Source organism: Oryzias latipes, chromosome 11 (genome assembly GCF_002234675.1).
Source record: "Oryzias latipes chromosome 11, ASM223467v1".
In the NCBI taxonomy this organism is placed as follows: domain Eukaryota; kingdom Metazoa; phylum Chordata; class Actinopteri; order Beloniformes; family Adrianichthyidae; genus Oryzias; species Oryzias latipes.
The window spans coordinates 19,475,086-19,546,443 of NC_019869.2; the positions used below are offsets into that span (position 1 = coordinate 19,475,086).

The window sequence follows — 71,358 nt, forward strand, 5'->3', positions numbered from 1 at the left end:
GGTCGTACGCGGGTCTGTTCCTGCAACCTGAGGAAAAATTGTTCTCTGGACTAGGAGAATTTGACTGTTAAACAACAGATTTTTGGCTTTAAGGCATGCAACACACTTCTTCAAATCTTTCTTTGATGGAGATGATTGACAGAAACCTACATGACGAGATGCTGTTTTTTGGTTTTCCTGAAAAACTCAAACATATATTTGCACACAGACAGACTCTCTCCCAGCTTAGTAAGTCTTTCTGGCATTTTTCCCTTACCATCTGATCAAGCTGACCACCAGGTCAGAACTTCATCAGCTCAGCCTGTCTCATGTCCAGAGCATGAAGCCACAGGTCAGATGACAGACTCAGGCACGGATCTCTGAGCTGCAGTCACAAGTGTTGGTCGCTCGTTGTGAACACCGAAGTATCACATAGATGGGCAGCTGAGAACCGTTGCCGTCTCAATCCCGACAACAACAAATGATTCTGATCAAATTCTGATGCATCAGATGGATGGATCAGGATGGAGCAGAGCAGAGAGCTTCTGCCCCACCCAGCATATTTACTGCATCAAAAATACGACCTTTTTCCAAGAAGAATTTTTTCGTCTGCTCCTGATTCACACTGATTTAAAAAAGAAATACTCTGAAAATAAATTATAAGCTGAATTTTATTTTTAAATGTCCTCTATCATCATGAAAATGCCCCAAGAACATGTTACAAACACCTAAAGCACAATTTTTATTGGAGTGGGTTTTTCTAGAGTCTGCAGAAGCTAGCCTCAGACACTTAGTTGGTCCATGGGGGGACCTTTATTTAGGACAGGGGGCTTGTTTGTTGTGGATCTCTCACATGAAATGCAGAAACGTCTCCACTGTGTGAGGTGACATCCTTGCTTTGGTGCTTCAGGTGGACAACCGTCCGCCCACCCCCGTGCTGGACGTGCATGAAACGACCTCTGCAAGCATCGCCTGTAAAACTGCTGCTTGGAGAGCGCCAAACCACCGTGGCTCCAGAGCGTCCGGGTACTCTTGCTCAGATGCTTGTGTGTGTGTCGGGCGTGGGTGAGGAGGCGTTGCCACAGCAACAGCCTCAGTTATGCAACATCATTCGGTGAGGTGTAAACACAGCGCCCCCACTTATACCAGCGCTGCGGCAAACATGGGGAACCAAACGTGTTGAACAAACTGATTCGCAGCTCGAAGCTGCACATCCAAACAACGGCGTGGGTGTGTGTGTGTATCCAGCATAACCGCACAAAGGAAAAAGAGGGTCCGTGGGAGGATACCACCCTATAAATACTTCAGCATCAGTCCTTATCCAAACACTCCAGCGTTTGCCGACAGAAATAGGACGATGGGATTCCCTAATGAATACAGCGTCTCTCTGAAGGTCGTTTCCAATAACTGTCTATTTTTAAATCAAACATCGGTTGAACGAGGACACAAACAGACCCTCCATTGTTCAGAAAGACAGCTCTGCGGGGCAGCTGTTCCTCTATGTACCCTTTTCACACATCAATGCAGCAGTGGACAAAACTGTCTCAAAACCTCTCAAAGAGCTACAAGAACCTGATAAGAATGTCCCTCCACCTACAACCACTTATCCGGACTGCAACATTTGGTGACTACCAATGATGGACAAAGGTCAAGTCAGCAGACACGTCGGGCCATGTCAAGTCCAGTATTTCAGCATCATGTCAGGACATGATGTCATCAGTTCCCAGACGTCCTGGAAAACAGGCAAAATCATATTTTTCACAGTTTTTCATAGGGAGAACAGGTGATGGCAGCTGTTCAAATACATTTAAAGACACATATGAAATGACAGTATGAGAAGAAGCAATTATTCTTTTTCAACTCACATGTATGACATCTTTTTCAAATTCTATCATTGCAAAATACTAAAACCACCTAAAACTAAGACAGGCGGTTACTCTGGTCTGATATTTTGAAAGTGGTGACATTAGATTCAGGTACTTGATTTGATTTATTCATGTAAAACTTAGAACGGCTCTAAGAGTAGCTGCTCATTTTTTTGAATGCTGATTAGCAGTTAGCTTTCAGCTTTGGCTTCACGTTGAAGATCAAAAGCACCAGGAACTGTCTGTTCCTTTGCACCAATATTCTGGGTGGTGTGAGGTGAAATCTCAAATTCAAGCTCTGTCTGTTTTCATTAATTTTTGAAGAGTATAGGAAAACTCCTGAAAATGAAATGAAGTTTGATGAGGTTTTTTTTCTTTTTGTGCTGTGCCATGTTTGTGAACTGCCGCTTTATAAATCTACCAAGTTTTAGTGAATTCAAGACAATGGCAAAATCTGAATGAGAATTAACGTATCAAAGCTAATGAACAAAGGGAAAAAGGTGAGCTTGCTCCAAATTTTCCAAGAATCGGTGTACTGAGTTCAGAGGTGGAACCTGGTTTGTGACTTAGTGCATTTACACTTGTGTCTTTGCCAGGCTTTGCAGTGACACTTCCCAACCGTAGATGGTGTCTACAGCAGCTTTAGGATGGAAGGGAACATTTAAGACCCTTTAACTTCCTCTTCAACCAAACTGTAGAGTATTTAGAATTATTAAATACATATTTTTAATATGTGTATATTACCCCCCAAAAGCAATGTGCAGGAGTAAAAACGTTTTTAAAACGATTTTGTCTTGGTTGGGTAGTTAAAGTTAAAGTGGCTTCATGTGTCTGTTTGTTGAACTGACTGAGATTAAAATGCATTTCTGCAAGTGAAACATCTGCAGAGGCACATGTTTTGAAGGCCACAACTGCATGCAAAAAACGGACCGCATGTCTCATCACTCACTAAAACAGCATGTAGTGGAAAATTAGGAAAAGAAAATTGTCCTCTAATGTATCTTTTAAATGTTTGATTGGTAAAATGTATGTTTTGGTTGAATGATGCACATGATGATTTAATGATGCAGGATCGGGTTCTTCTTTGGTTGAATTTTAGTGTCCACAGTTTAGAGTTACAGAAGAGTCAATTCACCTTCAAATACATGAAGTCTGCCAACATGCACTCTCAGCGCACGTCTCCCTGCACCTACGCACAGATCTAGGACGAGAAAAAAGTTTCAGTATTCAAATGCACCCTCTCAGGTTGGTGTAGCAAACAGAGGTGAGTCACAAAGCTCATGTGGGGCAGCAGTCCCACTCTGCCGAGAGCAGGATGCTTGAGAAACGAGGTAGGCGGCTGTCACACAATCACTTATTAATGTGCAGATTTGCAAAGTTTCTATGTTTTGCTAAGCAGCTGCAGCTTCAGTTTGTTCCTGCAGCAGGTCCTGTGGAAATGACACGAAGACTTTGCAAAATATGTAGTCATTATTGTTCAAAACCAGTAAAACACAGACAAAAGGCCCAAACCAAATGATGTTAACTTGTATCTGTTCACATCAGTTTAATCAAGTGGTGCATGAACACATGGGGGTGGGGGACTGTTTGAGGCATTCTTTTCTTGCACATGAAAGTGTGTGAGGGGTAAATTTCCATTTGAGCTGTTGGGTTTATTTCTTTTCACTGTGACCTTGAACGCTTTGACACAAGGCTGCATGGAACCTGTGAGTCCATGGAGAGTTTCCCTGAATCCATCCTAGTCCATGGAAAACGTCTGCACATTTGAAAACACTGAACTTTTTAAACTAAGAATGTATGCATCCAAACAAGTTTCATTAAACAAAGATGTTTCGATGGGCGGTTGACCTAGTTTGCCAACGTAAGATCTAACAACTACAAATATGTTCTACCATTTTGAGAGGGAATACATAATGTAAAAAAAAAAAAAAAGAACTTAAGTCAAACTAAAAGCTATATTGCATACATCAAATTTTGGCTAATCAAAATGTAAGCCTTTTAGGGTAGAAGATTTTCCTTATTTTAAAAATTCCAAGCCAAAAGGAACTAATAAATTAAATAAAAGTTTTTTATTTATATATAAAAGAATGAATATATATATATATATATATATATATATATATATATATATATATATATATATATATATATATATATATATATATATATATATATATATATATATATATATATATATATTTATTTTTTTTGAAAAATAACGACATTGAAGGAATTAAACACTTAAGTTCTTTTCCCCCAGAGTTCTGAATTACTTCAATCACATGTGTTTCTAAAATAACTACAAAAATGTTCACAGTTATTCAACTACCCTGGATTTGTTGCCTTTTAATTGCGTTTGAAACTTACAAAGTAAATTAGGCTTTCAACTTGTAGTCATTTAAACCGGAAACAATAAAATAACGACAAAGAGGACTCCTGGGGAAATGGATGGGGCTACAGAACCCAATGCTGTTCAGTGGGTGTCCATTGGAGGCTCCTTCTCAAACTTTACAAACCCCCAAAAAAGTCTAAATGGACGGGATTGATCTTTATGAAATTCTATTCAAACAACTTCAGCAGCTAAAATGGATAAGCTTAATGCTATGCTAATCATTAGATTGACAGCTACCAACTAGGATCAACTTTCATCCTCCTGACTGAACTCAAGAGATGTGACAACATCTTTATAGATTTATTACATTATTTTCTGTTGTTAAAATTTGATCCAGACAAATCGTCTGTTTCTGTTTAACTTTGTCTTCTTCTTTCTCTTTCGGCTTTTCCCATCAGGGGTCGCCACAGCGAATCATCCTTTTCCACCTCACTCTATCGTGAACATCTTCTACCCTAACGTTAGCCAACTTCATGTCCTCTGTTAAGACATCCATGTATCTCCTCTTTGGCCGTCCTCTTGCCCTCCTGCCAGGCAGCTCCATCTCCAACATCCTTCTACCAATATATCCACTATCCCTCCTCTGAACATGTCCAAACCATCTCAGTCTGGCTTCTCTGACTTTGTCGCTAACAAACACTTCTGTTTAACTTTGTCATTTTGTATAAATAAAGTTTGAAGATTTTGAACAGGACCTCCGTCCAATCCGCCTGCTTGCTAACTAACAAAAGCTAATGTTCAGAAACAGGTAATTATCATCGCAAGTACACTGAAAAGAGTGAATACAAATGTTTCCAAGTAAATAGTTTTTAAACGTTTAAAGATCTAACTATCTTAAATGCTTGAAAACTGTAATGTTTGCTTGTAAACAAGCTAGGAAACCGGGAAAAAGGAACTTTTCACGCCTGAACGTTCATTCATGTCCAGAAGAACGACGTTGGATTGTGGTATAGGGATTTTACTGAAAAGGGGGGAAAAATGTGTACAAAATTTTGATGTGATGATTCGGATTACTACAACAGGATCAAGTCAAGCCCCGTATACTATAGAGAAACTAGTTTCAAATAGAAATAATTATCAGATTTTTGAGTCAGTGTAGTTTCTTGTGGAATGATTGTAGTTCTTGCAAAACAATACATTTATATATGTTTTTTTTTTTTTTTGTATTTTAATGTCCTTAAATTGTTTTGTTTTTTTTAGCACGAAAACTTATTTTAGTGCCTTGGTCTGTTTTCTGTTGACCCCTTTACCCTCGTGTTTCAGCATGTGATAAATGTGGAATGAGAAATCTCCCTCCACTAATCGCCCTTCGGGACCTGGGACGTTTTTGGGAGCCCCGCCCCGTGCGCTGTCCCTCCGCTAAGCCCCTGCTGCGGGTTTGTGCGGGGGAAGCCCGGTCTGCAGCTGCAAAGGGGTCCAACGTGACCCGACAATAAGGAACCTCCGGGAAAACCGTCAGTCCCGAACTGTGAGCCGAGCAGGGCAGGACAGGGGTCCGGAAGGGGGGTTGCGCTCAACGACTTGACACGCGCGTCTTAATTGAGGTCGTTCCCGCAAAAAGAGGTGGAGGGGATCGGTTGTAGGAAATGGGGGAGAGAGAGTAAGGGTGTGAGTCCTTCTTCGGTGTCATTTGGAGGGACCTATCGTTCCAATAGCAATGGCTCGTCCGTCAGGAGCCCCCCTGTGAACAGGAAGGAAACCTCGTGTCTGGGAGGCGGAGACGGGACCCCCGCTGACGTCAGAGGGCCTGTCTGCTTCCTGCAATAGAAAGTGAGAAAGGAGCTAAAGGGAGAAGGAGACCGAACCTCTTCATTCCTGGAGGTGTTGCTCACCGCGACCCGGTTACATAGATCGTTGTTTGGCGTTCCTGCACGTGTTTCCCGCAGACGGAGCGCTCTTGCAGCTTTAGGTGGTGAGGACATGCTTCCACCGTGAGAATCGACCTCCAGGCTGCTGTGCGGTCCGGCGCAGCCCGGCGGGAAGGGAGGCGGGCGGTGCACACAGACTGTCTCTGGGTAAGCCTAACCGTGTCACTGTGTGATTAGACGGGCACTCGCGCGGGTCTGTTTTTTGCTCTGAAGCGTCACGGAGACACGAGGGGTTTTCCCTGGCCCCGCCCCCTGCAGCGCGTTCACGTGTGAAAACAAGCGCACACCCGCGCGCACTCTCGTCTGTGTGCTGAACTCCTCTTCGTCGTGGTCATACACATCTCAGTGCGCGCGCGTTTACATAATTTACGCGCTTCCTCTTCAGGTGCAACCGGAAGCAGCCTGTGTCATGTCACCTGGAGCAGCAAGCCGCGTGCTTTAAAAGGGTGTTTCCTCAGCCGTGCGCGCGCTGACAAATGAAGTGCACGGAAGCACGCGCGTAGCGGTGCGAGACGCAGACGGCTGCAGGTGAGCATCTCCCGCGCGCTGTCTCCACGCGACCTGCTGCAGCGTCCGCCGCGAGCTGACGTCATCGAAGAGCAGCAGCAGCAACAACCAGCTGTAGCGATGAGTTACGTAACAGCGAGGAAGACAAAGGCTGAGCCCAAATCAGCTCCGTGGAGCTGGAAGCCCCCCCAGGCGTGAATCTGCGTGGAGGGGCGCTGGTCTACTTTGGGGGCATCGACAAGTCTGGAGGCAGCTGACAGAAGGTTCACTGAGCCTGCAGGACATCGGTCCCATCAGCCCCCACCTCCTCCTCTGCTGGAGCTGCAGAGCCTTCACTGACAGGCTTTCTGCCCCCCCACCCAGCAGACAAAGAGCCAGGGCACCTGTTTGAGACTTGAACTCAGTCGGCTGCTCTGTCCTGCGTGCCAAGTGCGAGCTGGTGAGGCTGCAGCGCACAGAGCCTCATTGATGCGAGCCGCCCCGCCGCCTGTCTTCTTCCTGCAGATGCTCCCAGACTGTGGCTCCGGAGCCCACCTGTGACGCCCTGAAAAACATCCATCATGCACCTGTGAGAGGTCCAGGGAAGATGCCGCGCACCAAGCAGAACCACCCCAAGAACCTGAAAGGTGAGTCCTGCGTTCCAGCAGTGTTCCTTCAGAGCCACATGCTGGGTTTTATCAGTTTGTTGTTGGTCTGCAGGAGCAGGTGTGTGGCAGAGCGTGTGCAGACCGTGGGTGTCAGGGCGTTTTGCGCTTGAATATGATGCCATATGGGGTTGGAAGCGTCCATCTGACTGGCTGGTCCACAGGTGGAGGTCAGTGCAGACAGAGGCAGGGAGGAGCAGGGCTGCTTGTGCGAGCTGATGTGATGCTGAGCTGCTGCACGGTTACTCTTGTCAGAGCGCCACTTCAAACCAGAAACTCAGCATTTTTTTTTAATGTTTTTATCTTTGAGATTATAGAGATTTTTTTTTTCCTGTCTACTCATCAAATGGAAACATAAACAAGATAACCATGACTTTAGTATCAAGGCCATAACCAAAAATGGTGCATGTTGGGAGGTTTGCATGTTTGAGAAGTCAATGCATCACATCCTGCAGCTCCAGTGCAGATTTAAAGGTTTCTCTTCTGGGGAGGTTGGGAACCGTCAGGACCACAGCTCTGTCTGCTCTTCACGTGTGTCCCGTCACTCGTCATCCGTCCTCACAGACACAGACATGCCAGTGCAGATCTGGAGCATCTTTAGACTTGTGGTGTCTGTGGTGGAACAGATCAGGCTCCGTCATTGTCAGTCAGTGCTGGTGATCAGCACCCCCCTGCAGAGAGACATGGTGTACTCCAGTAGCATAAAAAGTCAGAGCAGCGTTGCAGCAGCTATTGCCTCTGCTGCACATATCACCCTCCACGCTTCGGTGACCGTAGCGTACTTGCAGGACTGACTTGAACTGTCTTCCACTACCAGCTGTTGTGGACTTGAACTCAAGGGACTCAAATCCAGTTTTCTGACTTAATTTTAAAAATAAAGGGTTTGACGTTTAGTGGATGCTCTAGGACACTAGAAGTAAAAATGGACAGTCTTTTTCTTTTTTGTTGACTTTTTTTGTGTTTCTTTGTAATTTTCTCAATTTCCATTCGTCTCCCTTTATGTAACGCCTCTTTTTTAAATAGATTGATTTAAAAAAAAATGTGCATGGGAAATATCTGCCTGCAGATTCCAGTTCTCCTTTTTTTTGGTTTGTTTTTTGTATTTTTGTCAGCTAATTTTTAAATCAGAAACATTTCTGTCCCATGAGCGGGCGGCTTATGTCCACTTTAGTATGAATCAAAGACGACCTCTGGACTGAAATTGAGGACGTTGCTGCATGAGGATGTGGATGAGCACTATCCTCCTGGTCCTGCACTGTGAACACAGCATGACGGCTCCAGTCAGAAGTGTAAAGCTAAGGACACACCGGGCATGTGATGCTTGTTCAAGAACATAGACGAATGCAGAAGCTTGAAACACACATTGATGTGCCTTATTGTTGACTTTTCATTGGACGTGGCCACTTGAACGCACATTGCTGAGGGTGTTCTAACGTAGCTTAAGAACCAAACAGACGTCAGGTTGGAATGGACCAACTTTTTCATAAATACAGGAAGAACCTGGTTCTGGAAAATGTTAGAAGATGAGGGAAAAGAGCGGTGAGTTCCTTTCAAACTAATATAGCAAAATGTCTTTTGGTCCAACCACAAAGTCTAGAGCCAAAGATGCCAAGTTGAAGAGATTGGTTAGCCGTTGATTGTGAGTTGGTTATTTTAAGTTACATGTGTGCATGTCAACGACTTGACACGAAGAAACAAATTTGCTCACCAAAATGGCCAACTTTTTCCGAGCGTCTTTAGTTCTATCTCTTTTTAAAAAAAGGCGGATCATGACGTACCAGAACCAAAAAGGGAATTGTCAGATAGGAAGACATTAATGTACACCTCTAGGTGTTGATCTGACGCTAGTTGGACGCTTCCTTACCGTAGGACCGCCTTTTAACGGGGGCGCCATGGGATCGTTTTTGCTTTAAAACAGCTTGTTAGATTGCTTAACAAACCTGAAGCCCTTAAGAAGGATTTCCCAGAAAATCAAAGACGGGAAAGAGACGATACCAGTTCCACGCTCCCACCCTAAATGCTTCCGTCATCATGTTTTGAACCACAATTTCACTTATCTACACATTTTTGCAGAAACCTTATTTGCACATAATTTTCTCTGCCCGTTTTGCTCAGGTGTCATAATGCAAGTGGGTGGAGTTAAAGTGGGTCAATACTGCCGATTCAGCACTTAAAAACTTGACTTCCTGTGATAAAGGTATCAGGTGACAGGTGAAAAAATCCCCAGTTTTTCATCACAAGCATTGCAGCAGAAAATAAGAAAGAAGAAAAATGATATGATTCCGAATCGTTTTGGTTTGGCCTCAAAGCTAAAAGGCGTCATTGTCATCCACTCTGCTCAAGTCTTATGGCAGAAACTCGCATTTTATTCTGACCATCACTGCAGAGTTTAATGTTCAGTCTGATGCAGGTTTCACTGTCTGCTTTATTATTTATTTCCTGCATGACTTATTTATTTTGCACGGATTTGCTAAGAAACGTCTGAATTTTTTTCTTCTTCCATGTTTTCACACAGTCTGCTCTCCGACAGTCTGCTCTTACCCGAGTGTGTTGTTTTCACGAGTGAGTGCTCAAACTAAAACTACATTTATGAACAAACAGCCAGGTGGATGCACGGACTGCATCATAGTTTACGGAATGAAAAGGCATCTCTCTGCAGAAGGTGTTGAATGCTACCAACACTGTTTTTGTTTTCTGCTGTCGGTCGCTCTGCAGGAAGCTGACAAGTTTTCTGGCAGACTGGTGCAGCAGATGACAGCTAACTTTACCTGAACATCAGCAATTAAAAGTTCCAAATCTGCTAGAAACCGAAGGTGTGTCGCATCAGAACCTTCGTGATTATATAAAACTGTTGTTTTTTTTCAGAATGGGAAAGTCTAACAGTGCCATGTTCAGATTACAATAATGCACTCGTGTCTCACGCATGAGTTGTGAGGAAAAGAAAGCTCCAATCTCAGTTCCACTGACAGGAGCTGGTTAGTTGGTGTAGATGTAGGTTAGTGAGGTCAAAGTAGCACAACATTCAATAAAACAATTACTGCAGCTAAACTTGTTTATCAGAAGCCGATGCAGCAAAGCTCAGAGGTGAAGAAACGACTTTATGGATCATAACTGTACGTGTTTTTGTTTGTGCATGTATCTGAGGCTGTATTCTTGTGTGTCTTTGTGTACGTGTGACTGTCTTTTTTTGTGTATGCTTATTTGGGAGGCTGTGAATGTGTGTGTGTTGGGTGTTTTTGGGCGTGTCTGTTGTGTGAGTGTGCATGTGTACTACATGTGCATGCACAAAAGTGTCTATGTGTGTGTATGTGTTTCTGAGTGCATGTGTCTTTACGTGTAAGTGCATCTGTCTACATGTTTTTTTGTCTGTGTGCTTGTGTTTGTGACAGAATATGTTAATGTTTTTGCATTGTATGTCTTTGTATGCGTCTAGACGTTTTTTGCGTGCATGCCTGTGTGCGGTTGTGTCCATACGTGTTTGTGTGTACTGCCATGCCTGTGGTTGTGTGTGTATCTTTGTGTGTGCGTAACGGAGCAGATTGAAGCGGAGCGCCCTGCAGTGTGGAAGCGGATCGCCGGATGTCCCGTTGTGTCACACTGACAGATCGGTGCGGCGACAGACGTTTGCGGTTCACAGATCGTGGATGTGTGGCGTTCCACGCTGGGTGTGAACATGCCTTTGATCCACGGCTGTGAGCGTAGCGTCCCTGAAGAACGCTTGTTTATTTACTCAAACAAAACAAAGAAATCAAATTGTTGAAAAGTGTTGCTAACTTGAATTAAATTAGGAAAAAAATTGAAATTTTATATTTTTGGGGTCAAATTTTCATACCAATTATTTTCAAACCTTTTCGATTTGGTGGAAAACCTAAAATAGGTACAAATTAACCGAGTATTCCCTTCAATCAGCACGTTCTTGTAAAATATCGTTTAAAGTCCATATCAATGAATTGTGAGTGCTGCAGCTCCAGTTCAGGTTTTTTTGTGGAAGAGAACTAGAAGAACCGAACAAAAGTCTAATCAGTTGGAAGAGGTTTGTGTGAAATGTCAAAGCGGTACAAATCTCAAAAATCTTGCTCCAGGCTTCTATTTTCACATCTCTATTTCGATGCATAAAAGACTTGATTTCATAGAATTCTGGCTGTTCACAAAGCGCAATTCTTAATTCTGTGAATAAAAGTGGAAGTCAAAGTCAACTACGGTAGTTTAGCTTTCAACTCATGTTCAATGGTCACAGGTTTTGAACACAGAGCCTGTAACGGTCTTAATATTTGCGTAGCATGAATACGTTTTTTTTTAATGCGGAAGCCTGAAATGCAGATCTACGCATGTTTTTGTTGGCCACTTGAACACACATTGCCGAAGGCGGAGTGAACCTAGCTTCAAACACCAACCTTTTGTTCCTCTTGTCAGTAGAGGAAACGGACTCCTCCGTGAGGTTTCTCAGTCTCAAGAATGAAGGCAGAGGCAGTTTGAACTGAGAACTTGTCCTGCTCTGACGCGGTGAGGTGTGACTGAGAATTTCTGGGACCCCTTTTTTTTATGTTGTATGTGTTCAGTCTGAGCATGCTCAGAAGGGCAGCTGTCTGTTTTGACATTCTCCTGCTGTCAGGTAGTGTTTTTCTGCTTAAAAAAATAGAACATCAAGCTCCACCTGGAGCTTCAGTGTGTGGGCAAAGCATCGGCAGTTCACTTCCTCTGAAGACGCTGCCTTGAACCTGACCGGGCTTGCCATCCAGACTTCTGCAGAAACCCAAGCGTGTTGCAGGAAACACCCGGTCTCCTTTCCTTGTGACTCAAAAACGTGTTAAGGCTTATGTTTGGCTTCTGGTTTGGCCTCCCGACGCGTTCCGACGGCTCCCATCCTGGGGCGTTCCTCCAGCAGACGGGAAGCACTAAGTGGATGTTGTGGGATCACACGCTTGTCACATGACGCGGTCAAGACGAGCTTCAACACGCTCTGCTGCATGAATGTGCAGCTTTATCCTCTATTGTGAGTCTCTGCAGATGAAAAAGTGTTTCTGCCTTTTTCACTTCAACACCCAAAGAACCTTTAAAGGTTAAAGTTCTAACGTTCCCACAACTTAATTCAAGCAAACTCCTTTCTTACAAGGAGACATTATTTGTGTATTTACTTAGCATTAATATTATCATTGTTGTTTTGTATGTAGCTATTTGAATTTGTTTCTCTTTTATTTAGCTTTTTATTGTTAATTCACACTAACACATTATTTCAAATGAACATTGTTACAATAAAAATCTACCAGCGACAGAATCATTCAGTTCATGTCAGTGTAAATATTTATATATTTATCATCCAAAGTGTTTTACAGGTTTCTTATGATTTACAATTGTTTTGAAGACCTAAGCTGTGAGTTCTGCCTTACTCCTGTTTTTAAAAGCTAATTTTTTGAGAACCAAATCACCCTTGTCAGAATAATTCAAATGTTTAATTTAGAAAAAAAAACTCCAATCAGGGTAAGAAACGTTCTCTTAACTGAATTTTCTATTTTAAGAACCAACATTTCACACAGCGCAAGAACAATGTTTAATCTCGTATCAAATGTCGGTTTGAATTTTATTCATCTTAGTCATGTTTCCAGGCAGTCCCACGGTCAAACCATAACAGAAACTGACAGGGATACCTTTGTCCCAATAACACACACTCACCTAGACACACCTGCTTGCTCACCTTAGCACAAACACAGATGCTTTTATGCGCGCAGCTATGCCTCACATTTTAAATATGTATGCCTTTGTGTTGTCGGTGTGAATCTACATAAATATGTGTGTGTGCGGGTAGTGCCTAACAATGTTTGCATGGATATTTAAGTGTGAAGATGTGTGTGGTTGTGCACAAAAATGCAGCCCTTCTGTAAACAGCTATTCATAGCTTTGATGACTTTAAGCCTCAAGCAACGTTTGTTGTCTATTGTGATGTTTTCTCTCCTTGTGTCCCCTGTTTTTGTTTCTCTGTTGTAGTCTGGACTAAGACAAAATCGGCTTCACTGAATGACCTTCAGGCCTTTGTCTGTAGTAGAGAATTGCTCAGATATAAGTCGCGAATGATGATAAAAGCTAGTGTGCTGTTCTAACATTTTTTCTGACAACTGTACCACAAACAGGCCCTGCAGTTAATGACTTTATTATTATCTAATGAATCTCAATGTTAAAAGAATTCTTGTTTGTTCCAGCATGAAACGTTAATGTTTGTTTTTCAAATCCCCATCTGCTTGTGTTTGAGCTCCTGCTGATGCTACACGGCATTACTTAGCTACGGAATCTGGGTAAAAGCTGTGTTTTTTACAATGTGTAAAGTTTTGTACATTGAGAACTAAAGTAAAACGATCTAAAATGGCATAATTTTGTAACAATTTATTTGTTTATTTTTTAGTATTGCACTGGGTTTTTAATGTAAAAAATAGTTATCTGTTCCTTAAATGTTAAAAAAAATATATAAGATGCTGATCTAGCAGAGAGGAAGGGAACCAATGAAGAGTTGAGCTAAACACACATGTTAACCAATGGCAAGGTGATTCACTGTAAGTGAGCTGAATGTCTGTTGGCCTTTTTAATGGGTATGAGTTATATAAAGTAGGGAAGCTAAGCTAATAAATAAGACGCGTTAAAAGAACATTGGTGTATAACTCTTGTGTGGTTGAGCCAAGCTAATGTTAAGAAGTTAAGTTAATGAAGTTGGATTTAGCTAATGTAGATGATTACACTGCCAAGGGAAGTAGAGCTAATGTTGGCGAACAAAATTAGTATTAGTAAGTGTTAACGTAGCTGAGCCAATGTAGATGGGATAAGCTAATGAAGGTGGGATCAGCTAAAGTAGGTTGGCTGTTAGGGTGACGTAAGTTAGTGCAGTTGGACTGATCTAAGTGTGCTTGGTTAAAAAAGGAAGTCTAATCTAATTTGGTTTGGCTAAACAGACAAAAAAAAAAGGTCGAAGCTCGAGTGGTAATGAAGACATGCTAACACTGGTTATGTGGAAGAATGTAGCGGGACTTCTTTCTTTGGTTCTGGTTCTCCTTTCCGTTTATAGCCTGCTTGTGTTTGCCTCCTTTTGAAGGGTTAAATTCTTCACCTTCTCTACTTCTGTGCCAAGCAATAAACACTCTTCTGGAACTACAGATCTAAGTGGATGAGTTAGTATGTTCATGTGGAAATCAATTGTCATTGCACCACAAAGAAAATCCTGATTGAGTTGAATGATGTTTTCTATAAGAATAAAAACCAGAAAGTGAAGTTGCAGTACAGAAACATGGATGTGATGCTAAGCAAAAGGTCTGTGCAGTGGCGTGCACACAAACAGTTAATTGCTGGCTGCTTTTAAACACGTTATGTCATGCTGAGGCGTCTGGGCCTGTGTTTTTCATACAGTTCCTGAAATTACAGCACGTTGCAGAGAAACTCACACAAAGGAAACTTCTCTCCCAGAGGCCGGAGCAGACCCGGTTTTAGCAACTGTAACTACAACAGACAGGCTGAAACCGGTCCGGGGGTGTTGCTTTGACTTGGTGGAAACCTCAGAGATGCTTTCACTTTGGCAAACGGGGCAGGGAGGGGTCAGAAAACACCAACTTTATAGATGTGTTTTGTCTGACTGTGGTTAAAGGTGGAATGTGGCCCCCTTGTTTACCATCCCACAATGAAGTCTGTGTTTTTTATTTTTTGTACAACCTGGAATGTTTTATTTTTTACTATAATCCTTTGAGAACACAGCAGGAGAAAGGATGCAAAACATCAAGAACTAAAACTTTTAAAGCTTTAAAGGGACTCCCAGTTGTTCAGTTTGGTTTGATTGCTGTGGTTGTGTGGTTTAGGAAGGTGTGGGTCGGGTCTTCCTGATGTGTTAGGTTAGCAGGGCTCCCCAGAACCTTCAAAAATCCTCTTATATTGAAACAACAATCAAGTTAAAATTAAAGTTTTCTTAGTCGAACTGAACCGTTGGTCCAAGAAATCAATCTGGATGTTTTTTAGCGTAATTCGGATTATTATGCTACAGACTTTTAAATCAACAGCTGTTTATAAAGTATGAATTTTCTTTTAAAGGTATAAGGATTTTAGCACCAATAAACATAAAGATCAACTGACCAGCTGTCTCTTTTAGCCTTACTGTTAACATTGAAGCTGTGTATATTTTTTGGTTTTTCGAAGATTGCTACAGTTCATCTGACCACCAGATCTCCCCATTTTTTCTTGCAATCAAAGGGTTTTTGTCAAAGGGACCACCGGTCATTTGCTTGTGCGATTCTATGGTCTGAGTCGTCTGATTAAAATTTAGGATTTAAAATACAATTAAATTCAGCAGCTGTTAGCCTAGTATACAATTTTTGAAAGAGATTAGTCCGTTTGCAGTTATTTTCCTCAGTGATTTTAACTCAATGTGTTGGATTTTAGGAAGATCATGTGTATAACTGAAGCTCTACAGAATTTCAAAGATGGGTGTGGTTTTTCATTACATGTTTGTTGACCAGTTCTTCTGTTTTGACAGCCATTTTTGATCATCTGCTGCATAAAATCTACTGGTTAGACCAGGGGTTCTCCAAGTGCGGCCCTGGGGCCAATGGCGGCCCGCAGGAAGATTTTTTTTTTTTGTAGCCCTCAATAAAAAGAGCAAGAGCTGGTTCCTTTGAGGAAAAACGTTGCGTTGGCGAGGAGAAAAGGTGCTTTCAAGCTAAGTGGACAAATGCTTACTTTGTCGAATCACTTTGCAGGTAAATGCAATGCTCAAAGAATTCAATCTAAATCGTTACTATGTTACAAATCACAAAAACGATGACAAATTTACCGGCGAGGAGCACAAAAACAAGCTCCAACAACAGCAACGAGGCTATGCTGGACAGCAGATAATGTGCACAAAAATGAGTAAATCTGGTGAAGCCGTGACAGAAGCTAGCTACGTTGTGGCTTTGGAAGTGGCCCGGCATAGCAAACCCTTAAGTGACGGGGAGTTTGTAAAAAGAATGTATGCTGAAAGTAGCTGACAGTGTTTGTCCAGAGCAAAAGAAAGTCTGCCGATGATGCAATTACTAGAGAAGTAGTAGTTCTGGGCAGCAACCTTCGACTGCAACTGGGAAAACATTTGGAGGGCCTGGTTAGTTGACACTTGGTCATTAAAGTTATTAAAAACAGCTTTTTCTGTTTATCCATTTTTTTCTCCAAAATTAGCCCCCAGTCTAATGTCGAGGTCCTAATTTGGCGCTCCGCTTCAAAAACTTTGAGAACCCCTGGGTTAGACGATAGGAAGTGCTCCTCTCTGCTTTATTGATGTTGTTTGAATAACCGTCATTCTTTCAATCGTTTATGCCATTAACTAGTTCTGATGGAGGGAAACGTAGCATTGTGCCAATATGTAACCCTTTACTGTTGTAAAGCACATTTTTCTGCATCACATGGCACAACATGGCATTGTCAGTTATGCTGTGTTGTGGGGTGTGTGACTGTCTGCTAATCAGTTGATAGGTGCGTACACTTAATGTCACTTCACCAAGAAGTGTCTGCTTGATAGCTACATGGACACGTTAGGAGTGTTGAAGCTGAATCTTTAACATCCTGCTAGCTCTTCTGTGATGCGTGAAACGTGCAGCACTACCACGTGGAAGTGTGTTTTAATAAGGGTGTAAATACCCCACGTTGACGTGGATGATCCTCCACAGTCGTGATGCATTTTCCCTTAGTTTGAGCTGATGACGGGAGATTTAATTGGTTGGCCCCCCCCAGACACTGCTGGTGACTGACACTGCAGATGACACGCCCGGCTGCTGCTGCAGGTTCAGTAATTTCAGTGTTTTGAATGTTGCAGTGTGGGGGCGTGCACGTTTTGTCAGAGCTGCAGAACTTAAGAATTCACTACAACTCCAACAGCATTGTTAGGTGTGTGCGCGCGCCTGGTTACTTGACTGTTTCAGGCAGTACAGCTCTGATAGTTAAGCCCCTTCCTGAAAAAAGTGAACAGAAAGGGTAGTGATGGAGTGGGGATGATGGGAAGGAAAAATGCTGGGGTTTTCCTTTACGAGAAGAACCCAGAGAGAGAGTGTGTGTGTGTTTGGAGGCATGGTTCTTTCGGGGGGGGTTGAAAAGGGCTCTTGGCGAGTAAAAGTGGGCCTCACAAATGGGCTCCTGCGTGACAGGACTGCAAACTGCTGCTGTGTTCCTGTAAGGCTGGTGTTTCTGAGCGTTGGGAAAATATGACGCCGCTTCGGGAAAAAAGCAGGGACAAGGCAGAGCGACGAACGTGCGCCAGCCGGAAACCCTTAAAAGGCTGCCTGTGTGGGGCGCTCCTTGAGCTTGTGCAGCTGTGTGTGTCTGTGCACAGAGTTGGCATCGCTTACTGGTTTGCACAAGCAAAGGAGATGTAGTGGTTGCCAGGGAAACAGAGCAGCATGAGGCTGCAGGTGCTGTTCTTGTGTCCAACTGCTGGAACCTCCTACGGATGCTGAGGGGGCTAGGAGGGCAGCAAGCAGGCATGGGGGGAAGGAAAGGTGCGTCCTGAAGATCATGACTGTCACTCCGGGTTGAAGGTCCTTCACTGCTGAGTTAGGAGTGAAAGCTGACAGAGGATGCTGCAGATGCTTCCACAGAAAAATAAAGTTGGTATGAAAACAATCTCCTGCAGCAGACCCGCATCCCTGTCTTACAACTGAAAACTGCTGCTTCTGATCAGAGGTTTAACCTCTTGAGACCTGGCGTCCACAGACGAGGACGTCACACTGTGGGTTTTATAACCACTGTAGTTAATTCTGATCGCCTGGGGCCCTGTGACTAGACGAAATAAAAAAGGCATATCAAACAAGAGCTTGGGACTCAAGATTCAGGATTCAGTGTCAAGCGTGGACGCAGTGAAATGTGCCCAGCATGCAGTGTTGTGGACGCACAATACAAAAAGGAAAAGGGACCATCCACCCCAGAAACAAAGCACTTTTGACTTTAGTTTAAGTCGCAGTTCAACATCTATACTTATTTACAGCTACTTTGTAGAGACACTGATGAAAGATCCAAATGTTTTTCTGTGTTAAATATTTATTTTTGGTTGCAAATTTTTAAGGGGTTGTAATATAACTAACACGCCCTCCTGATATCCAACCAAGGACATGAGACAGCAGCTTGCTAAAGATGTTTGACTGACCACTGCAGTTCATTTTGGGTTTAGTTTTTCTGCTGCATGTCATTTTATTCTTTTTTGGTTAAAAAAGTCAGACTTGTAGCTTGGAAAATGCCTCGAGCAAACTAACAGAAAGCAGCAGAGGGTGGAGCATGTGTTTCTGAGGGGGACAAATTTGCGGGGTGGTCACCAAGAGGCTGGGGGAGCAAGCATAAGGAGGAGGAGGCGGCACTGCCTCCTGGCAGACCTTCGTCCTCTTGCGTAACGAGGACCGTCTCCTCCTTCAGCTGCTGTTGCTATGGAGACAGATGTTGGTGCTGGAAGGGGGATTTCTGGGAGTATCTCCTGGGAAATCTGCGCTGCGACAATTGTTCCGGGCCCTCGCCGAGAGGGAGCTACAAAGGGAAGCTGATTGGTTTGCTAAAGCTCCTCCCCTGCCCTCAAAAAACAAGCTAAGTTTTTGAGAGGGAGTGAAAATAGTTGATTTTGCAGCAATGGTTAGCAATAGCAGAGGAAAGCAAATGAAAATCGTTTAGTTAAAGTAAAGGTTGATGGAAAACGTATAAAAATCAAAATATATTCTTTTTAGACTATTGGTAAAAAAAAAATATATATATATATATATACCGGTATATTAGTTTATAAAAGTATTACCTTTTTCATCTCACCTAACAGAAATTAGTTTAATTATTGTTTTATTTTGCCCACTTGTTGCTTTTGTCCCCCACACAAATTCCTAAAAACTGTTCTTTAAATGAGGAGCTCTGTATCTAACTTATATGTCATATTTAGGCTTGTTTGAGTGAAACTTACACTGAGGTTAAAACTATTTTCAAACCACATGGACTTTTTCAGCTGTCTTATCTGCAGCAGAAATTACTTTTAAAGCAGCAGCTGTGCAGCTTCTGTTGATCCTGATGTTCCGTGGTGTGGCTGCAACCTGCATGGATGGGACAAATTGTGCGTGGTTGTAACAAATATATGCACAAATGAGACAAGAATGTGCACCGATGTGACAAAAATGTGTATAAATAAGACGAAAGCGTTCATGGATGTGAAAAAACTGCAAGAATGCTATAGAATGTGCATGAATGAGAAAAATTGTGCCTAGATGTGATAAACACATGAATGAAACTACAAAAATCTACACGAGTCAGACAGAAATGGGCACAAATGGGACAAAATAGTGCAAATACAAAATATGCACAGATGGGACCAAAGCCTGAAATAGGTTACCTATCATGTTTTCTTATATCCAGATGCTGTCTCGTGCAAGTTCCTATGCACTGCAGCGGTTGTTCATCATCCCGTTCTATGCTTTAACTTGAAAGAACTTTTGTTGCAGTAGTTACCATCAATAAGTCTAACACCTTTTGTCTCATGGGGAAGCGTCTTTGAGCCTGAATGTGCGTATGCTTATAAACCAGTAAAAAAATGTCAAGGTGAAAAACTTGATCGTAACAAGCTATAGAAACGAGCCACCTGGTGGTCAACCGATGAACTAATCTGTCTCTAGTTAGCTTTCTTTTCAAACCATTTTCGAACAGGGGGGGTATTCCAGGAAGCATGTTTAAACTACCCTGACTTTAACCCTGAACTCTGGCTGAAATCCGCCTGAACTTGCTTACTCTGGGTATGTCGGTTCCAAAAGACCGGATATGAGTTAGGGTAATTACGCTCGACTTGGTAACCCTGGGTTAATGCACGTGCACAGCAGGTACATAAAGACATTCTCAATGGATCGCCGCTTTCCGGAGTCACCATGGAAACGCGTGGCGAACAAAAGAGAGTGCTATACTTCAGTGAGACAGAGTCTGAGATTTAAATGACGGCGTATGAAGATTATACGTCCATCAAAAAAGTAATACGGATGCATCAGCAAAAAGAGTTTCTGCTTGTAGTAGAAGAGCAGACAAAGTAAAAGCACGAGTTTCTGATCTTATTTTTATTGTGATGCATATATATATAACTTATCCAACTTAAATGAATTAACAGCAGCACCAAAGTTACACATACTTAATTGAATTAATTTTAATGAAAGTAAAATCAATGTCTGAAAACTATGTGTTATTTTTAAGCTGACTTGACTAAAAAGAATTGATTTATCTTAACTGAAGCAAATAATCAAGTTAGATCAATGTAAAAAAGTTTATCTTTCCAACATCCATACATGGTCTTATCCCCCTCTCATGGTGGAAAAAGTATTATCTGAGCTTCTTCATCCATTAAATCATCTTCAAATAGACACGCCATGCTGCTGCACCTCTCTGAAAACAAACTAAGCTTCAACTAAACCTGCTCCAGACCAGGTTATGTTCAGAGCATGAGTTGCTATGGCAACTTGACATACCCTGCAACATACCTCGGTTTTTGGAACCGAAAGCGGTGGTTGTACACTTCTTAAGCCTCAAACTTACCGTGGGAGCTAGCAGAACCTGCTTTGTGGAATACCCCCCTGGAAGTTAAGGATTTGGCTTTGAGGCTAACGGCTTCCTCTCCAGACAGGCCGCTCTGGTCGATCTCATTTGCCTTTGCCCTCAGCTCAACAGACTCCTTGTAACAGACCCCAAGAAAACTTTTGGAAGAATCTGTTCCAGAAAGCTCCTGTCACATGACCGATCTGCTGATTGATTTTGGACTAAATGATCCCAGCTGATCAGAACTGCTGCTGATGTTTGGTTCTGTTCGGTCTGCTTGGAACTCTGTTCCTTTATGTTTCCAGCCTGCTGCACCACCTGTTGACTGTTGCCCCCTGCAGCTGGTGATTGACTAAATTATTGTTTACCTGAGGCTGTTTGTTGACAAACAGCTGAGCGAATGAAGCTGCAGTAGAAGGAGGTGCGGCTCCGGTCTCCTCTAGATCAGCGCTGCATTCAGGAGTATTTTTAGCTGCAGGCAGGTGAGCCGCTAATCCGACGAGGTGTTTGAGGAACGAAAGACCTGCATGGTTTTTCCAGCTTCATCCTGCCTTGTTTAGCTTTTTATAGCGCACAAAGCCGTACTGCTCGGCTCGGGGGAAGTCGGGATTATGCAGGGAGGGCTTTCCCTGGTCCAGAGGAGGGGTTGAAAGCAGGAGGAGGGAGGAGAGGAGCGACAGGCTGTGCTGCTTTCGAGCTCTGTTCTACAACACAGACAGACTAACGGAGACTGGGGAATGTGCAGGACTGTTGTGATTTTGGCTCAGGATTGTCAGGTGTTTTCCTGAAAGAGGATCTAAAACTGCTTTAGTCGACCTTCGCTTCGTCCTAAGATCAGGTACAGCTCTTCGGTGTCTGTCTCCTCCCCGGTTTCCCTCACCTCATGTTCCAAATCGTCTCTTCTCGTGTCACGCTCTTCTTTTTGCTTCGCTCTTTGTGGAGTTTATGAGTGTTTTGCTCTGGGTGTGTGGAAAATAAACGTCCAGCAGGACGCTGGCTTGTTTCTCTGACTCTTTAACATCTCAAGAGAGTCTGTAAATGTTCCTCTCAGCTTCAGAAGACTCAACTGCTTTGTTTTTATTTTTAAAACCAAAGGTTTCCTAATAAAATTCCTTTTTGTGGCAGATAGATCAGGACTTTGACCGGATTGTCAGATCTTTAGCTACCCAGTTTGGAACCTTCATCCGACCTGGTGATGCTTCTCTGTGACTCCTCTGACTGGTCCTGGATGGCTGATGTGATCACTTCAAATGGCAGTAAAATAAAGAAGATATTAAATAGAAGTTTTAAATGAGAAGTTTTTTGGATCTGATGAAAAATTGAGCTTTGTCTTGGTGGAAACCACACTTGTTGATTATCTCAGACATTTAAACTCTGATGAAGATGAGAATTAGAAGCTTCTGTCCTCAGAATCCAGGAGTGAAGCTTATAAGTTGAACAGAGAATCATTGATTTGATGATGACAGCAGGAAGGCTGTGAAAGAGGAGGATGGAGGAAGACAGAACAAAACAAGGAGAGAAGGAGCAGCTTGCGGAGGCTTTGTAACGCTTCTTCCTCTTCCTGATGATGGAGGAGCAGCAGCAGCAGCAGCAGGAGAAGAGGCAGAGGGGCAAAACCATGACACTTTTTAAAAGTCTAAAATAGGCCTGCACAATATACCGCAAATTTATCGTTATCGCAATATCCAGCTCTGCAATAGGCATATCGCAAAAGACGGCGAACATCGCAATAAATCGTAAACCCAAAATGTGCTAAAACAATCTTATGGCAGGTTGAGGCATTTAACGAATCAAATAAATCCCTTTATGCTTTGACCAATCAGATGGACGCCTTCCCATTGTTTACCAATCAGATGGAGGCCTATTATGTTAGATGTTTGTCACCTATGTCGATGAGGGTCATTTGGAATATAATTTTAAACTGTTGCAATGAAATGGGAATGATGTTTTTGGTTATTTTTCTATTTGTTTATATACCGCAAATGATATCGTTATCGCAATATTAATCTCTAATATCGCACATCGCAAGTTTTCCTCATATCGTGCAGCCCTAGTCTAAAACAGCTTTAATAGCTGAGATGAATAGATTCTCCAAAGTAAGATAATTGATTATCGAATAAACAGATGATTGAATTTCCAGGATTAAAGATAGATTTTTATGTAGCACCTCTTTATTGGATATGTCCTTAAAAACAGGCGAATGCCCCTAGAATCTGAGGGAAGTGTAAAGGCTTCATCCAGGAACAATCGAGGAGTCTGGAGAAGTCAGCAGATACTGAAACCTCCAAAGCCTAACGTGACTCCCTGCAAACCACTGAAACGGTGTCATGACGCTGTGACTAAGATTCTTCATCATCTCTGCTCTCCCATTGTTGGCTGAGATGAAGAAGAGGAGGAGGAGCAGAGCTGAGGAGCATCTCTCTGCTGTTTCAGTAACATGACCCATGGTTATTTCCTGAGCGGCTCACTGCGCTCGGCCTCAGAAGCTGCAGATCTAATTAAGCCTCGTCGGTTTTCCTGGAAGGCTCAGCGGCCGCGGCGAGTGAGTGCGCCACCATGTCCAGAGTCAGAGCAGCAGCTGGAAAAGACCCGCAAAATTCCTGCAAGCGTGCGTCATGCTTCCACATGCATGCTGTCGGCAGACGTGGTGCTGCAAACATGGCCCGTGCTGCCGCAGAGCTGGAGGATAAACCACAATAAAACTGCAACGCTATGATTGAAATGCTCCAAAAGACACCTTTGACTTCCTGTAACTTCCAAACAATAGCTTCTGTGTTAGTTCAGTCTCACTTCACGTATTCATTGGCCCCTTCACAAACTCATTTATGTCTGAAACACAACAGATACAAATCCAGATGAACCATAAACATTCAAACACAATCAAACTTCGCTCTAATGTTTCACATAACAACCGTTTTGTTTACAGCATTTAATTCCATTTCAGTATTCATCAGTGTACATCAGATTTTCCTGAACTTATAAATGGAAGATTTCATCCAAGTTACAGATTTTTACATTTAAATTAAGTTATAAGTTTAACTTTATGTCTTGTGATAAGATATAAACCGGCTCAGTGGCCTTGTGGTAGAGTGTCCGCCCTGTGACTGGAAGGTGGTCAGTTCAAATCCAGGTCATCCTGAATCCCAAAGACTCTAAAAATGGGACCCAGTGCCTCCCTGCTTGACTCTCAGAATGAAGGGGTTGGATTGGGGGGGTTAAACCTCCAAATGGTTCCCGAGCGCGACTGTGTCTGCAGCTCACCGCTCCCCCAGGGGATAAGTCAAATGCAGCAAGATTCTGGAAAATATTTCACACACCTGGGTGCATGATAGGACATTTTAACTTTAAATTTTAGTTTGTGAATTTAGTCTGAAAAAGGTTTTTTGTTTAGGTAAAATTGATTTTCTTGTTCCATGACAATAAAGATTTGCTGTTTTGCAACACAACTGCCAACAACAAGCCTGTAGCTTATAAGTATAAGTAGTGATTGTTATCCGTATTCAGTATAAATAAACAAACCAACACTAGATTATATTGACAAAACTGTAATAATGTTGTTCTTTAAAGCTTGTTAGGACTTTATTTGACCACCAGATGTCTCTGTTTTTTCTTGTTCTTTGTCAGACTGAAGCTTTGAAGCTTCAGACGTTTAGAAAAGACCCTCAGGTCTTTAGAAATCGTCTTTTGTCAGATGTTCTTGCTTTTTTGTCAGAAAGCTAATATTTTCTTACCGCGTGCCAGGCTTCCCAGAGACTGTTTGCAGTGAGAGATGGTCATGCTAACAGGCCACCTTAAACACGTGTGTTTGTCTGTCGGTGATACAGCAATGCCTGCTTGTTTCCTTTGCTGGTGTTACTGATCGTGAATAAATGCTGCAACTTTTGTAATCTTGCAAGTCACCGTTACTCTTGAACTCTTGTTATCATGAACCTCGGATCAGTGGATTTTTCGTGGGTGGAGTCAGATATTTTGGCCCCACCCTTTCCCCTCTCACCTTTGTTTCTTGTGCAAACAGAAACATTTTTGCACTTTGGATATTACGAAGATTTTTTACCCAGGTTTTTACATGAGTAAAACAATACTTGATTACTTTGCATGCTGAGTTCAGCTGTGCGGTTCTGACTGGTGATGATGAAGCCTCATCCAGGAGAGTAAAGCTGAATGAGTGAGGGATGAGTGTGTCACTGAGCCCTGATTAACCTGGTTGAGGTGACCAGCTCGCTCCAGGCTTTTAACCTGCAAGGAAGTGGCCTCTGCTTCTTTGCTGGATCTCCCCAAATGTTCTTCTCTCTTTTCTGGTGAAATGAGCTAATCTGACTTTATATAAAAAATAAAAACAAAACAAGTATTATGTAACTGGGATAGAGCAACTCTTTTGAGCAATACTTTCCAAATGTAATGAATTATTTTCATTATTTTTTTGAAAGAATTTGTTCTTTCTACTCATTTTTTAAATTTATTTTGAATGGATCTTTCCCCCTCAAAAAATACATTCAAAAACAACTGGGTCATACTAAATAATCCAAAAATGGGGACCCAATGGCTCTCTGCTTTACACTCAACATTAAGGGGTTGGATTGGGGGGGTTAAACAACCAAAATGGTCCCCTGTTATGTCCCCTGTTCTGTGATTACATCTCACTGCTCCCCCAGGAGCGGAGTTGATTACAATGAAGAAATTTCAACACCAAAACTTTAACTTTAAGGTTTTTACTTTGTGTTTAATCTGACTTGATTTGTTTATTGGCTCATTTAGAATCACTTGGGATACAAATATTTGTTACATTTGCACAGAACGTCTTCTAATAAAATAAAAATGTTAATTTGACTAGAAAATTACACAAACAAATAAAACTATAATTCAACGCATATGCTCATTATTTAATTTATTCTTGTTTTTAAGCTAAGTTTAAGTAAGTTTTAAGCTGTGTTGTTTTATTAATACTTTATATTATCATTGATTTCTACTGAACAAAGGTAAAAGATTATTTATTTTAAATAAAAAAACACTGCTGAAAATGCTTTGAAGGAAATGGATCAACAGATTTTAAGCAAAAATTTGTTTAATTCAATTTAAAAAAATGAGCCGGTTCCTTTGACCGGCAACTCTGCAGTAACTGCATTCTTGGAGTTTAAGGTCGGTTGCGACCAAACCATCAATTTTCCATCATGACTTAGCTGAAAACAATAAGAGCAGCTTCCTTTCTGCAGGCCTGAACCCTAGACTGCTTTATTAGGAAGGATTGGAGCAATTCCAAGCTGCTGTGGTTTTCTTCCTGAACTCCCTGGAGATCCTTGGAAAAAATGAATGATGCTGCTTGGGAAGCCCTTGCTCTTCGTCTTATGTCTCATGCTCATGTAAACACAAGGCCACAGCTGCTCTCCATCCACAGTTTTCCACATCCTTTAGTTTTTCACCTTTTCACCGGATCAGCAAACATCAGGTGGATGCAAACATCCTGTACTTGATGACATCATCAGGAAAGGATTGCTTAATTCCCGCCTCATGTTCTCTGAGTTTCACTCCCAAACAAACAGGCAGCAACTGCCTGTTTTTCTGCATCTTCTGACCAATCACAGCCAACCACAGGGATCGGGAGGCAGGTCCTAAAGTGACAGGAAGTCAGGCAGAGGTATTTCAGGATGAGGGAGGCAAGGGTTTGTGGGAAACACTGCAGCTTTGATCAGGGAGTCATGCAGAGATCTTGTAGACCCCCCCCCCCCCCCTTAATACGATGCAGTAGGAAGTTAACATGACGGAGAGGAGACATGTTTAAGGATTGTTTAAACTCTTGTTTAACAAGAGTTTGTTTTTCTTTTTTAAGAACACAGTGTTTTTAAAGTAATATTTTCCCTTTAAAAAATGTCTTTACTGCAATCATGACGGCTTTTATTTGGATTCAGAGGAAAGTGATCTCAGAGCCACCAAAGCAACAAAAAGCGCTGAAGCTGCAGTGGTGCAGACGCCACTTTTGCAAAAACTGAAACAACAACAACTCCTTTCCCCCGTCAAGCTGTGAGCAACATTCCTCCCCCACGACAGAGGGAGGGGAGCAGGGAGGAGGAGGATCCCCTGTAGGTGCCGGAGCCGGTTTCAGTGACGTCAGCTTGGGCGGCTCCCCCCCCCCGCGCGCCGCCTGTCCTGGGCTTACAGGAATTCCCCTCCTCGTCACGCTGTTCTGAGGAAACCGCAGGCAGAGCCACAGCTGATGGGGCGGAAGCGCACACGCCGCTGCCGGTGCCAACATGCTCGTCTCTGCCGAGGTCCCAACGCCTTTGCCGAACCGGGAGGAAAACAGAAACAGGGACATTCTGTTTTTATACCTCCTCTGTTCCTGCTGACTCAGGTGTAACCAAACAAAGACAAAAGGCAGTTTGTGCGCTGTCAGTCAGCCCAGCGTCACGATTACTGGAGCGAAGCGGCAATTGGGGCGTTTGGGTCGAGCCTTGGGCATTCTGACGAGGCTGCAGGACTCCTGCTGATCTGTAAGTCCTGGCTCTCGTACGCACCACTTTCAAGACCTCAATATGGAAACCAGAAAACTTTAACTTTTTCTGCACTTTCAGTTTTAAGAAGCAGTTTGTTGATGGATCAGTCCTCATAACTTTGTTACGATCCTTCTCAGCTTCTTTCTTCTGCTCCGTCTGTTGTTTTCATGGGTTTAGTGTCACCAAGAGGAGCCATTATTCTCATTCCTTTATTTTATTTATTTCTGTTGTTTCTTTACTTTTGTTCAACCTGAAACTTTCTTCTGGTTCTGCTGGTTGCCTGGTAACTGCTTCAGGGGACAAAAGTCAGTGGCAGTCATGATCTTGTGGTTTTGTTAAACTCACAGCTGCACACGAACACTCCTCTTTTTTGAGAATCCAGCTCATTACTTTTAACAGTAACCAGCGGAACTCTTAAACAGTATTTTACTTCAGCAACCAAAATGCTTCAATAAATGTTACATTTGTTATAGTTTAGACTCAACAGATGAAAATGCTTGTCTTTTGTTTTTTCGCATGGCAACCCACAGTTCAGCTCCAGAATAAATTTCCTAAAAAAATCCTGCTATAAATGTCAGCTGTTCCGGAGATAAAAAGTGAAACATGAGCTCGTCACTACACCCCAGTAGACATTTTCAAACTTTTTCATGATTGCTGCTTCTTCAGATTCATACTGAGAGCTGTTCTCTTCTCCTAATACATAGAAGTTCCATAATTGCCTCCATTTACCTCTCTTGTTCTCTTTGGGAAGTGTTTGTATTCACACGGAAGTGAACCGCACCAGAGTTCATCTGCAACCGACACCCTCATTCTCAAGAGAATCTGTTTTCGTTGTTTTCTGGTCCAAACCAGAGTTTAGCTGAGCTTTCACACCTGCCAAACTAAGAGGACCATCGGGAAAGCAACTTTGGATCAGACCAGGACTAAACTTCTCAGAGTGAACAATTCCAAAATTCACAAACAGTAATTATTCCTTTTTAAATTCACGTCTTTCTCTTTTTGTTGTCGATTTTTCTTTTTTCAGACGAGGATCTTTCACATTTTGTTCGGACTCTTGGTCTTTGTCTGGTTTTCCTGTTTTCTCTTGAATCACTTTGAAGTTGTAGCAGCTGACCCAAACTAGCATTAGGATTATATTAGATTATTATCATTTTCATCCTCTTGTTCTGACAGGCGTAAACTTTTAGTTATAATGGTAAATGGGATTTATACGGTATGCAGAGAATGTGGTGACATCTTCTGGCACAAACTGGGATTTGCAATGAAATGACCGCTCAGCCAACACGGGCTGATATGTCCGAAATGTAACAAAGGAGTAAACAACATCAGTAATCTGAAGAAATGTCTACTAATACACAAATATAGCTAATAAAAAAAGCAAGCATCAAAGATACTTTATTGATCCCAAGGAAACTAAAATGGGAGTCCACTGCTCCACACACCCATCCGATTACTCACATAGATTAAAATACACATTAAAAGAATAAATAAATAAGAAATATGTTAAAATGTAATAAATAACCCAATAAAAACAGTAAAAATAGAATCAAAAAGTAATAGGACATTTAGTATGCCATGCCCTGTCCCATTGGCCACTTTTGAAAGGAAATTTAAAAATAAACTAAATATTTAATGTTTTAAAGACCACACACCTGTAATATAATAAAATGTAATTTATAATTTTACTCAGAAAATAGTAAAGAAACGGGAGGATTTGCTCATGGAGGGGCAGGAGAACTCCACAGCATGTGTTTGAACTGAAGAAATGGAGGAATTTCTCATGCATGCATTTATGTCTAAATAGCTGGTCTGCTGTAACACCCCCCCCCCCACACACACACACACATTTCCTCTTGTGTGTCAGCTGACTGTGCTGCATGAGTCCTGTCACCCTGAGGCGAAGGAACCTCGCTTCCTGTCCCAGAAGGCCGATCAGATCTCTGTAAAGAGGAAGCTGTTTGGGACTCAAAATGCTGACTTCATACGGTTTTATGACCTTCTGGGTTTCACTTCCAGATTTTTGCCTGCAGCTAAAAGCATGGTTTGGGGGGGAGCGGGGGGTTCAGTGGTGATGATCCCATCCAAAAACAGGAACGACAGCTTTCTGCGCCACTCATTTTTTAACTAAATTCAATCTCTTTTTTTTTCTTCTTTTTTTTCTGCATCGATGGCTTGGAAGAATGTTTTGCAGAAACTTGAACCACCATCCCAGGATCATCTAGCAGATTCCTTCACTGCTGCATGCTTCAGTTTTAAAGCCATGCCTCTACATTTGCATATGTTTTACAAAGAATTGAAAAAGGGGAAGTAGTTTTCTCTATAGTGATGAGCAGCACATCAAGCAAAGAGACGTTTGGCTCTAAACTTTTATATTCAGAAGGGTTTGTTTGGATCTGAGGGTCATGAAACTCTGCAAACTAAAGCCTTTCCTGCTGGGACATGGTAGGAGTTAAACTGGGACTGGCCGAATTGATCTTATGAAAGCAGTTATTCAGTTTCCATAGTAACCGATCCAGACTTCTGATTCTAGTTGGTCATTTTTTCACTTGAGGACCTAAAAAACAGAAAAGATCTAGCAGAGTTTATAAATAAGGCTGGATATCAGCTGACTACCACTTTTTTGTTGATTTACTTTCATACATGTTCTCTTTAGGCTTAACATATAAAAGAAAACAGTTTATTGGAGCAGACCTGTTTTGTGATGATAGAAATGATTTTAAACAAACAAGTTTGATGGGTTTTTATTTCATTGACTCAGGTAAACAGGTTGTTTTTGTGGTGTGTTAAGGTGTTGTTGCTCCGGCTGCTCCTGCCTTGGTTTGTTTTGCTTGTGGGACGTTCATCTTCGGGTGGAGGGAGGTTTGAGTCAATCAGCTCCTCATGACAGCTCTGATGATCATCTCTGCTGTATAAGAAAAGATGTCCTCCGGGTTTCGATTGGTGGATGTTGCTGCTGCTCCCTCTTTGGTCTGTGGCAGTGAATGTGGAGGCAGAAATGGATCTCCTGTCAGGTGTTTCTGCATTAATGTGTCCGCTTACAGAAGGACGCTCAGAGGGAGTCCTCGCGGTTTGAAGGAATCCCTTCCAGGAAAAGGGCACGTAGAAGGGCTTGTTCAGATGTAAACAGAGCTCTCCTCTCTGCTCCTCGCCTGCACTGTGAAGCAGCTTCCTCCTCGAATGCTGCAGCTCTCTGGCAGGAAGCCTTTGTTTGGCAGAGCAGGGGTGGTGGAACGTTATGTAATCAACAGTGGGCTGCAGAGCGAATACTAAGGGCGGGGGGGGGCATGTCTGATGTCTGTAGTAACACTGAATGTCATAATCCACTGACCTCCTCCGCCTGTGCCATGCATGAGGTCTGCTGAGCGTCTCCTGCAGGAGCAACAGGCCGTTTTGCTGTGGATTGTTAAAGGCGGTAAACCTGCAAAAAATCAAAAATCAAATTAGCCCCACCCCTCCCTGTGTGTCCGACACAATGAACAGGGATAACAAGTTGTGTCCCATACAGAGCACAGCAAGGGCCCTGACCTGCCGCTCCTGAAAGGTCTTGAGTCGGATCTGCTCCACCTCAGCAGGAGCATCCGCTGACCAAAACCCTGCTCTCATCTCTGCTGCGTGCCGGGCTCCATCCCCCTGCTGACTTCTGTTCTTCTGTTGCAGATAAAATTGAAGAGGCGCAGAAGCAGCTGAAGGAGCCCAAAGCTACTCAGAACAGTAAGACATCGTCTCTTAGTGGGTTTTCCTTCATCTGTGGCGCTGTCTGCTTTACAAACCGGCTTTTATTGCCTTTTTAGTGATGCAGAGGTTATTTCTGCCAAGTTCATGTTAAGCATCGCCAGGGGTGGGGCAAAAAACTGGATTTAATAACACACTGGATTTGCTGTTTATGTATTTAACAATGGTGTAGCTCCAAACGGTCTCCCAATCTTTTTTCTTTTCAAGTCCTTCTCTGACAACCCACCCCAACTTATTATTATTTTTTGGTCTAAATTTTTAAGTCTTACTCCAATCATCTATAAATCTATTGTTAAAGCGTTCCCAGTGGTCTTTTAATTATAAATATGCAATTTTTAGGCAAAATCAAAAACCTGAATCGTTTTCCAGGACATAATTTCTGGTGAGCAGTAGGAGTTTCTCAGAAATTCATCTCTGAGTTGTGGACCGGAGTTGTGGAGAGGAGCAACCCCGCTCTCCCCATTCCCCTCCCTTTTTTGTCCGGTCCTGGTTCACAAAGAGTTGAATAAAGAAATACTCAGAAATGTGATTTAAAGCTTAATTTTCTTTATATATGTCCTCCATCATCAGAAAAATGCCACAAGAACATGTTAAAAACACCAAAAACATCCTTTTTTATCAGAATGGGTCTTTAAAGGTTACATTAAAAATGACAATACCTTAACATTTAACAATTTTTACTATAACATCTGTTTACTTGATTGCTTGTGAGCCCAGGATGAAGCAGCCAAAATTGACAAATCAACCACTTTTTTGGGTCAAGCTAACTTGGGCGTGGTAAAGTTTCCCATGAATGAGTCAGCCTTTAAGCTTTAACTAGAAGAGTTTCAAGCCTTCTGTTCTTTACCTGGAGCCACCGTGAGCAGAGGTCAGTCCTGTTGACGCGAGCAAGGACTTAAAGTTTTTCCAATGTAAAGTGTTTGCACTTGAAACTTTAAAACTGTCAGTTTAAGGGATTTAAGTAAATTAGGGTTTCCTTTCTAAGAATTTGAATCTAGAAATTAAATAAGAAATGCTGTTTCAGAATGTGGTTTCAGGTATAGACAGTACAATCCCGTTCTGTTTTTACTCACAAAGAAAATTTGAGTAAAGATATGTTTTTTATCCTTGGTTGTTTTCTTTTCTCTGCAGCTTCGAGTGCTCTAAGGCCTGTCGACAACATAAAAGGCCTGAAGAGGAAAAAGGTTGTTGCAGAGAGTAAAAAACTCCCAAAGTCTCCTGTGAAAAAGCCGGTGCAGTCATGTGAGCCCGATGTGCACTCATCGCCTACCAAGGAAACCACACCCTCCTCGTCCAGCCCCTCACACAACCCTCCATCGTCACCCAACGGGAAGGAAGAACCACAGCATGTTGAACCAGTTGCAGTATCCCTGGATGAGGGGTCCCACTCCTCTGAGGCTGAGGGGGTGAAGCAGGAGAAAGCGTCCACTCAGCCAACACCACAAGAGCCGTCAGACTGCAAGAAAGCTGAAGAGTCTCCACGTGAAGACAGCAAAACCCCAGTGGGCAGCTTTAAAGGGGGTTCTTACAGCAGCAGTGCTCCTTTGGAAGTTCTTCTGAAAGCCATGGAGCCTGACTTCAGCACTCTGGCAGATAGAGACCTCTCTGTGTTGGCCACAGGCATCAGCAAACCAGCTGCATCGCTTCAAGCGCAGCTCAGCGGAGAAGTAACAGCACTGCCAGCCGTCAGTGTTGCTCTCCAGACCCAACCCTCCCAAATGCAGACCTACTACATTGACAAACAAGGCAATTTCTTCGGCATTGCAGCTCCGCTGCAGGGAGCAGTGCAACCTTTAACACAGGGTACTGGCCCACTCACTGCATCTCATTTACTGCCTATTTCATCAAATGTGAAGCAAGGCTTGCACATGAACTTCAGCAGTGGACCGTCCGCTGTAAGTCACACCCCGGCCCCTTCAGGCCCCAGTGCTTTGCCCCAAAGCCAACCGCCAGTTGTCCACACATGCCAATCCATCTCTGCCAGCGTCCCCAGCACCATTCAGGTCCCGGTCACGCCCGGCAGCAGCCATGTGCAGATGACCACTGTCATGAACATTGGTGCTGAGCAGACATCAAAGGATCAAAAACCTAAAAAGCCAGGAAAGTACGTGTGCGAATACTGCCAACGGGCGTGTGCAAAACCCAGCGTGCTGCTCAAACACATCCGATCTCACACAGGAGAGAGACCATATCCCTGCGTCACTTGTGGCTTCTCCTTCAAAACCAAGAGCAACTTGTACAAGCACAAGAAGTCTCACGCTCACGCTATAAAGCTGGGTATGATCTCCCGTTCTGAATCTGGAGGGGGGTCTTTGTCTACAGAATCTGACAAAGCTGTTGGAGCACAGTCAGAGGTTGAAGAGAGCGGGGACAGTGATGATGAAGGTAGTGCCGTAGACCTGGAACCTGAGTCCTCACAGAGTAGCATAGCTCCATTATCTGATTGCAGTTCACAGAATGTAACACCATTGGAGACAGATGTATCCATTAAATCCTCCCCAGGTCGAAGGGCTCATGAGCCCAAAGTCCCTACTGCACTCCCTAAAGTTGTTGTGTACCCGGTTAACGTATCGCCTCTGAGGGCAGACAGTCCAAGAGTGGCCGGTGCTGCACCTGAACAAGCTGCTGCACAGCGTCAGCGAGAGTTTCAGGCCACCAGACCCAACGTCACAGTCCTGTCTTCTCTGAAGGAGGTGGACGGCACAAGTGGTTCCTTGGATGCAGTGAGCGAGGACGAAGAGCAGCAGTGCAAGTCTCCTCTGCTGGGGAGTCACGGTCAGCTTCAGCGGCAGCAAGCAACAGACTACTCTCAGCAGCAGCAGCCCAAATGTTTACTCAGTCCTCGCAGTCTGGGAAGCACCGACTCCGGCTACTTCTCTCGGTCTGAAAGTGCTGACCAGGCCATGAGTCCCCCCAGCCCCTTTGTGAAGATAACTCCACCAGTAGATGCTGAAGTTGCCAAAAGCGTTCCTCTCATCGCGCCTCCTGTGGTTTCCACAGTCATGCATGTAGCAGCTGACCAGAGAATGCGACCAAGCGAAAAAGTTATACGACACCCACTAGAGCCAAGCGCCCGCTCTCTGGAAGAGCGCATCTCAAAACTCATCTCGGACAATGAGGCGGTGGTGGACAACAAACAGCTGGACAGTGTAAAGCCACGCAGAACCTCTCTGTCGAGGAGAGGCAGCATTGACTCCCCCAGATCATACATTTTTAAAGACTCATTTCAGTTTGATCTGAAGCCGATGGGGAGAAGGTCCAGTTCAAGCTCTGACATCCCCAAGTCTCCTTTTACGCCCACAGACAAGTCAAAACATGTGTTTCTCCTATCAGTTCCTAATCAGTACCCACCAATGGACTGTCTACCGATCACAAGGAGTAACTCAATGCCCACAACGCCCGGACACTCAGTTCCCCCACCCAGCATCAATCCAGTGCCCCGACCTTTAAGGGGCTGTCAGTCATTTGATGAAAAGATTAGTTCTTTGAATGATGAGGTGTTCTTGTCAGCACCACCAACCCCAAATCCCGCAATACACTCTCGAACTTTAGTCAGACAAAAAGCTGTGGACGACTTTTCAACTAGTGAGGGGCACAGCCTGGTGGCTGTTCGGTCAATGGATGAGGGCTACCATGGGCACAGCAGCTTGGTTGAGCAGATGCAGAGGAGCAGATCGTTTGAACACGGGCAGGACCGAAGCAGGAGGCCTCAGCAGAACAAAGGCACCATGTATGAGTGCGAGACTTGTCGAAATCGGTACAGGAAGTTGGAGAATTTTGAAACCCACAAAAAATTCTACTGCTCAGAACTTCATGGTCCCAAGAACAAGCCTTTGGTGGTGAAGGAACCAGAAGAAGATGTTTTCCATGTCAACACACAGCAGCACATACCAAGCGGCACTGGTGCACTAGACCAACAGACGTCAATCAGAAAGAGAAGGAAAATGAAAAGTGTAGGTGATGAAGATGATCAGTCTCCAACTGACACCATTCCACCATGTTTAGTTGGTTGTGAGGCGACAACAACTCTGCCAAACAAGAATTTTTCTCAGACTGGGCTCATAGTAGACATCCAACCCAACAGCCAATCAAAGCCTCCTCAGATCCAGCTTGTAGCACGAGGTATGAACACGGCAGAGTCCAGACTGTCTCCCATTCAAGAGATGAATATCAGTGGTGCTGCTAAAGGAGACCTTCAGAGGCAAGGCAGTGGCACATCAGTCATCAGACACACCAATTCTCTGAGCCGACCCAACTCATTTGAGACGGACTCCCTTGATAGAGTATCTCCTGATGTTTTGGAGAAAGATCAAATGAAAAGTCCACAGTTAGATAGATCTTCTGGAGTCTCAACTGATTCCTACCAGGAAAAAGCTTTCAAACCTACATGTGACGAGTACAGGAAACTCGGGAGGGAGTATAGCAGCGATAGTATGAGTGCTGCAAGCTCAACCCCAGTCAATCAGTCTCGTCTTGTACGACAAAGCAACATCCTGGTTCCTGAGATTCTGGTAACAGAAGACTCAGACAGGGAGCATGAACCTAACACCAGTGAGCCGGCAGACAAGCCTGCAGAACAATTCAACTGGCCCCAGAGAAGTGAGAGTCTGTCCAAGTTACCAGCTGAGAAGCTCCCCCCTAAGAAGAAAAGAATTCGTCTGGCTCAAATGGACCAGTCGTCAGGTGACTCCAGCTTTGAGTCCAGCTTCTCGCGAAGCCTTAGCAGGGACAGCAGCCTCTCTCGAGGCTCCAGCATCTCAGCCTCCTTTGACCGAGAGGAAACAATTCGATCAGAGAGTCCATCCAGAGGGGAAGGTAAAACTCCAGAACCTCAGAGTTTACCAGTGGCGCTCAACACCCTTGGGGTGCCTGGAATGATGAGGCGTGCCGCATCTGAGCAGATCACTTGCACTCAGCCATCGGTGGAGATTTCGTGTGATTATCGAAGCAAGTCTTTTGACTGCGGCAATGTGCCTCCAAGACGATGTCTGTCACCCATCGGTCAACCCAAAACTGGACAGGTCGCACAGGTGCCACTGATTGAGAGAAGGCGGGGACCACTTGTTCGACAGATGTCCTTAAAGATTGGCCCGGAGAGTCAGCAGCCTGTTCGGAAATCTGCCATTGGCACTTTAGACAAAGCCCTGATTGCTAACGTCAGCTCCCTCGGTCAGTACAGATCCCAGCAAATTAATATTGTAAGCAGGCGTGCCCCAGTGGCGTCCGCCATCCTAAACACAGCGGAGCCACCGCTGCAACAACACGAGCAACTGGTGCAAAGCATTAATCTGGGCAGCCCCACCCAGCAGCAACAAGTCCATGGTTTGCCACACCCCTGGTACCAAACGGCAAAGGTCCAGTTTAGTCAGAAGGTACAGCAAGCTCTCAGCAAGACATCAGTTTGTGGTGAAAATCTTCAAGATAAACCATCTGACTTTGAGAAAAATAAATCCTTTGTGCCCAAATACCAACTCCAGTGTCCCAGCCAAACCTTTTCCTTCTGTACGCAGGGGACTCAGATCGCTTTGCCAATTTTAACTATTCCAATTGCCAATCCGATCCTGAGCATTTCCAAATCCTCAGACATCATCCAGAATGTCTTTGTGGCCAGTCAGCAGACGTCCGATGTGAAGACCCAGACTGTTGTATTTTCAAGTAAACAGCAGAAGGAGCCGTTGGACCATAGCCAAACGGGCACTGCTTCGTTGCCGCAGATCCTGATCACCCATGAGCAGATGCACCAATCCTCTTCTCAGTCCAGTAAGCACTACCAGTTGTCCACTCAGAGTGCAGAGGTCCCACATGACCGGACTCAAACTGCAGCAGTTCCTGCCCCACACACAGCAGACCATTCATCCCTGGGTTCTCTGCAGTGCATGCAAAAACTAGCCTCTGTGACATTGTGCCCACAACAGGAACCCGCTGCTTCCAGCAAGCGCATGTTGTCACCAGCCAACAGTTTGGACATCTACATGGAAAAGCACCAGAAACGTGCCAAGGACGAGCATGGTGTAGCCTGCTTGACAGACGGTAGGTCGGCCGGTTACCTCAACTCAAAGATATCCGAGGTGTCACGCCAGAGAAAGCTAATGCTGGTGAGACAGGTGTGTACGACTGAACCGGTGGACAGTCCCATTGAGACAGAGGCCCCACCCCTGCCTGATCTCAAACCTAACGAGGAGAAGAACTCTGAGGCTGATGATGGAGTCAAGCCCATGTCTCCTGATGCGGTAGGCGTAGAAAAAAGCAGGGCAAAGGAAATTAACGAGAAGAAAGATCCGGTCATAAACACTACCTCCCTGCCTCCTGACAACAGTCTGAAGCCCCAGGAGAAATCCGAGGAGCAGAGGTGGACCCCGGCCAAATCCCTGATACGGCCCTCCAGCTTCCATGCAGGTCAAGTGAAACTGACCACGTCTGTGTCAGCGGTGAACACCAAGGAAGCCCACCGGCTGTCTTTCCCCAGCCTGAAGACCACCACCACCTTCACATGGTGCTTCCTGATGAAGAGGAAGCCTATTCACATGCAGCAGACTGACCTGAAAACCTCAGCATACGCTGCCTGGACCGTCAGTACAGATAACTCCAATCCCCTTGGGCTGCCCACCAAGGTGGTCTTGTCTCTTTTTGACTCCAAGCACAGCTCTAGGAAGATCCACTACACCTCCGCCATAAGGACCAGCAGGGAGTCTGACATCCTGTCCTTCTCGGGCAAGCTGAAGGACGTCATGCTTAAAGTAAGTTTTACCACAATTATTGTCATTAGAATAACTACAACAAATCAAAAGATTTACAGATCAAACGAGCTGCAGTCACTTAAGTTTTAACTATACCTCTGTCCTCCTAGGATGGATTATCTAGATTCTTTTATGACTTAACTTACATTTTGATGTGATTCAATTAAATATTGTTTTATTCTTCAAATAGAACAATCTTCAAAAAACTGAACAAAGGTAGAACTTACTACTAAAACGACAGATTCTTTTATTAAAAATCAAACTTAAGGCAGTTTTTTGCCTGAAAAACAAACTTTTCTTTCATAGAAGAATCTATGCCTGAATTTCATTAATCAATATAGATCATTTGGATATCAGTTATCCAACTTTTTTTCTTTTAGCCAACCGTGTTTGATGGTCGTCGTTTTTCTCAACCAGGCTCTCAAACTCCCAACCCTAGGGTCATTTACTGCCCCCAGCCCCTAAACGCAAGTCACTGAACTTGGTTTTAAAGTGAAATGTAATTACTCATCTGAGGAATATACACTACAAGAAGAAAACATCAGTGATAGTGGAAGAGAAAGATCAGTGTTTCAAAATAAGATCGCTGAAAGTTTTGGTGAGCACAGCTTTTTGTTGATTGGTGTTTGTAACATTAAGAGAACAAGAGCAGAAAGTTAAAGCACAGCAAGTTATACCAATTTTTTCAGGATGAATGTGAAACACCACATCTGTGTTTTGGAGTTAGGAAGATAAGAGCATGAGTGGAAGTGCTGTCATGTGTCTCAGCAGGAACAGAGCCAATTCCTCTCTTTTCACAGTTCATAAACTCAGTTAGCTGTTAGAGTGGAATGAAAGAAAACTATTGTCAGGATTTTTATTTATAGTGCTTCAAGTTAAGTTTTCAGAAATATATTTTAAGTCAAACAGTGATGTGGCCCTTTAAGGACATGATGGAGGCCGCCACCTCCAGAATTGGAGGTCCAAAGTCTAAAGCTGATTTTGGCTTCAGTGTGTTTATCATAAATCTACGAAACAATGGAAATCTGGTTGTCTTTGAGCCTGGAAGAGTTCTTGAAGACATCTCGAATGGTTTTAGGTCCCTTTTCCTTTTAAGATCCCTTTTTCAACAGTATTTATCTGGAATGAATGGGTTTGGTCGACCCAAACGGAGGTGTTAGAATGTTCCCTCTTGATTATTTGGCTTTGTTTCTCCACAGTGAATCCATGAGTTTCTTCCTCTTTCTGCAGATGCCAGCATCCCAGAAGTCTGTGTCGTCTGAAACCAGATGCAAACCACAACCAGAACCTCAGACCAGCCATGATTCGGAGAAAGATGCGCCGCTGTTGTCCGAGCCGCGGCGCGTCAAAATATTTGATGGCGGGTAAGCGTCCATTTGGTTGTCATCTTGAGAAGCGTCAATGGTTGTTTTGGATGTTCGCATGCCGCTCACCGTTTCCCTGAAAACCCACAGGTTCAAATCTAATGAGGAGTATGTGTACGTGCGCGGCCGTGGGCGGGGCAAGTACATCTGCGAGGAGTGTGGGATCCGCTGCAAGAAGCCCAGCATGCTGCGCAAACACATCCGCACCCACTCGGATGTGCGACCATTCCACTGCGTCCACTGCAACTTCTCCTTCAAGACTAAAGGTCAGCTTCGGTGAAGGCTGATCACAGCTTGTTGTTACTCACACTAATCTACAGTGCAAAACTTCACTTCAATTATGTTTTGAAGTAATGTTGTTTGTTTTATTTAAAAAAATAATTGTAATAAAAATGGTAAAAATGAGAATTTTATGAAATTGGACAACAGCAATTCAAACAAACTTAGTGGGAAACTGCACATTTTTACAGAAAAAGGATATAAAAATGTGAATCTTGTCAGATGACAACAAATGTAAGGATCTGACACTACTTTTTAGACAATACATTCAAAATGTAAAGTAGTTTTGTTCTTGGTTTGGATAGTTTAAAGGTTTTAAAGTGACAATGTGTGTTTGGTAGTTCATTTCTTCATAGTTACAAATGTTTTTGCCAGTAAATGACATACCGTAGTAACCTGTTTATTAATAGACATGTGATCCTACCATCAAAATGGCACCAGAAAAATACATAAAAATAGGATTTATCTGAATCAACCATTTGAACAAAAACAAAAAATATATATAATTGTAACTCTGCTTTGACTACTTTACCCCAGAACTGTCAGCTTGTGGTAGGGGTAACATGTCTTTAACAAAACAAAGTCACAACTCTCACTATAATTTACCGATAATCTAGATCATAAATCCAATTCAGCAAAACAAATACAAGTTGACCAAAGTGTGGAATCAGTCAGAATGAGTCAAAATTAGCCCAGAATGGAGGCGTGGCCTTTTTGGTGGCAGGTAACTGCCATACCCTAAGGTCTTAAGTATGGATGTACAGATTTTTAGGAAAGTCAGAGTCTATGGTGTCAAATCTGCCAAAGAGGCCAAAACAAAAGAGACCAGTGGGAAAATGTTGTAGGTTATCTTTAGCACGTAACCCCCGCCATAAACGAGGGAACACTGTGCATTATTAAAAAGTGAGGGTGAAAAAATGGGAGTTCTTGTAGATAAAAAACAACTTAAAAAGAATTAAATCAGGTTTCAGCAAAGAAACAAGTTCTGTAGTAGCTACAAAAGACTTGCATTATTTGGTTAGTAAAGATTCCCCCTGTTACTGGTAAGAAATCTTAATTTTGTTCTTCAAAGAGGTTTTAAGTGATATCGTCGAAGCCCTCCCTCCTCCTGGCAATGCATTCTTCTGCAGAAACCTAAAGTTTGTTTCCCTCTAAAGCTCCGAATGCTAGCCTCTCATCTGAGCATGCTCAGTGAAACTAAAAATGTTTCTCCAGCCTCTCCAAGACGTAATGATTCACTGTTCTTTATTGAATTTGGCCTCCCACGCGCCTCTGCAGAGCCGCTCTGGGTGTCAGCAGCCCACGTTCATTTAAAAATGTCTTCATCAGTTACTCACCTTTGCAGCTTTCCCAGAGAGAGCGCTCGCTCTTACGTAAACGGCTCTGCGCTTCGGTCAGAGCTCTGCCCACATGTGAGCCCTCTCATTTGCAGGAAACCTCACCAAGCACATGAAGTCCAAGGCCCACAGGAAGAAGTGCATGGAGACGGGGGTGCCTGAGGGTGTGATGGAGGATCAGGATGCGGAGGACTCTGGTACGACCATCTGTGCTGAACCCACAAACGTGAATCTGTGAAGCCGGGTTTACTCGCTTCACATCCAAGTGTTCTGCTTCAGCTTCGTTTGTTGGCCGATTCTGCTCACGTTCTGCCGCTAAAGGCCACACTCTGTGAAAAAACAAGTGAGCGGCGCCGCTTCCTCGGCTGCGCCGCGCACATGTGGGTGGCAGGCGCAGAGTTTACAAAGAGGAAATTTGCTGCATCTAATTTTAGAAGAACGGAGTGAGGGAGGATTGGAGTTTGTTTTTCCCTCCTCCGCCTGTGATGCAGCTCGCAGGGAGAGGACGGTTGGGAGGGTGAAGCTCTGCTGCAGCAGCACACAAATGTCCCTGAATGTTCTCCCGCTGTGAGGAGGCAAGTGTGGGAGATGAAACTGTTTGTCCAGCCGTCTGATTTCAGTCACAGATTTTCAGAAAAACCTGGAAGCTGTTGGATTACAGTGAACCCCGACACATACACACCCGTCAGAGTTGGGACCCTTTCAGTGTCTGCCGTTAGGTCCAAGAGTTTACTTATTTATTTTTTCTTTGTTTGCTCTGAACAGCCCGGAGCTAATGTCAGCGCAGCTAAATAAAAGTATAGCAATTTTTAAAAAACAACCAAAAATCCCACTATGAGCAGAACCGCCCTGCACGGCCATTCAGGCTTTGTTCTGGAGGTCAGGACCAAAGATTTGCCAAAATGCTTGTGGAGCACAGCATCTCCTAAAAGTCAGTCTCTCAGTCAATTATTTCCTGTTTTACTAGGCTGGGTTTACCACCAGGGCTTCTTTTGACTATTTTAATTCTTCAATCGTTTATGCAGTTAACGCAATTCCAGCAGATTCTGAAGTGGAAAAAGGGACTTTGTACGGTGATGCAACATTTTCAATATGGAAGGCCGCACTTCTCTGCGTCAGAATGATCTGATTTTCATTGTTCGTGTAAACCGTCATATTTACGGTACGATAAAGAGCTTGTATTATTCCGGTCTCGCCAACAACATCTCCAGCATTAAAGGGTCAAATAATTTAAACAAAGTCAATTTTCTGTTAACCCTTTAACAACAGAGCTGTCGCCGGCTACGCCTAAATAAAGCTACATTCACACCGTTAAAGAATGTGCATGCAAGGAGGGCCTTCTTCTCCTTTTTCTACGGTTTACTTACACTTGTCCGCCGCCTACGCGTGGAAGAGGTTTGGTGCGAAATGTCCAAGTGGTCCAAATGTTGTGAGTCTTTCGTCAGGCTTTTTCTTTCACAGGTGATATACAAAAGACTTACTGTCACAGAATTCAAATGGTTCTAAAGCCACTTTGCTCCGTATCAACATCAGCTGGTTTACATTGATTGCATAAACACTTAACTACTGTTAAGTGCTGCATATCAACGCAAAGCCGCTTTGGAATCTGCTGGAGTTATATTAATTGAGTAAACAGTTTAGGAGTTACGGTAATGTAACAGGTTAAAGATGTTGTTTTTTTTAGCAAAAAAGCTGCTTTTATTTTCTGAAAACTTGAGAAAAGTAGCATCTCTCTCGGTGGAATGATCATGTACATTTCTTTTAATTATTTTGTTGGACTTTTCCATAACCAGGACCAGCAGCACTCTGCAGCAGTGCCATTAGTTTTTATTAGAATTTTCCTAATTTTCCTTCTTGCTAATGAACTTTCATGGATTATTTCCAAAATTTGATTAGGATTTCTGTAATTTATCCAAAAAGTCAGTGTCTCTGGTTTTCAGTGAGTCTGCTTCCTTATTTCTGACACTTTGTGTTCATTTTCCAGATTATTTAGATTTAGACTTTTTATAATCAGACGTCACGGTGATTTGGTGATTAGTTTTTAATTAAATTTAAAACAACTTATTTTTCATTGTTTCCATTCTTAATTATTTACTTTTCTTTGTTATTGTTTTTCAGTTTTATTTAAATTTTCTGGAATTACGTGTGTCTAATTGTTTTCAAAGATTCTTCATGAACTAATTAGGATTTATCCCGGATTTTCCCCTGCAGGAGACCGGAGTCAGCTGAGCGGCGCCGACCGCCAGGATTCCGATGGTGATGACTCGGACGGCCCAGACGATGACGACAATGATGAAGAGGAGGAGGACGACAGTCAGGCGGAGTCTGGCCTGTCCACCAACCCGTCTGTGTCTGCCAGCCCCCAGCACCTCCCCTACAGAGACGCAGAGTTTCCCCCCAGCGCACTCCTCGCCCAGATGTCCATCAGCTCTGTCCCCGCCTCCCAGCCTGCCGCTCCTGAGCCCCCAGCCTCCGATTTCGCGTCCACCGCGTTCTTCCATCCGCAGACATCCGTGTCCTGCAGAGGCTCCGCCCACCTCCCTGCCTCTCCCCCGCCTGCGGTCACCTCAGACTCGTACACTTCAGACCCGGAGTCGGTGCACATGATGAGCCCCATCTCCCCCTGCAGGCAGATGTCCATCGATTACCCTGACTTTGACGGCCCCTTCAGCCCCCCAGCACAGGGAAAGGTCTACAAGCTAGGCCAGGTGAGTTCCTTTGCGCCCCCGCCCCTAACTTAGTCATAGCTTTACTGATGCAGGTTAGTTTAACTCAAGACCCCCCAGATAATAACTAACAATTTTCTCTCTCCACAGGATCCTCATGCCCCCCCTTCTACAGCCAGCGCTGATTCCAACACGCCTGTGGACAGAAGCACGCAGACCTCCTACCCCGCCCAAGTTCCTCCACCCCTGCCCCCGCACACCCAAATGCAGGCGGTGAGAGCGCAGACCCACCTGTTCAGTCACCTGCCGCTGCACTCGCAGCAGCCGGCCCCCCTTCCCTACAGCATGCTTCCAGTGGGAGGGATCCAGCTGCTGCCCGCCGGCCTGGCCACCTTCCTACCGATCCAGGCTGGCCCGGTCCAGCTTACCATCCCTGCTGTGAGCGTCATCCACCGAAATACCAGCCCGCTGCCACCTCCCAACACGCCCCCCCACCCAGAGAGCCTACAGACTCATCCAGTGGTGGTCCAGGAGCCACTCAGCAGTGTGGTCCCCTGCTTCCCCCTGGGGCAGGTGGCCGGCCTGCAGGCGCAGACGCTCAACCTCATGGGACTGACCAACCCTGGCCTGGCTTCAACGCCGCTGTTACCCCCCCAGGGCCTAACGCTTAACGCTGCTCTGGGCCTGCAGGTGCTCGCTGCCAATCCCAACTCTCAGAGCAGCGCCGGCCCGCAAGCGCACGTCCCCGGCCTGCAGATTGTCAACATCGCCCTGCCTGCCATCATCCCCTCCCTCAGCCCTCTGTCTGCCCTCAGCCCCCGGCCGGGCTCTCTCGACATGCAGAGCAGCCCAGAGGCTTCTTCAGCGCCACCTGCTGGCCCTGCCTGGGGTTCTGTGCCACCCAATCCAGGAGGGTGCAGCCCTTCGATGAAGCAGACAGTGGAGTGGAACGAGAAAGAGAAACCCCCACCTCAGCGTCCAGCTTCAGCACCCCAAATCCCCGCTGAGCATCCAAAATCGGCACCAGATCCCCAAGCCGTTGAGCTTGCGGTACCTGTGTTTGAGAACAGCCGACAAACGACCATCGACGACTACAACGAGGCGTCCAGCGACGATGAAGACCGTCTGGTCATCGCCACCTGAGACGGTGGAGCCTCCCCCCCCTACCATATTTGGAACTCTGGTCACTTTATTGAACTGAAGACCCTGCGGGGCTCGCCACCTCAGCAGTCAAAGCACAGAAGCCGTTGTACGTGCAATCAGACAATGACAACAATCCTTTGAGTCTGACTTATCCAACCCTGTTTTTGTACATGTTGTAAAAACAAGTGTGCCTTCATGGAGTTTTTGTTTGGGACACTGTACATAGTTCTGAGGAGTTCAGTGGTTGTTTTTGTTCATTTCAGATGAAAACAGAGTTGATCACTTTTTATCTGGGAGGATCTGTCATTCGTAAATGTATGGACTTCTCAATGTCGTACTGGTATATCTGCATTTCTATGGATTTTGGGGCAAACGTGTACAGATGTGTTCTATTTATTATGCTCCATATAGTGCCCACAATGATTCATAAGTCCACAGGTATGTGCATCAAGGTAGCTCTATGTTGCTGTATTAATATTTACTGTATGAGTAAACGTTTGTTTATGAAGCCTTTGCTGGTGGTGTTTGGTGTCATTGGGGGAGGGCGGGGTACGGGACTTTTGTAAATCACATAACTCAGCTTCCACAATCTGACTCAAACTAGCACAACCCGTAACATAAAGGTCAAGTTTGATGCTAGGTTCACGCCGCCCACGGTAAAGCACGTTCAAGCGACCACTTTTAATGAAAGGTTCATGTGACGCGCGCACATTTAGGTTTCTGCGTTCAGATCTCTCACATTCACGCTCAGCAACTTTTCAAGTCATTTTCTGAGGTTTTATGAACAAAATGTGCATCTATTGAACATTGCATGAGAACTTGATTTGGTGCCAAAATACTCATCCAGTCAACTCCCTAAGTTCAACCACACTCTAGTGTCATTACCCATAATTCCTTGCTAGATCTATCCTTCAAAGCTCTCTGTGCTGCCCCCTCCCATACAGGAGGGGGCAGCATGTCCTTTTTTGGGGTTTATCATGAAATAGTGTAGAAAAACTAAGTTTCATAGCTTTAAATGTGTTTTATTTCCCATTTTCCACTGTGGTCCACCTTTAGAGAACCATGTTTGCAATTTGTTGCGTTACAATAGCCGGTTTGAAACGTTAGGACGTGACACTGGTTGTTTTTTTAACCCTTGTGCTATCTTAGATGACCCCGCCCTTACATTGACATGTTCTCCCTACCATGACAAAGGTGGATAAAGGTGAAGAGGATTTCATGTAATCCATGGACACCAGTAAAGATCACAAATCATTGAAGAAAAAAGGTTCAGCGCACTGTGTAGTGGGTCTAGATGACCCCACTCCCAATGGTAAAGTGCCTAGGATAGTGTTGCACTCTTACTGGTGCCATAGCTTTGGAGAACTGCACCGCATCGTGTTAGATGATCACAGCAGGTCTGGACTGAACCAGAGTCCACTAGAACCTGCTCGGACCCGCCTTTCGCAGGTTCACTGAAACGGACCCGAGCACAAAACGGTGTGATTACAGCAGCTAAATGCACAACACTTTGGGCTAAATCTCGGGCTACCCTTGGCAAAAAGTAGTTTATTTTAGTATACTACGAGTATACTTGAAGTTAGACAGTATGCTTGAAGTTTACATCTTTTTAGGCTATATATTGATGGAAGTATTCAGTTAGTATCAAAAATATCTGAGTCATGTGTTAATTATTTTTTGTCCATGCATACTCATATTCCAAATTATCTATCCATTCCCTTTTATTGTGTTTATGATAGTTATTCTACTGTCAGACATATTTTCATATTGGAGCATTTAATCAATCTGATTTGAGCTGTCCTTTGTTACAGGCAGGTTAGGAGCTGAAGAGGCCTTCACCATGAGTTCTGAAGGTCCCCTAATGCGAAATCAATGTCGGACATTAATTTCCTTCAACCAATAAGATTTTGAGTTAGTGTCAGCAGGGCCTCTTAGCAGGCTTAGGCAACGTTACAGTATTCAGACTTTCTGATTGGACAGAAGTTTCAGGAATACAGGAAATATTTCCCACATGCAGCCTTGTCCAGTTTGACACAGAGCCGCGGAGCACTTTTTGATCTGTCTCAGTTAAAAACAGAGCTGACTGTAACGTACACCATGGAAGATTTTGCAGGGAAACCTCCCACTGTTCTCATTGACTTCCTTAATCAGAAAAATCTGATAATGATCATGAGCAGCTGTTCAGATTTGTGTGTTTGGCGCTGACCATCCCCGTGTCCACTGCGTCTGTCGAGGGGATATTCTCGGCTCTAAAGCAAATTAAAACCTACACGGAAACGCAACTGGACAGACTCGGCTCTCAGCATTGATGGAATAGAAACACTAGAAACAGTAACAATGGGAATTGAAAGAAAACACGACAAAAGTCAAAAAGTTTTTCCAGTATTTTCACATTTTCCAAGCCATGTCATGACAAAAATGTCCTCATGAACATGTGGACGCAACAAATGCAGCTTTCTGCACTCATAAAACAGCATGACTCAGACTCTGCCTCCACCGTGTTCTTCATCCTGCAGACATCCTGGTTGTGGGACACGACTGTGGTACATGAACATCTGAACATGAAACTAAAAAACTCCTCCATCTCAAGGACATTCTGAGATCATTTGTGAGCAGCAAAGGCTAAAATGGTGAATGAAATGATGTTCTCAGGATTATCTCAGTCTCATTTATAATTCTATTGGTTGTTTTTAAAAAAAAAAAACGAATTTAAATACTGTTTTACTCTTGCAACTTTGGTTTATTATTGTGCTGTACCTGTAAGTTGAAATTGTGTGCCCAGAAAGGCGCCATATAAATAAAATCCATTATTATTTTTATCAACGCATCATCATCTGCTATCCGTCTTTTTAAATTCTGACTCCAGAAAAATCGAACTGAAGAAAGGTTCCTCAGTTTACCTGATCAGCTGTGACTCAGCCATCTATAACAACCTCCTCTTCACAAAATCAACTCAACTCAACTCAACTCAACTTTATTTATAAAGCACTTTAAACAGAACAAGGTTCACCAAATTGCTGAACAATGCAAAAATTAATAAAAGCACATGAAAATATAAAGCATAAAACACATAAAATAGGTCCGGATTCCAACTCAGTTAAAAGCCAAAGTGAAAAAATATGTTTTAAGAGCAGATTTAAAAATACTGAGTGAGTTTATCTGTCTGAGGTACAGGGGCAATTCGTTCCAGATTTTTGGTCCGAAGACTGAGAAGGCTCGGTCACCTCTCAGTTTTCTCCTGGTCTTCGAGACGACCAGCTGTGTCTGATTTGTTGACCTAAGGGAGCGGGGGGGATTGTACACCTGAATCAGGTCAGACAAATATTTTGGGGCGAGTCCATGGAGACATTTAAAAACAAATAGGAGAATTTTAAAATCAATGCGTAAGCGAACTGGGAGCCAGTGAAGAGATGCTAAAATGGGAGTGATATGTTCTTGTTTCCGTGTACCAGTTAGAAGACGGGCAGCAGCATTTTGAACTAACTGCAAACGAGCAAGTAATTTCTGGGAAAGCCCAACATAGAGAGCATTACAGTAGTCCAAACGTGTTGAAATAAAAGCATGGATTAAAATCTCAAAGTCATGGCGGGAGAGGAGAGGTTTAACCTTGGCCAGTTGTCTCAGGTGAAAAAAACTGGATTTCACCACTGAGTTTATATGAGCATTAAAAGTTAAATTGCTATCCAGTTTCACACCTAGACTTGTTGCTGTCTGTTTCAGGTGATCATTTAAAACGCCTAAGTCAACATGTGCCTTAGAGACATCACTTGGACCAAATAGCAGAACCTCTGTTTTTTCCTGGTTTAAGTGCAGGAAGTTACATGACATCCATGTCTTAATGTCATCAAGACATTCTAGTAACTGGTGAGCAGAATATGCTTCTTCCTGTTTTAATGGTATGTAAATCTGACTGTCGTCAGCATAGAGGTGGAATGAAATCCCGTGTTTGCGGAAAATAGACCCAAGTGGAAGCAGGTACAATGAAAAAAGAAGAGGCCCCAGAACAGAGCCCTGAGGTACACCACATGTGAAAGTTGCTCTACGGGATTCTGCACGTCCAAGACGGACACAGAAGCTCCTCTCATTTAAATAAGATCTGAACCATTCTAAAGCACTACCTCGAAGACCCACCCAGCTTTCCAGGCGAGACAAAAGGATTTGGTGGTCAACTGTGTCGAATGCAGCTGCCAGATCGAGCAGAACCAAAACAACATGGTGACCGGCATCCGTTGCTAGAAAAATGTCATTTGAAACCCTCAATCAGAAAGGACGTGATGCCCAAGTTCAACCAGCAGATATTAGTAACTATTGCAAATAATTCAGTGTAGTTAGATTAATTTACCCCCACCACCACCACTTTTTGAAGGTTCCATGTCCTAATTTTGGATTTTTCCCTTTCACAGTATTACAACACAAATGTGCTATCTTTTCTAACTGTTTTACCATATTATTGTACTTTGTACTTTAGAATGCCAATCTATATTTAGCTTATTTTATTTCGTTTCATTTCATTGTTTTTAATTCCTTTGAAGTCTATTATGTTTTAGAAACTTTTTTTTTATTTCACATCCCTCAGCTTCTTTATTTCTGTCACCTTTAAAGCTAGGCCAACAGAGCCCCCTTCAGGCTGACATCTGTCAGTGCATGTGGCCAAAAACAACATGCCTCTTACAGGTCTCTCCCATAATGACATCACCGCAGCATCCAATCTTAAATGTTATAATTGTTGATCTTTTTTCCCCCCTTTAAATTAGTTATAGAAATCTATTTTCTGCAGCTATTTCTACTTTATGTTATGAAATGAAAAAAAAAAGCTGCATGGAATTTAAAAATGCATAATTATGGTTTAGACTAAGATTTTAAAAGAAGGCTTTGAAAGCATGAAAGACAAAAAAGCACGACTTAATGCAAAACTGGTTATAAATTTAAAGCAAAATACTGAATAAACAAAAAAAAAAAGTGAAAAAGCCAGAAGAGGCTATTCAATGCCAAAAAAATCCTGAATGTGTCAGACTCAAAAATACTGGAAAAAATTACCTTTTAAAAGATTAGATATAATGAAGCCAAACAACATGTTACAAAGAAAACTGACACTTTAATATATATGTTTAGCCCGTCAAAACATAGGAAAAAGTGGTAGAAAGTAAAAAAGCAAATAAACTCACTCAATATTTGGACAGTAGATATTTTAAATCATTTTAAAAGGCTTAATATTTTAAATAGGTTATTAAATATAAGTACCAAAATTTATGAAAAACATTCAAAATCCAATAAAATATTAGTAATCAGCCAACGTGAAACAACTAAAAAAGTCCCAAATGCCAACATTTTTTAAAATGGGATGATGCTAAAAAGGGTGCTATAAAGCTTCAAAAGGGGTAAAATTATACGAAAATATACAAAAATTATTATCATAAAAGCAGACGAAATGCAAAATTCTTAGAAAAAAAATAGAACAAAACCAAGTTACAGACAACTTAGACAAAAATTTTATATGATATTGTAACGACCCAATTGGTACGTCAGTCTAGGGAATCAACTGGCTGCACTTTAAAGCTGTCCGTGTCCCAAACACAGCACGACTCCGAACATTCGAAAAGCTGAATGCGTATTACCTTTCCAGCATCAAACCCATATATTATGAGCACTCACAACATTGAACATCACACGTGTGATCACCCTCTCCCCTTCCCATACTCATGGTGCAACAAAAAGAAACAAACATACCAGGAAGAATTAACTAAGGGTGGAAAAACAAAACAGCCATATGAAAACAAACACTTCTCCAAAGAAGAGGTGATTGAATTAAGGTCAAATTTCTTAAAATTTTGTATTTTACCAAAAGTAAAAGACATTAATTTTAAAATAATTAGTGATGTTTACCCATCCAAGGAATTTTTGAGACTTCGTTTTGGATTTGAAGAGAATGATTGCAGTTGTGACCCTTGTGCTATCCTTGGCACTTTACCATTGGGAGTTGGGTCATCTAGACCCACAATAACCTTTTTTATTCAATGATTTGTGATCTTAACTGGTGTCCATGGATTACATGAAATCTTTCCACCTTTATCCACCTTTGTCATGGTAGGGAGAACACGTCAATGAAAGGGTGGGGTCATCTAAGATAGCACAGGGGTTAAAGGACATTGAGACGGTGGATCATTTATTCTTTAACTGTGGAGTTATAAAAAAATTCTGGGAAGAGTTCTGCTTTTGGTATTCTTCCAAAATTGCAATGCCAGTTCATTTAGATGCAAAAAATGTTTTATTCGGTGTGGTATCATCTAATAGACCAGAAAATATTGTTCTTAATGTGCTGATATTGCAAGGAAAGTTTTATATTAAAAAAATATATATATTTGAAGACCAAACCACTTTTTATTACATTTCATAAAAGAGCTCTGTTTTTTGTTTTCAATCACTTCATTATGTGAAAAAGAAGAATGGCCTAAAAATTGCTTAGTTTTGTTCAAAAATACAAACTTAATGAGTACCCCTAACCAATATTAAACTTTTTGGATGGATCTATTTATTTTTTTCTTTTTCTTTTATTTATTTATTTATTTTTGTGTGTGTTATGTTCATTCGTTTTTTCTATTTTTGTTTTGTGTTAATATGTCATGTTTGGCTAAGGTGATTGCTATTCGAGGTAATGTTAATTACTGTTAGTTACTGTTCATTATGTTATGTAGAATACCTCAATTGTCAATAAAGTTACAAAAAAAATGCTCAGCCCTACAATCCCACAATCCCCTGCTGCCAGCAGACCCAACGTGTACGTGTACGCCACTACAATATTATGAGGCTGCATGAAAGTTGCATTTGGAAATATAGCAATTAAAAAAAATCTAAATGAAACGCTTTTGAAGCAACTGGATCTTATAAAACCATGTAAACATAAAGTTGTAAGAAAAAAAGAGAAGTTCCTTTAGATGCAATGATGATCTGATGACAGAAGGAGGCGCAAAAGTTCAGCGCTTGTGCTCGTGGGTTCTGCTTCCTTCAGCAGTGAACATGTTTCTTATTGGGCTCTTATTTAGATCTGAGCTTGTATTTGTAACCCTGGTGCTATCCTAGGCACTTTAACATTGGGAGCTGGGTCATCTAGACCCACTAGACAGAGCTCTGAACCTTTTTTCTTCAATGACTTCAATGATTTGTGATCCTCACTGGTGTCCATGGATTCCATGAAATCTTTCCACCTTTATCCACCTTTGTCATGGTAGGGAGAACACATCAATGTAAGGGTGGGGTCATCTAAGATAGCACAAGGGTTAAGGGTAGGGAACTAGTGTTGCTGAAATGCTGAGCTTACTTTTATTCCTGCTAATTCTGAAAAAACAACCAGACTGTTTTAGCATCTGCTGAAGTGTAAATTCCTCATTAGTTCTTCAGGATTTGAAGTTTTTCCCCTTTAGTTTCCTTTTTTTGGGGGGGTTCAGACTCTGAACACGTAACCTTGAAAGACTACAACTGAACATCTATTTACCTGAAGGGAAAAACTCCTCCGGAACCCAAATGTAATGACAACATTAAAAAAAATCGTTCTAGGTATAAAATTCTAGGTTTTATCAGAACAGAGAGACAAAATATTTTAATTTAAATTCTTTTGGGGAAAACTCAGAAAAATAACTGATCAGTTTTCATGTTTTGCGTGTTTTTCCTGTCAGCTGTTTTAGACCTTTTCTAGCTGATTTTTTTGGAGGATTCCTGTTCATCTTCCAGCAGCTTCACGCCTCCACAGTGCCACCTGCTGGCTGAGAGGAGCAGCGCTCGCGTGGCACAGGTCGCGCTCGGGCGGCTGGTAATAAAAACAAAAGTGGCGCAGGAGGAGGAGGAGGAGGAGGGGGAGGTGCTGGTATAAAGCCGGAGCGCCGCACATGTGCAGCTTCAGTGACAGCAGAACTCTGCTGCAGAGGATCCCAAACGAGCGTGAGCTTCCCGCCTGAACAGGATTACTTCAGGAGTTCTGAGAAGAAGGATGGATTTAAAAGTCTGGATCTCCGTGCTGTCAGTGTTCTGGACTGGTCTGGACTGGACTTTCTGCGCAGGTAACTTCAACTCCCACTGAAACTTGTTGACACGCGCAGCACCAGCAAAGCCCGTCCTCGTACGCGCGCAACAGGTGGATTTTGACGATAGCTTTGTTTTCCCCAATAGTCTTGGCGCAACCCTCCGCGCAGACTCCGTCGGCAGCCGGCATCAGCGCACAGCTCCATGTGCGTCACAAACGCTGCTCCTGCGCCACCTTTCTAGACAAGGAGTGCGTGTACTTCTGCCACCTGGACATCATCTGGGTCAACACACCTGAGTGAGTAACGCGCGCGCCATTAAGGTCTTGACATCACCTGATGGTCTTCTGCAGGGCAGCTTGATCATAGACAATCAGTGGTCAATCAGACATGTTTTTTTATTATTATTTTTTAATTATTTTTGTCACTTGTGCGCCTTTAACCTTGAAAAACGTAAATTGTAAGTTTGAAATAATTATGTTAAAAACCAAGTAAATTTGCTTTGAAAAAAATCTGGATTAGGTTATTTGTAAAGGCATAATCTGATGTCTTGTGTCACTGCAGGCGCGTGGTCTCCTACGGGCTGGGAAACGCACCCAGAGCCAAGCGAGCGCTCCCGGACTCCATGGCAACCAGCATCCAGCCCCGTTGTCTGTGCGTCCGCGAGGACGACAGCAGCTGCGCAAACTTCTGTCACAGGTCAGCACCCGCTTTTTGTGCGCATCTGCCGTCTGCGGGCATGCGCAATAAATGTCGTATGCGGGAATTTTCTGTCTCTAACTCGAATGTGACCCTGCAGGCGTGACACGGAGACGGGGACACCCCCCCGCAGAGAAGCACCGCTTGGGACCAAACCGGGAGGAGGCACGCGCCACACTGAAAGGTAAACAAACAAACAATCACAGAGAGGAACGTCAGTTTCAGCTTGCAGACGCGCGTGAGAACGCAGCGGCAGAAATCATTTCAGGATCCGCCTGCGGCTCATTCCTACCTAATTATGAGAAGTTGCTTTTCAAGGCGCGTGAGGATGAGCCAGAACCGCCGCGCGCCTTCATGTACATTCATGTTTTAAAGTGTGGGAGCGCGCGGCGCCACACGTCTGTGCGCAAACAAAAACCCTAAAAACTCCTCTGGTTCGGAATGAATTCGGGTAATTCTGACCTCTTCTCAGATGTCTGCTAACACTGACTTAAAAACCTGATGACGTCTTCGTCTAATTTGCATGATAGTCTCACATGCACATGATGAGTAAAACAGCCCTAGTGGGTTTAAAACCACCAAACACGTTTAATGTGTTGATTCTTGTAGCTCCTAGTGATCAAAAGTGAAACCGCCCCCTTTTTCTTCATCCGTGCTTGGCTCCAAAACCAAAAAAGAGACACATTGTTCTGTTCAGCTAATTTATGAGCAATTATCAGAGAGCACACAAAGAAGAAGAAAAAAACAGCCTGGAGGGGCGGGAAAGTTGTTAAAACATAGATGCGTGTTGATCTGACATGGTGTTATGATGATGACATATCAGATTTAAATAAAACTGTCTATATATCACTTAAAGCATAGAATATCTAAAAGAAATAGTTAATGATTTGACTTTTGGTTTGCATAAAACTGGCTTCATGAAACACAATTACAGAACATTTACCAACTTTACCATTTACCATTTACCAAACAACACCAAATGAACTTGATAGTTCCCTCTCGGAGACCGCACAGCTTCTTCCTCTGTGGCGAAATAAAACTTTTTTGACAATAAGAAGAAGAAAAAGAAACTTTTACTCTAAATAATAAAACTAATAAAACATGCTAGATCATCTGTTATATCTTGGAAACGTATAATTTTAGTATAATCTTTTACATTAATCAAATCAGAAAAGTTTGTAAAACTGAATGCAAAATGTAAGCTGATTTTTGCATTTCTAGAGAATTATTTTAGTCTGTTCTGGTTCAGTACATTGGTCCAGTTCTGATGCCATGATTGTTTTCACATTTAGTTTGCATTTCTTAGAATTTTTTTTTAAACATTCTAACAAATCTCCGCCTGTGTTTGTGTTCAGGATGAAGAAGAACATGGCGTGGAAGGCAGTTCTCAGAGCCCGCCTGCTGCTGCAGACCTGGAGGGACAGGGGGCGTCATAGAGTGAGAGTGAGAGCCCCGCCTCCTCCATCTGACAGCCCCCAGAGAATAGGTTCATCATTGCGAAGGATTTTGCAGCCGGAGGAGCGTTCACCCCTCAGTCAAAGAGGATTCCGGTTCTCTCCCGGACTCAGGAACATTTGAAGCTTTGGATCTGGACTGATCCCTGTCCCACCATGTTCCACAGCAGAACTTTCAGCACCAGCTCCCCTATTTATTTATTTACCCCCCTCTCCCCCAGCTCTGCAGACCACATTGGTCCACCTCGTTGGTTTCTTCATTTCTGTGAAATGATTTTTGTGTGAAGGTGCCAGATCCCGGCACGCTTTAATAAAAGTTGATATTTAATTGTGGAGCTTGTCTGTGTGCTTCTTCTCAAAGTTTGTGGGAAGTCAGGAAGAGGATGAGGATGCTCTCTGGTCCATCCGATCCTTCATCCTGACAGTCGACTCAGTAGTTTTTTTTTCATTTTCTGCATCTCCTCTCTTCATCGAGGTGTTTGATCAATAAAGTTGAGATTTAACCTTTGTGCTATCTTAGATGACCCCACCCTTACATTGACGTGTTATTCCTACCATGACAAAGGTGGATAAAAGTGGAAAGATTTCATGTAATCCATGGACACCAGTGAAGATCACAAATAATAAAATAAAAAAAAAACGTTAAACATTAAGAACGTAAGTTTTTTTCCCATCTTTTAGCTTTTTAATTGTCGGCTTTTAAGTTACACTATTGTTTGAGTATGTCTGAATTTTTCCTTCCTTTATCCAGCCCATTCAATTCATTTATTTCTCTTTTTTATCTAATGACCTACTAGAGATAATCTAACTCTTGGTTGCTAATCTCCTGGATTTGGCTTTTCTGTGGTATTTTGAAATAAATTAAATTCGATTCTCACATGTGGAGTCAAAATCAGCCATCAGGTGTTTCCCTTTTGGCTTTTCCCATCAGGGGTTGCCACAGCGAACGAGTCGCATGGTAAACTTGGCAATGTTTTGCGCCGGATGCCCTTCCTGACGCAACCCTCTCAAAGCAACCGGGCTTGGGACTGGCACAGAGGTAGAGAGGGGAACAGGGAGCAGCCTGGATTTGAACCTGGGTTTCATGGACGGAAGGTGCTGCAAACCAGCACGAGCTAAATCGGCTCCCCCGAGCTAAATAAGATAGCACAAGGGACAAGGAGAGATTGATGATATTTTGTATGTTATGTCTGGATCAAGACTTGAAAAATGGGAGAAAAACTGCACCTTTAGCAGGAAAGTCCCCAACAGTCTTCAAAAACCACAGAAAATATGACAATCTAATAGGCTGCCAGTCATTTTGGAAAGAAATCTTTTTTTTTTTTGGGAGTCTGAAAAGACGTCAAAATCCTTATCAAGATTGTTTTTATCTGGGTGTGTGTGCGATTGTCAGTGACGTCATTGTCTGTGTTGCTGCTACTGACAATATTTCACCTGACAACCAATGTAGTAAAGCGCTGATCGCCTCAGATCGATTCACAGAAACACATAAACAAGGAAAAAAGATTGAAGAAAAATGGGAGTGTGTGACTTCAGTCATGTGGAAAATCTTTAAATTTCGATCGATTAAAAATCGATCCCTAAAAGAAAAAAAAATAAAGATTTTTTTTACAGGATTTTTTATGCGAATGTCCAAAAACAAACATTGAATTGATTTTTGATTCAAGATGAAAACAGGTCCTCATGTCCAGAAGCATAACAGAAATTGTTGTTGTGAAAAATCCTGACTTTAATGTGAGTGAAAGCACCTGGATCGGTGTTTCAGGTTTTTCTGAAAATCCTGCTCCCTAAGTCAGTCCTTCAAGCCTCCTCATGGTGGCGCTGAGCAAAAAAATGAAGACATTTTAAACAAACATCAAAAATAAGAGATTTGACGGGAGCAGCTCCTGAAAAGAGAAACAATATCATGTATTAGTTGTCCCCTTCTGGCATTTAAACAAATGTGCTTCTGGTTCTCCATCTTTTCTGAACGATGTAGCTTTAAGAAGATGTGTTTGTGGACAGCTGGGTAAACTGAGTTCTCAATACTTTCTGAGTCTATTCAGTTATTTGCTTACAGAACGTGTGCTTTTGGTTCAGAGCTGCTTGAAAGCCAAGGATCAGGATCAACATTCCAGCTGTATTTCTGGCCACAGTGCCCCTGCACACAGAGATTCCTTCAAATTCTCTTTAAATAAACTAAACTTGCTGATCTAAGGCCTTTTAACTTTCTAAAAGTGTTTACATCAAACGTTTAATGAGCAAATACTTTCCAGGAAACTGTTTGTCTCTCATGAGCTGCTGAAGAAAGAAGATGTTGGGAGTAGAGGGTCTTTGTCATCATTCTGAAACAATCACAACACTTCTTTATTTCTGGAAGTTTGAGCTGTAAACTTCAGATATCAGGGTGTTTCTGAAACGTTCTTGTAGGAGCTCTATAGACTGTTGCAGTGTAGGGACACCGGTAAAGCTGTCAGCACACGCCTCCTCCTCCACCTCTCTGACTGTGCTGTCAGAGCGGTGCGGTGCAGAGAGCTCCCCTGCGCTTCTGGCGCGACTCATTAGTCTATTGAAAAACAAAATAGGCCATTACACATGAGGAATCTCCTCGACTCGCCAGGAATTCTCCAGCTCAAGCGCCAAACAATAGGACTGTGAGTGAGGAACGTCTGGGCGGGGCCCCGGGGCCTCGGCTTCTGACGTCTGACCAACGCCTGCCTCTACCTCTGCACACCCAGACTTTCCAACTAGCACTCCCAGGTGTGCAAAAGCATTTCAAGAGACCTGGTTTCAGCCCCACCAGAGTGGATTAAGAACCGAGAGTCAGTCAGGATGAAGCTAAAAGGATGGACAGGAGGAGCTGGAACACAGAGAAACTGGGCTGATCACAAGCTGGCGAGCAGGTATCACTCATCATTGTGCAGATCCCGGACATGCACGTGTGTTTATGCGTGTGTGTCACTCATGAGAACTGCATGACTGCAGATTCACACCTGATTTAAGATCATTTGAGAGGAGATGATTAATCATAGGAAATCAGCTTCATGCTCTGTGCACAAAAAATATTTAAAGACAAGGAAACAACCCAGAACTGAGAAATATTAAAGACCCACTCTAATAAAAATTGGTGTTTTTAATATGATCTTGTGGCATTTTTCTGATGACGGAGGACATCTATAGAAAAAATCAAGCTCAAAGTTGCATTTATAAGGTTGTTTTTTTGAAATACAAATTGTTGTGAATCAAATGTTGAAGAAAAAATGCCTTTGGAAAAAGATCATATTTGTGACATAGAAAACACACTAGGCGGGCCCCAAACTCCCTGTTCCGCTTAAACAGAGAGCTCTCAGCAAGAGGGAGGGGACCGCTCAGCCCGTCCCGCCCATAAATCAGAGGCGAATTTCTGATGACCCACTGCCGCTCTGCACAAGCTAAGTCATAGAAAACAGCAGGTTTTGTTTGGCTTAAAAACAGCATAATCATAATTGAAAGACCACTGGGAATGCTTTTACAGTACATGACAAAGATGATTGGAGTGGAGCTTTAAGAAGATGCTAAAGAAAAAAAACAAGTGAAGAATCTTTGTAAATTTTGTAAATAGTTAAAAAATACGCTCGGTGATTCAAGTAATTCAATTGTAGCTGTTTCTGTATGCAGCTGAGGAATTGAGGTAATGTGTATGCATGTGTGCAATCACACTAATTCAGCAACCAAATCAGAAATAAACAGCTTGTTTAAGCACAATGCTCAAGCTACAATACCAAAAGGCAGAGATATGTGGCCCCAGATCCACAAGAAGGGGGGTGGAGAAAAATACGGTGACACTTCAAGCCTTAAGGCCCGTACACACCGGGACGGATTTCGCTGGCGATTTTTGCCGACGTTTAACGCCTCGTGACTAAACAAATGGCACCAATGTGAGTGTGCACACCGACGCGAAAAACGCCACGCGTCAAAGCGTCATTTTTTAAAAAAACGGTTCGTTTTTTTGGTTTGACGCGCCACGTCAAAAACTATACGACCAATGAGAACGGAGCTTTTGCACACGTTTCTGGAGCTTCTGAAGTTACAGTAAAACACAACTTGGGGGTGCTCAAACACACAACTGCCTTTCTGGGCACACATACCAGCGAAGAAGATAGACGCCAAGTAGCGTCTACACTGCCGCGAAGAAATAATGACGGACATTCTAAAATATCCCCGAACCAAGTACCAGTTGGATCTACTGGTGCTTGAAATATTCATGTTTTCTTTGTATTATTCTGACAAGCGTGTAAATACTTGCTCTCTTCTTCTGAGTGAAAAGCGACTTTAAGAAGCGTGAAGTTGCGCAGCGCCACCTTGTGTACAGGCGTATTTCTGTTTCCCATTAAGCGCCATCTAATGTCAGGGAATTAAATTGCATGTTCACTCGGCTCATCGTCAGCGAAAATCGCCTGGGTGAAAACACAAAAAACGTGGCGAAAAACGCTGGCGAATAACGCCTGGCGAATATTCGTCCCGGTGTGTACGGGCCTTTAAATCTACAGTTATAGATTCTCTGGGTGACAGCAGTAATCATCAGAGCTGTGTGTTCATGTCCATGATCTCCTTTCAAATGTTTTTCCAGAAAACAAACATTTCTTAGAAGCCTATGAAAGAAGAAATGTCACTTTTTTGGAATAGTTCTCAAATAAAGTTGAAAATTTTTCTGTTTATCTAAAATCTAATTTTCAAAACAGAAAATGTTAAAAAAAATCCAACACTGTAGGATCATTTAATGAGACAGAAGAAAGTAGTCTATGTAAATCTTAATTAAGATTCTGTTTTTATTTCATTTTCTTGTTTTACATAAAAAGATCGGCAGAGAAGTTTAAAAAAATTGTTGAACATTTGGCTTCTGAATGTTGTGACTCTTGCCTTTCTACCACATATTTATTAGAAAACTAGGACAGATTTTTGTCACATTAGAAATATTTCCAGACAGGCTGGTGCAGAAAACCCTATTTAGGCTTTTATTTCATGTACCTGTAATGCTCTCTTATGGCAGCATCCTAACAAACTTCAATCAGTTTTTCTCCAAATTCGGACAAGGAAAGCACTTATCATTTATTATTACTATTTTTTGAATCTCCTAATGGTCGCAGGTATTCTTATATTTCAAATCTTTTACCACAAAGACCTCCCAGAACTCTCAGGTTTTTGTGCAAGAGCTGGTATGACATCATGAACAGATTTTTTTGTACATGGTTCTATTAAATTTTAAATTTTTACAATTAATCTATTCCTTTTTAACACGTGTTATTTACAAAAAATTTAATCTTAGTTTTTAAAAATCATTTATTTTATCACCTCTGTTTGTTTGTTTTCTAGCTCTGTAGTGATTTTCATGAAAAATAGAGAACAGCTTTAAAATCATAACCTTTCATTCTCATTCTTGGCCTCAATCATTACATTTTTTCCTATTTTTGTGTGTTTTTGTGGGAGTTTTTTTTGCACTTGGGGCATGTGAACAACATGCAAGTGTTACTTTATATATATAGTTGATTGATTGATTCAGTGATCACAGTGGATCCGTGCCGCTCTACTGAACCGTATTTTGGAACATCTTTGCAGGCCAGCCTCAGCATGGTTCACGTAATGTTGCCAGAGCGCAGAATGGACTAAAACCATAATCTGGTTTTACCTGCACTCTGATACGCAAAATCCCACAACCCTGAGGGCTTCTAGGGACAAAATTTATAATCTTGCGACCATTTTTTTGCACGTTTTCTCTATTTTCCTTTTACAGTTGAGTGAGACATGGGAGTGAGAAAAAGTATTTTAACAATTTACAAGCAGGCTTTTGATCTAATCTAATTCATAAGAATCCAGAATAAACTAAAGGTCATTTTTGCAGTTCATCTAGCCCAACAGGTTCAAAATAATGCTGACAGGGTAACTGAAGTCCCTCCTTTTGACTTTTACAGATATCCAGTTTCTTTCCTCTGGGTGATTTAAGTTCAGATTCTGGTGGGGGGATGATCGGAGCAACAAGAACACAAAAACCATCCTGAAAAGAGCATAGAAACAAGCCTGGATACAAACTGCCCAACTCTATTGAGAGCAACAGGTCTCTGCAAGTTGAATCCACGGCTCTGCTCATCTCGTGCTTTAAGCACTGGACTGTTTCCAGAACAATCTGTAGGCATGGTATGGATTTTACAGTTGAGGTGAAGTTTTAGAGACATGTTGGCATGAGAAATCACATACCTGATACTCACCACCACTGAACATGCAATCCCTAATTCAAACAAACACCTACCTGCCACAGCTCGCAACACACTAACCCTTCCCTGCAAACGAGATGCTCTTATTTTGAAAAGTAAAGCTTCAGAACATGGACAGGTGAACTCATCCATATATAACTTAATTTTATTATTTTGGGTTTTAGACAACACTCAGCAATTGTTCAATTAAGTCAAGTTTGCAGCTCATTTGTTCCTTTTAAAAACTGGAAAAAAACAACATTAAAAAAGTGTTGATTTGCTGAAAAAGATCTGAAAATAAAAGAAAATGCTAAAGGTTTATTAAAACATGTTTGAAAAACAAATGTTATTGATTATTGTAAGCCTGTAAAAGCTATCATAATTTTTAAACTTGGTCCTCTCACAACATTAATAAAGAAAATGTCACTAAAAAGAAAGTTGACATGACTCAACTTTTAATCCTGCTTTCGGCCTTAGTCACATTGTTAAATTTTGAAGAAAACAGTGAGAACCCAGATGACGAACATCTCCTTACTAACCAGCTAACTAGCACCCATGTGGTCTAATTTACGGATCTTAATGCTAATTTTCTGGAGTTTTATTTGTTTTGTAGTCCACAAAAGGAAAAGAAGCTGAACATCGTCATCCAGATCAGGGGTTGCAAACTGCAGGCCCCCGAGGGCCGACAGCTTGCTGTTTTTTTTTTGTAAAAACCCAGTCCTAGCTGGATCAGGTTTGTTCTGCCAATAAGAAGCTTCAGTGGCAAGTTAGTTGTAAAACATGACACTACCCGTGAGGCCTGAAGTCTGACACCCACAATCCAGAATCATCATCCGACTCTGGAGGTTGTTTGGAACCACAGCTGCACAAACAATTAAAATGCTGCTGCTTGTTTCTTTCAAAATCATTCTTCATCTCTGCAGATCTGAGAATGATCTAACATCATTGCATCTGATCAGGAAAGAAAGTGCTGCTTTCTACGCTTTAAGGTGTTTCCTCATTGACTCATGGATTGAAATGACAGTTTCTGGGTCCTTAATACCTAATCACATTGACTACATTCTGTTAATGTTAATAAGCTGCAGATGTCTGCCAAAAGATAATGGCACAACTATGCATCCAGTCTAACCAGAATAGTTAAGAGTGACCTTGGGGTCAATGAGTTTTTCAAAATACGGTCAATAACTGTGATGGATGGTTTTGCAAAAGCCCCAACAAAACACCAAGGATGAACTTTTTTCTAGTCTGGTTCCAAAAGTCTTATTAATTTCGCTTTCTGACTTTCACAATTGTCATGGGGGAAGGGATGTTAAGGTCAGGCATCTTGATTAGCTAAGAGCCTACATGTCTGGATTATTTGAGGTTATTTAGGTTGTGTTGGGCGCAATGTTGATGTGGGTGGAGCTAACTGGTGTTCTATTTCAGACTTCATTTTTACAGTTCCTGATCCTCCAGATGACGTCAGAGATTGTCTGTCTGTATGTCTGTGGCTTTTGCTCACAGATTTAACCCCCCCCCCCCCCCCCCCCCCCCCCCCACGGGTGCAGAGGTGGCTCCCGTTAAAGGCGTTCTCAGAACCACTGAAATGGTTTACCCGGACCACGTCCACAGCACCGTCTCTGAAACACTCACATCACAGCTGAACTTCAGAATTACTGTTATGGAGGCATTCCAGACATACTTCTTGAAGGCTTTGCCCTGTTTCCCACAGCATCTATCAGTGTGCTCTGGGGGCCTTATACGTCCTTAACCCCCCCCAACACTGACCTCACTGCACCGGTGCAGACGCTGCAGCTGCACCTTAGCTCTGCAGTCCGAGCAGCCCAGGGGCCCCACGGTGCATGAACGACAGATGACAGAGAGATGACTGGAGGCAGCGGTGTAATAAGATCAAAGGCTGGGACACGCCCCTCTGCAACCCAAAAGCCATTGTGTGCAGGGTAAACCAATTTAAGGGTTAAATATAGATCCACTTTAAACACCGCGGGCAAAAACTCTTAGAGTAGTTTCTGTACATGTTAACGTACGTTTCATTGTGTCATCCCAGCAGCTTCACCTCCAAGAAAATAACCTGCATCATGTCAGCTTCTACTTTTAGACTTTGTCAAACTGAGCAATTCACACATACAGACAAAGATTTTACACAATGCTAACAGAAATAGAGGTGATTCACAAAGTTTTATCATAAAAACCAACAACATCTTTATCAAGAATACACAATGTTGGTTGATCTTTTAAACCCTTACTGTCATTTCTTTGTGTCTTTGGTTTCAGAGACAATTATATGTTTGTAGCATCAAATGTTTTTTAGCCTCCAGCAACAGAAACGCATAAAAAACCCCTCCGCAACCCAGTTTGCCTTTGAGATTTATAAGCTCTCCACACGGATGACATGTGGAGGTTTGTTGTTGCCGCGCCGATGATCATAGAGGGCGTGTAGTCAAAGCAAAACAATCCCTGTAGAGCGGTTTGTATCACCCAGTGCTGATCATTAAATTATTATGCAATGATCTACTGAGCTGTCATTCTACACTGTGAGTGACAGCGGTATGCTTTATTTAGTGATCGGCTAAAAAACAGGACAAAGTCTAATCTGAATCAAATGTCACATTAAGGCATGTTTACGTCAGGACGCATTCTGTCTGCTGAGCTGGAAACGTCAAACAGAAAGTCTACAAACTCACATTCTGACCAGACTTTTGAGAAGTTTACCGTGTTAAACTGGTGTTGGGTGTTGACATTCTTTCGACTACATTAACTCTTTAACCATTTACGCAATTAATGCAATTCCAGTGGATTCTAAAGTGGAAAAAAGCAGCTTTGTGCTCATATTCAACACTTTACTGTAGTGCTTACACAATCAGCTGATCTTGTTGCGAAAAACGTTTGCTAAGTGTTGCATAACGACACAAATCTAATTTTTAAAACTGTTGCATATTGGTGCAAAGCCAATATGAAAAGCTGCATTTCTCTGAGAATCAGCTGATTCACGTTGATTGCGTAAATGGTAAAAAAGTTACGAGTTACGAAAAGCCAATCCTAATTATGAGTTCCCACCCCTCCAGGTTTTGGCACGACTGCTTACAACACACAAAATCTCTTTTGCCCCTCTGGGTCTTCTGACAGCATTCACACTGAAGTTAACCACATCAGGATTCTTTACAGATTTTTTTTCTGATACTCCACTCTGATCATCTTCTAATGATTATTATGCCATTCTTACCTAAATCAAAAAACTTGTCTTGAACAGTTTCTGCAGAGCGACAGTAGCGCATTAGAAATTTGTCTCTGAGTTGTAGGGGGGGACCATCCCATTCCCATCATTCTGCTGTTTACGTCATGACTAGCTAGGCGGGGCAGACCCAGGCGCTGGAACCCGGAAGGAAAACACAGGTGAGTAAGATGTAAGTAATAGTTTTGTTTTCTCCAGAATGTGGAACCAAGGATGTTGGAGGCGTGGAGATTAACGGCGTGACCAACGAAGGCCTTGGCTGGAAGTTGCGACGTGACTGGAAGTTTTTGGCGTGGCTGGAGGTCTTGGCGTGGCTTGGAGTTCTCAAGATTTTCAGTGAGGATAAGGCTGCTCTTGAAGTGTGACTCAGGTGAACACTCGTGGTTTGAAGTCCTGTAGGCGAGGCGTAGTAACAAGATTAATGAATAGCAAAACCACGTGGGCAAAGAGTAACCTCTAGTGACCAGACTAAGCACCATCAGGGGCAACGAACTGGCGATGAATGCTGGAACTGAATCTCCTAATGAAGGCTGGCAGGTGATGAGGTGAGTGTTCACAACTGGTCCAAATCAGGAAGCAGAGCAGAGAGTGGAGGGGGAGGAGAGACTCCCAGAGGCACCATGATAGTTTACGTGCTTTCCTGCTAGTCTCTCAAAAGCCTAATCAGCTGTACAGTTTTGAGCCAGATTCCAGTTCAGATTAGGAAAAATAAGACATACTTTAATTTAGTCATCTACAAGCGGATGCATCAGAATGGAGCGGAGCAGGGAGATTGTGGTTTTCCGTAGAAATTTATACTTCCCACTTAAAAAGCTTTTTCAAATTACATTTTTTCGTCTGCTGATTCACTATGATTTGAATAAAAAATACTCAGAAATGTAATTTTAAGATTACATTTTTTTATTTATTCCTTCCATGATCTGAAAAATGCAATAACATGTCAAAATCACAAAAATCACGATTTTCATCACAGTGGGTCTTTTAGTATTGCATTTTGTAATAGAGAAAAATGACATTTAAATGATGATCTAAAACATTAGTGCGACAAACATGCCAAAAGAATTCAGTGTCGGGTGAAACTTCTCATTGATGTGCCTCCAGAAAGCTAACGGCGTGTGTTCGCTCTATGAGCCAGCAGTTCTGCTATGGTTTTGACCTAAAACTGGACCTCTGAGAAGACAACGTTAATGATGATTGAAGAGATTGTGGCTACTGCTGCTGTTGTGAACACCTGGGACAGAAAATCCGCAAGTTCATCAAGGTGGAGTGATGCAGCATGGGTTCAGGAAGAGGAGGATTCCTACATCAGTTTAGGTTTTTTGCTTTAGCTTCTAAAAATCTCCCAACCAGAAAAAAACGGGTATTCATTCTGTAAAAAACTCTGTAAATCTGTAGATAATCATAAATGTCTGTTTCATTCATTTGTATGCATGTCACAGTTTAATTGTTTGACACTGGACATGACACCAGCAACACCTTTGTAGCTGCTTTTCTCTGCATCAGAATCAATGGATTTACATTGATTGTGATTTACGTTGATAGATTGTCAACACTGGAGCTAAAGCTCTAGTGTTAAAGGGTTAAATGTAGTCCTTATGGAAGGAGCAGGCACAAACTCAAACCCTGAAAGTGCTCCAGAGTTCTCAGAAGGTTCTTCGGCGTGCAGCACCGACAGTGTCGCTCTGACCCGCCGCCGAAGAATTCACCCTCTTCCTCACTGCTTTGTTGCCATCTTCTCAAACCAAACAAGATTGCGTGCACCTGCTCAAGATGGGGGACTCGTTCCCAAACAAAAAGCCATCTGCGGCAGAAACCAACACATCCTCAGGCCTATCTAACCAAAGCAAGATTACTAGAGTAATGCTTGTGTCTGAGGTGTCTCCATGAAGCTCAGAGGACAAGAACGTTACATAAGACGTTAGCACCCAAAATCGTGCTGCGAAATGCTGTTTTGATCTATTTTAAGAGTTCCCAGTGGTCTTTTAATTATGATTATGCTGTTTTTAGTAAAAAAAAAACAGTTTTTTTTTAGAATTATTTTTTTTAGACACAATGGTATCCTTATCTGATACCCAAAATACATGGGTTTGACAGTGGAATATCTGCCTGAAGTTATAGCTTAATTCTCCCCCTGCCCAACGCCCTGCACAATCCCCAGAAACTCAAGTGACTCAGATCAAATTGCTGATTTAGCAGTAATACATGTGGGACTGAGGTCTTACTTATACCTTACCTTAATATATATTCTGAAGAGGCCACGCTGATCCTTTTAAAACAAGTCAGAAAAATCGCTTATTAATTAAATCGTTTATTAGATTTAATGAAAACTTAGCGTCGTAGCCTCTTTGCTCGGTGGAAAGTCCGTCTCACTAAAGTGAACCGCAGCAGAGTTCATTTGCAACCTTAGGTGAGCTTGCACACCAGTCAAACCCAGTGGGCTATCAGAGGAATATGACGTCAGGTCACTCAGCCACTACGTACAATTTGTGCGTTTTCCACATATTAAATTTTGGACTTTCATGATACATGTGCAATATATATTTTCACATATCTTCACATATGACCAATTTTCATCTGTAGAATATTCATAGAATGAACGTCGTGGCTGTGATGCGGCCTTTAGATGCAACAAACCAGTTTAGGGGTGTGAACCTTTTAAACTAAAACTAACGTTTTGACTCCTTTGACTTCCCCTGAATCAGCGATGTTCTTAAAAACTTTTTTTTTTTAGAACTTTGGTTTTCTTTTAGTCAATCTAAGTTATATAAATACAACCCAAATATTTTGTCCATTTATAGATAAAATAGCAAATGTTTTATTGCAACAAAGTACAATGAAATTTAAATAATAAACAGACCTGGATCCTATCTGAATGGCAGACAAACCTTTTTGTAAACAGGAGAAGCTTCTGAAGGTGAAGTTTTCCTAGAGAAAATAAATGTTTTAGCTAGTTAGAAACAGCACTACCCGTTGCTACCCGTGGCATCAATGGTCAACAGTTGGGGATGTTTGTTGGATCACAATTTAAAAAACATGAATGATGTCATTTTCAAATAATGCCTGGAGTGCAAATTACATCAACAACCTGATTAAAAAGCAAAACAATCAATAAAAAAACCAAAATGACATTTAAAAGGGTTTTTTTTTGGAATCCAAGTGAAACGTTAAAAAAATTACGCAAAATAAAAAGCCTGGAAAGGTAGTTATTATGATACGTCCCTGATTGGATGACAATGTTTGAGTCTTGAAGAAGATGGAAAGCAGAAGGATGATTTGTTAATTACTCTTTCAGTGTCTGCGGCCAAATATTATTGTCTGTCGTAATATACCAAATAAAAAGGTGACCAAACGTCATCATCCAATGACTGAAGTCCCATAATTCAGTTTTTTTATGTTCTTGGGAAAACAAAAGTTACTGTATGGGAAAAGGAAAATATATGTATGTAATCAATGCATGGACAAAGTCTTTTACAGGGAGTTTTTCCATCAGTTCCATTTGCTTTGAAGAGTGTAAGCCAGCTACAGTGAAGAATGTGACATTTGTAGCTCTGACAGGAGAAAAGCATTTAATGAAGACGGAGGTTAAGCTTTAAAAACCTCAAAGGTTGTTTTTCATTTTTCGTCTATGACATTTGGAGAACGTCCTGTAACTACTGCTTTGATACTTGTGCTCACAACACGCCGACAGCGTGACATTCTGCAATAATTACCAGACTTTTCATTATCAGGCCTTTTTGCCTTGAGTCCTCAGCGCTCGTTTGTCCGTCAGTATCGTGGCAGCTCAGCCTGCTGAGCTTTTTGTCCAACTCGTTTAAAACACATTTTGAAGAGGAGGTGATTATTTGAGCAGAACAAAGTGAGGAAGCTGGTGAGGAATGCTCCTCGGGGTGGGGGGAGACACCTGCAGGGCCTGCAGCTGGTCTCTCAGGGTCAAAGGAGGTCCTTCAGCTGCAGCAGCTGCAGTAAGCAGGTGGGGTTACTGTAGCATCTGGCATCTTGCAGGTGGTACAGTAAAAGTGCACAGCTGTGCCACCCCCCCTCATGCCACATTATCTGCGACTCTCTGCCTCGCCTGCAGATATCAGCTGCTATCAGTCTGGAGGTTTGTGTTTGGGCCTGCTCAGAGATGAGGATCCACACAACATTTGTTTGGGTGCAGCCTCAGAAAAAGCACTAGCTCTGCGGAGTAATCACCCGACGTCACTTACTGTACCAAAACATGAGTCGATTTTGATCGGCACTCCAAACAAATGCTGCTACTTGTCAGCCATAAACACCGCACGGCTTGTCCCATGATAGCAACGCTTAGAATACACAGCTTACGGTGAGCGTCTGCTTTCGGAGCGGCATGAGCACAGAGCTGGAAAAGTCCTGATAAGAAGGTGAAGCCTTTACTCAGTCTGCAACCCAGAGCCACAGCAGTTCCATAAAATTTCACAAAGCTGCTCATTCTGTTTCACCTGTCAAACACGCAGACTGAAGGTCAAACGGGAGCGTGGGAACAGGTTTGTCTCCTCAGTGACTCACAGGTTTAAGCAGTTGATAGTAAACAGTTAACCTTACTCACTTGCATTTACTTAAACTTTTTTAGCCACCAAACATTTAACTGAATAGATATGTCAAGTACTCATACTCAATTACACCAGTCTAGCCCTGCCCATTTTTCCTTTTTTTCAGAGTTTATCTTACCACATCCACACTTAATTAATCTAAGGAATTTTATTTATATAGAAGAACTCTATAAAAAGTTCCATTATAAATATATCTCTTTAAGTTGATTCAGAGATCACATTCATCCAACTGTAGCCGGTTGGGCTCCAGCAACCCCGTGACCTCGAAATGGATTGGGCAAGTTCTGAAGGTGGATGTAATGGGTTTAGAGTTCTAACCGACAAACGTAAGACTCTTTTGATCACCTTAACAGTGATCATAACATTTAAGGAAAAAAACACACAATTTAAATGGGTTCTGAAACTTCATATGAAGCTCTAGTTTAATATTTTGTGCAGCTAAATTGAACACTTTAGAGGCTGTGAAGCGAAGCCTAATTTTGTTTTTGCTGGCATGAAATTAGAGCTTTAAAATTAGGTAAAGTTTTGTTTTTAATGTCTTATTTTGTTCTATAGAAGCTTTTTTTCATAGATAAGTATTAAATTTGTGTTCTAATTGTTCTTACTAATACAAACGAAAAGTAAATGGTACCTATGCATGGTTAAAAGATTTTGGACAGGATAGGTGGCTGCAGGTTGTTTGGATCCACAGCTGCACTCAAATTCAGATTATTTCTCAATGATCGTCAAATCCCACATGATTGATTATTGACACCTGTGATGGGCACTTTTATTTGCTGTTACCTTTGTCCCCTTTCTGTCTAGCATACAAAGTGAGACCATATACAGTTCAGTCGGAAGAAACTCAGTGAAATGAATATTTCCTGATCAGCAAGATGAACAGCTATTGAAACAGCTTATTTAAGTGTCTGGTTTTCAGTTCATCGTTGTCAGGTCATCTGCTCTGTTGTGTCACCTTTTTGTTGCTCCACGGGTTTCGTCTTTTTCAAATTGTTTATTAAATGTTTTATTTTCTGTCACCATGCCTGGTCTCCTGCATTTTGGGTCCTCCACAACCAGTTCCTGACAAAAAACACCATTTTCTTTCAAGTGGATCCTTAAGAGGTGAAACCAGACAAGCAAATCCTGCACAGTCTGCAAAGTGATAATGGGACAGGGATCACATGTTCTTGTCACTGGCCTGGTTTGTTTCCGTTATCAGTTCAGTAAAAACATCTCATATCTTTAACTCTTACTGCAACAAAGCAGACATCCGGAAAAGCTACCCTCCATTTCCCTGTGTATGCATTCATGAAACTGTGTGCAATGCAGGAATTCAAATGCCAAGTTAGAAATCATGTGTAATTGTCCTAATAAAACGGTTATATTTAGCTGTAACCTCCTGAGGTTGGACAAGGAGTACTAGATCAAGATGAAAGGAAAATTAATGATACCAACAATAAAAAATTGTTCTAAAATTGGTCCATCAGGCAAGAACTATGACTACTTTTCAAAAAGATTGTATTTTTCAACAAATGTGTACATTTATAAATGCGTTCACCCTCTTATGTTTCCTAAAATTTCCTTTTCCCAGTCATTTTCTTTCTTCTTTGAAGGCGCTGTTAATCAAAAGGAGTTTTCTAAAAGAGGCATTTATTTGAAAAAAAGAAAAAAAATCAATCAACATTATTTTCAAGTTTTTGGGCTATGAAAATATGGCTAAATACCGTTAGAAACATGGGACAAGTGTGGATCTAGACATAACCTTAATGAAGAGAAAGACGCCTGGATGTCCTCAAAACAAAGAGTCATCATGTTTGCAGACGAGGAAGTGATGTACCCAGCAAACCTTTTTTCAGAATACCCAACTATTCAGCTGATTTTTGTGGCTTTGGTTTTTTCAGCATTTAGTCCAGCTGAACAAAGGTTGTTGAATTCAGATTTTTTCAGCTGTTGTTTGACATGTTTTCTGTGTCGGTTGAGACTTTATCTGCTCCACTGAGGACAACAGCAAGGTGATAAAACAGCAGTCTGTCAAAGTGGAACAGCATGATTTATCACAGTAGCTTGTTTCTTTTTTCTGGAAAAGCCAGTTAAGGGTCACAGAGCTGAAGAAAAACTAAAAGCCCCCACTGTTGATAGGAGAAATATCAACGCCAGAGTCAAAACAATTTATTTTCTAAAGAAAATTCATCAGAGTGCCGACAGCTTTCTACAGCTAATTCAGAATTCCTCTACTTTCCGTTATGTTTATTTAAGTTTGCGTGTGTGTGTGTGTGTGTGTGTGTGTGGGGGGGGGGGGGGGGGGGGGGGGGGTACAGTGTGTCGGAATGGACTGCTCAATTTGCAAAATGTCTGTAAAAAATAAAATGTTTTTTGTATAACTTTGTTTCTATGGTATTTTACATAAACTTGAAACAGTCTGAAAGTCTGTTTATTCAAGGCAAAGTTCTCAACCTCTGACTTCAAGTATTGTTGGATTGGCACAAACTCAGTAGTATGGTTGGTTAGCCCAACAGTTATTGGGATAATTAATTAACCAAGTGTGGCTGCTGTCCTGCCAAGATCAAATTTTGCCACTATACTATAAAAAGGCTGGAGGACAATGTTTTTGCTGTAGACTACAGCAGGTAGCAAAGGATTCTGTTCACTGTTTTTCTTGATAGAAAACACCAAA

At 42.5% G+C, this 71,358-nt stretch overlaps 2 protein-coding genes and 2 long non-coding RNA genes across 6 annotated transcripts; 2 read left to right on the top strand and 2 right to left on the bottom strand.

Annotated features, from left to right (window-relative positions):
- The first annotated feature begins 4,923 nt into the window (after positions 1-4,923).
- hivep1 (human immunodeficiency virus type I enhancer binding protein 1) lies at positions 4,924-45,041 on the top strand. 3 transcript variants are annotated; one of them, XM_020707245.2, is made up of 9 exons: positions 4,924-4,984; positions 7,116-7,237; positions 30,928-30,981; positions 32,134-37,739; positions 38,970-39,103; positions 39,194-39,369; positions 40,815-40,916; positions 42,931-43,427; positions 43,536-45,041. In XM_020707245.2, the coding sequence occupies exons 1-9, from the start codon at positions 4,971-4,973 to the stop codon at positions 44,526-44,528; spliced, it is 7,698 nt and encodes a 2,565-aa protein (XP_020562904.1). In that variant the 5' UTR covers positions 4,924-4,970; the 3' UTR covers positions 44,529-45,041. The 3 variants fall into 3 exon arrangements, with proteins under 3 accessions (XP_020562904.1, XP_011479406.1, XP_020562905.1); XM_011481104.3 differs by lacking the exon at positions 4,924-4,984 and adding an exon at positions 5,979-6,251 and having other exon boundaries at positions 43,536-45,039; XM_020707246.1 differs by lacking the exon at positions 4,924-4,984 and adding an exon at positions 7,311-7,425 and having other exon boundaries at positions 7,126-7,237; positions 43,536-45,039.
- On the bottom strand, positions 5,400-6,179 carry LOC111948203. Its single transcript, XR_002874163.1, has 2 exons — positions 6,069-6,179; positions 5,400-5,994 (listed from the first exon to the last, which is right to left on the bottom strand). It is a non-coding gene; the product is annotated as an uncharacterized LOC111948203 (long non-coding RNA).
- On the bottom strand, positions 7,539-13,670 carry LOC105355117. The gene is made up of 2 exons (XR_909609.3): positions 11,650-13,670; positions 7,539-7,926 (listed from the first exon to the last, which is right to left on the bottom strand). It is a non-coding gene; the product is annotated as an uncharacterized LOC105355117 (long non-coding RNA).
- A 7,336-nt stretch (positions 45,042-52,377) lies between the features above and the next one.
- Positions 52,378-55,026, top strand: edn1 (endothelin 1). The gene is made up of 5 exons (XM_004074124.4): positions 52,378-52,579; positions 52,689-52,839; positions 53,105-53,239; positions 53,340-53,423; positions 54,595-55,026. The coding sequence occupies exons 1-5, from the start codon at positions 52,510-52,512 to the stop codon at positions 54,815-54,817; spliced, it is 663 nt and encodes a 220-aa protein (XP_004074172.1). The 5' UTR covers positions 52,378-52,509; the 3' UTR covers positions 54,818-55,026.
- The last annotated feature ends 16,332 nt before the right edge of the window (positions 55,027-71,358 follow it).

Bases quoted from the DNA above. Each gene is read 5' to 3' on its own strand.
- edn1 (XM_004074124.4), top strand. From the start codon at position 52,510: ATGGATTTAAAAGTCTGGATCTCCGTGCTGTCAGTGTTCTGGACTGGT. The intron at 53,240-53,339 runs GTCAGCACCCGC...GTGACCCTGCAG, and splicing joins TGCGCAAACTTCTGTCACAG to GCGTGACACGGAGACGGGGA. The intron at 53,424-54,594 runs GTAAACAAACAA...GTTTGTGTTCAG, and splicing joins GGCACGCGCCACACTGAAAG to GATGAAGAAGAACATGGCGT.
- hivep1 (XM_020707245.2), top strand. The intron at 40,917-42,930 runs GTACGACCATCT...TTTCCCCTGCAG, and splicing joins TCAGGATGCGGAGGACTCTG to GAGACCGGAGTCAGCTGAGC. The intron at 43,428-43,535 runs GTGAGTTCCTTT...CTCTCTCCACAG, and splicing joins AGGTCTACAAGCTAGGCCAG to GATCCTCATGCCCCCCCTTC.